A 72,089-nucleotide genomic window follows, 5' to 3' on the forward strand; every position below is an offset into this window, starting at 1 on the left:
CAGCCTGCTGTTGTGTCCATGTTCTGTGAGCGGCAGCACCTGGGATGTGAGGGCTCCTGTGCTGTGCTCCTGACTCCATCCATCCCAGCTCAACCTTCTTGGCCCGGTCTCACCACCGTCACGTGGAGCCGAGCTTTAGAAGCTGCATGGGCTTTTTATAGCTGTTTAGTAATTTGTGCTCTATGTTTACTTTGGAGCTGACTCACTTTTTGAGCTGGAGAGCATTGTCCTAATGGTGTAATAATAAGATATGGTATTTGTACACTACATTCATCAGGCTTTGCAGATCATCTTCAGAGGGTCTGTAGGGTTTCTAGTAAAATGCTGATAAGGGGTAGAGACCTGTATGGCTTTTTTGACACGTCCATTTTTATTGCATATGTGCATTTGTTTTTAAAATGCACACAGACCCTTTATGGTGTGTGGCTTTTCTCATGTCTGTTTTTGGAGATTACACTGACAAGCAAAAGGGTAACAATGTTTTGCACTTTTGAATTTTGGCCTCTATTCCTCTTCATCCTCTACAGCTTTGAGCATGAGACGACCTTCATTTTACAAAAAATCATCTTGGCTTCTCATACATAAATGTGACTGCACCTATTTAGCAGATGATTAGTTATGCAGATTCTTGTCATGTCTCTGCATTGTTACTGTTTTGCTCTTAAAAATCTAAATTTTAATTTTTTATTAGTTTGTCAGTATTTTGTAAATCTACCTTTTGACTTTCAATACTGGCAGAATCCTTCTAGCTCTCAATCAGATTCAAGCATGTCTCCCCCAAAATCTGATCCCAAGTCTCTTCATGTTCTCAGTGTTGGTGTATACTGGTCAGGTCTCTTCTTTTCATGTTCCCAGTGTTGGTGTATACTGGTCAGGTCTCTTCTCCACATTCCCAGTGTTGGTGTATACTGGTCGGGTCTCTTCTCCACGTTCCCAGTGTTGGTGTATACTGGTCAGGTCTCTTTTTTTCATGTTCCCAGTGTTGGTGTATACCGGTCAGGTCTCTTCTCCACATTCCCAGTGTTGGTGTATACTGGTCAGGTCTCTGCTCCACATTCCCAGTGTTGGTGTATACTGGTCAGGTCTCTTCTTCACATTCCCAGTGTTGGTGTATACTGGTCAGGTCTCTTCTCCATGTTCCCAGTGTTGGTGTATACTGGTCAAGTCTCTTCTCCATGTTCCCAGTGTTGGTGTATACTGGTCAGGTCTCTTCTCCACGTTCCCAGTGTTGGTGTATACTGGTCAGGTCTCTTCTCCACATTCCCAGTGTTGGTGTATACTGGTCAGGTCTCTTCTCCATGTTTCCAGTGTTGGTGTATACTGGTCAGGTCTCTTCTCCATGTTCCGAGTGTTGGTGTATACTGGTCAGGTCTCTTCTTCACGTTCCCAGTGTTGGTGTATACAGGTCAGGTCTCTTCTCCACGTTCCCAGTGTTGGTGTATACTGGTCAGGTCTCTTCTCCACGTTCCCAGTCTTGGTGTATACTGGTCAGGTCTCTTCTCCACGTTCCCAGTGTTGGTGTATACTGGTCAGGTCTCTTCTCCACGTTCCCAGTGTGGTGTATACTGGTCAGGTCTCTTCTTTCCATGTTCCCAGTGTTGGTGTTATACTGGTCAGTTCTCTTCTCCACGTTACCAGTCTTGGTGTATACTGGTCAGGTCTCTTCTCCATGTTACCAGTGTTGGTGTATACTGGTCAGGTCTCTTCTTTCCATGTTCCCAGTCTTGGTGTATACTGGTCAGGTCTCTTCTCCATGTTCCCAGTGTTGGTGTATACTGGTCAGGTCTCTTCTCCACGTTCCCAGTGTTGGTGTATACAGGTCAGGTCTCTTCTCCACGTTCCCAGTCTTGGTGTATACTGGTCAGGTCTCTTCTCCACGTTCCCAGTCTTGGTGTATACTGGTCAGGTCTCTTCTCCACGTTCCCAGTGTTGGTGTATACTGGTCAGGTCTCTTCTCCATGTTACCAGTGTTGGTGTATACTGGTCAGGTCTCTTCTTTCCATGTTCCCAGTGTTGGTGTTATACTGGTCAGGTCTCTTCTCCACGTTCCCAGTCTTGGTGTATACTGGTCGGTTCTCTTCTTCATGTTCCCAGTGTCGGTGTATACTGGTCAGGTCTCTTCTCCATGTTCCCAGTGTTGGTGTATACTGGTCAGGTCTCTTCTCCACGTTCCCAGTGTTGGTGTATGCTGGTCAGGTCTCTTCTCCATGTTCCCAGTGTTGGTGTATACTGGTCAGGTCTCTTCTCCACGTTCCCAGTGTTGGTGTATACTGGTCGGGTCTCTTCTTCATGTTCCCAGTGTTGGTGTATACTGGTCAGGTCTCTTCTCCATGTTCCCAGTGTTGGTGTATACTGGTCAGGTCTCTTCTCCACGTTCCCAGTGTAGGTGTATACTGGTCAGGTCTCTTCTCCACGTTCCCAGTCTTGGTGTATACTGGTCAGGTCTCTTCTCCATGTTACCAGTGTTGGTGTATACTGGTCAGGTCTCTTCTTTCCATGTTCTCAGTGTTGATGTATACTGGTCAGGTCTCTTCTCCACGTTCCCAGTGTTGGTGTATACTGGTCAGGTCTCTTCTCCATATTCCCAGTGTTGGTGTATACTGGTCGGCTCTCTTGGTGATGTATACAGCTTGTTCTTCACCCACAAGTGTTGGATTGGGATGAGATCTGGGGACTGTGGGGACAATCCAGCTTCTCTACTTCATTGTCGTTGATCCATTTCTTCTCCAATCTTGGCGTATTCTTCCATTCGTTGTCCTGCTGGCACACTATGTTGTCCTTTTAATACCCATAGTACTCGAGTGTATGAAGTAACTAGTCTTGTAGGACACTCACATAGAGCTCAGCATTGAGACCACCATCCATCCTGGTTAAGTATCCAACACTTTTAGTAGTGAAACAACCCGATATCTTCAGGCTTCCTCCACCAAACTTGACAGCTCCTTCAATTTCTTAATGTTAGCTTCTTTTCCCTTGTCTCTTCTTCACCCATTTGCCCCCATCAGAGCTGTCTATTGACTTTTGTCCCATCGCTCCAAATCACCCGCGTCCATTCTTCTGCAATCCAGTTTTCGTACTCCTTTATAAATTTACTTCTTATGACAATATTGAAGTTGAGGCTTCTTCACCTGTTTTGGGCCACCATTCTAGACTTGTGTAATGTACGTCGCTCGGTGCTTGCATGGACGTCTGTGATGTCACTATTATGAAGCAGACGAGCCGCCTCCACTGCTGGGTGTCACCAGAACTGATAGACCTGGTGATCAGCCGACTTGTTGACTCCTATATTTTGCCTGGACGTCACCTCTTGCCTTTTGAATAGATGGATGGACTTCATTTCGTATTCTTCCACATGTTATGGTGCTCAAATGATACAGTTTGGCAAATTTCTTGGCCGAGAGAGACCACTATCGATGAGCTGGATGATGCTGCTTCTCTTTTCATGGGAAATCTTCATGGCTGCTCCTTGATTCGAACTACCGTGTTTTTCCGAAAATTAAAAAGCAGACCTCCCTTCCCAGGAGAATCATACCAGACCCTGGATGTGTGCACGGCCCCCAGGTCCTCCTGCGATCTTCGGTGGGCACTCCCAGCAGGTATGCTCCATGCGGTTCTCCCCTGCTTCTGGCTTACACATTTACATACATCAGATCGCACACACAGACTCATACACCCACACATCAGGTTGCACACACAATCACACATCAGATCACACACACTCACCACATCCGGCAATATGCATTGCTTCCAGTCAGCAGGGGAAGATGGGACCCAGTGCAGTGGAGCACGAGAACCTGCGGTGGAATGCATCGATGCGTTCCACTACACTGCGTCCCAGGATTCTCTGCTGGCCAGAAGCAATCGGTGTCGCCTAGTGTTGTGTGTGTGTGTGTGTGCGTGTGTGTGTGTGTGTGTGTGTGTGTGTGATCTGATGTGTGACTGTGTGTGATCTGATGTGTGTGCAATATAATGTTTGTGTGGCTGTGCGATCTGATGTGTGTGATCTGATGTGTGTGGGTGTGCATTCCTCTGCCGGGCCTCATGTTCAGCGTATGGTGAGTATGATTGTGTGGTCTTCTGTGTTCTCTCTTTTGGGGGGTGTCTGCTTTCTATAATGAAGTGTCCTACAGTATTCTTTAAATTCTTTATCTGCAAGGATACCTAATTATTGAACTGTAACTAGGGTTTATTTTCGGGCTAGGGCTTATAAAGGAGTGCTCCACTACACAGCATAGTGGCCACAGTCTATGTAAAGCTCATAAAGAAGGCTTTTCTCAAATACCTTGTGTAGTGAATTGTGCCTCTGAGTGGCGCTCTTGCAGTCTGCTCATCCCCATCACCTGACCCCCGGGCTCCCTGAGCTCTGAGATCCGGTGATGTCACGTCAACTTCCAGTTGACCTGACATCACCAAGATGGGACACAGTCTCCATGAGTGACTGGGTTGTGGATGGAGTTTCACCGCTCGTCACAGCCCGGCATCTCCGAGACTGCTGTATAAACATTACATAGGAGACTCTGAGACTGTTATATGTACATAGCATTGAGGACACAGAGACTACTGTATATACATCACATATGAGACACTGAGACTGCTGGATACCTATTGCATAGTGGTTTATATACATCACATAGGACACACCGAGTGTGCTGTATATACATCCCATAGGACACACTCAGACTGCTGTATGCATAACACGTAGGAGACACTCATGTACTGTATATACATCATATGGGAGACTGAGATTGCTGTTAACACATCACATGGGATACACTGACACTGCAGTATACATCATATAGATCAGATCCACTGAGACTACTATATATACCTTATATGAAACCCCAAGACTTGCTGTATATACATCACATTAGAGACAATGGGACTGCTGTATAGATTTCATAGTAGACACTGGTAAAGCCGTGTATATCACATGGGAGGCACAGAGATTACTCTATACCAGGGGAGGGCAATTCATTTACCCATGGGGCCGCATAAGAAATTGGGATGGTTTTAGAGGGCCGGACTAATATAACTAACTCTGTTCTACATCCTTTTATTTTTTATTATATATATATATATATATATATATATATATATATATATATATATATATATATATATATATAATTATATTTATACACACGCATATATATATATATATATAATTATATTTATACACACGCATATATATATATAATATATATATATACTGTGTGTGTGTGTGTGTATATAATATATATATACACATACACACACTGTATACATACATACATACACACACAATCCCCATATACTACATCACTACACCCGCCACATACTACACCTGTAGTATACATCACTACATCCCTATACACTACACCTGTAATAAACTACACCTCTGCATACTATACCACTATATACTATATCACTACACCCCTATATACACCTGTAATATACTACATCACTATATACTACACCTGTAATAAACTGCACCACTACATCACTATATACTACACCTGTAATAACCTACATCACTACACCCCTATATACTACACTTGTATTATACTACACCTGTGATAAACTACACCCCTATATACACCTGTAATATACTACTCCACTACACCCCTATATACTACACCTGTATTATACTATACCACTACATCTCTATATACACCTGTATTATACTACACCCCTATATACTACACCACTACATCACTATATACTATACCACTATATACTACACCCCTATATACACCTGTATTATACTACACCACTATATACTACACCTGTATTATACTACACCACTACACCCCTATATACACCTGTATTATACTACACCACTACACCCCTATATACACCTTTATTATACTACACCACTACACCCCTATATACACCTGTATTATACTACACCACTACATCTCTATATACACCTGTATTATACTACACCCCTATATACTACACCACTACATCACTATATACTATACCACTATATACTACACCCCTATATACACCTGTATTATACTACACCACTATATACTACACCTGTATTATACTACACCACTACACCCCTATATACACCTGTATTATACTACACCACTACACCCCTATATACATCTGTATTATACTACACCACTACACCCCTATATACACCTGTATTATACTGCACCACTACACCCCTATATACACCTGTATTATACTGCACCACTACACCCCTATATACACCTGTATTATACTACACCCCTATATACACCTGTATTATACTACACCACTACACCCCTATATACATCTGTATTATACTGCACCACTACACCCTTATATACACCTGTATTATACTACACCACTACACACCTACCTGTATTATACTACACCCCTATATAAACCTGTATTATACTACACCCCTATATACACCTGTATTATGCTACACCCCTATATACACCTGTATTATACTACACCACTACACCCCTATAAAACTACACCACTATATACTACACCACTACACTCCCCCATATACCACACCTGTAAAACTACATTCCCATATACTACACCACTACACCCCAAATATTTGTCAACAGTTACCCACCCTCCCCCTTCCCCATTGTCCCCGCAGGTTACTAGTAACCACTCACCTCTCCCTTCTTATTGTCCCCTCGTCAGGCACCTCCGTACGAGCCCCCCGCTGAGCTGCTTCTCTTTCACATGCCCAGGCTGCGCCGATGCTGTTTTCCTAGGAGCCTCCGCCGCTGCTTCTCTTGTACGGCCCCCGCTGCTGCTTCTCTTGTACGGGCCCCCGCTGCTGCTTCTCTTGTACGGGCCCCCGCTGCTGCTTCTCTTGTATGGGCCCCTATGCTGCAGCTTCTAATCCTGCCGGGCGGGAACTTTTCAAATGACGCGCGCCGTACTGACAATATCAGGGCGCGCGTGTGTCACAGAGAAAGATGTCGGGCAGGGAACAGAGGAGAGATTCCTGCGTTCCGCTGCCTGCACTGTGCGGAGCTGCAGGATCGCTCCCTGCCTGTCATGCAGCGTGTGATGAGGGCGATCTGACCAGGGGTCTCCCGGAGCCTGGAGCTCCGGACAACAGGTCAGATTGCCCTCATGACTTGCCGGCCAGCAAGGACGCCCTGAACCAGGCAGGCCGGTCACAGAGAGTAGGTGGGCCGGATGTGGACCGCGGGCCGCCCCTTGCCCAGGTCTGCTCTATACACTGCATAGGATATACTGATACTGCTGTAATCACATACCATAGTATACACTGATACCTCTATATACATCATAGGCGACACTGAGACTGGTGTATACATCACAAGGTAGACTCTGAGACTGCTATATATACATCACATAGGAGACATTGGTGCTAGAGCAAATACATCACAGGAGACACTGAGACTGCTGTGTATACATCATGTAGGAGACACTGGTGCTGAAGCATTTACATCACATAGGAGACACTGGTGCTGGAGCATTTATATCACATAGGAGACACTGAGACTGCTGTATATACATCCCATAGGAGACACTGGTGCTGGAGCATATACATCACAGGAGACAGTGAGACTGCTGTATATACATCACATAGGAGACACTGGTGCTGGAGCATATATACATCACATAGGAGACACTGGTGCTGGAGCATATATACATCACATAGGAGACACTGGTGTTGGAGCATTTACATCACATAGGAGATACTGAGACTGCTCTATATACATCACATAGGAGACACTTGTGCTGGAGCATATACATCACAGGAGACACGGAGACTGCTGTATATACATCACATAGGAGACACTGGTGCTGGAGCATATACATCACAGGAGACACGGAGACTGCTGTATATACATCACATAAGAGACACTGGTGCTGGCGCATATACATCACATAGGAGCCTCTGACTGCTGTCTTCATCAGCGGCACAGGAGCACTCAGATTGCATTAACACTGCCCACAAAGAATGCCTTGGCACTGCCGAGCATCAGGATTGAATCCTTCATTGCGTAATTCATCATGCGTGCTTGCAGTGTATGGAGGAAAAGGGCCGGCGGCTGGAAAATGAAGCAGCTTCCCAAACGCTGCTGTCCCCAGGAATTTACTCGGAGGCTGGAGGAAAGGAACCGGCCCGTGGATCTGAGGTTCCCCACCTCTTGTATAGGGCCATGTATATCCCGGAACCTATAATCATTATCATCTGCAAGGTGACATTTCTTGATGAGCTGATTGGTCCTCATGATGGCAGTAAATGAGGCAGGGAGATTCCTGCTGCAAGAACAAAAGTTATGTTGTTGGTCAACTGCGATCTCCCCGACTCCCCAATGTGCACACAATTCACAATTCAGGCAGTTCACAATGCAGACTAACAGCAGATTAACAGTATGTAAAGTTGGTGACTTTTTTGGATGTGATATAACGTGTCTGGGTCGCGGCTCGGTACGTCCTGGGATGTGTTGTCTTCATGCAATGTAGAGGACATGGCGTGAGACTTTCCGCCCCCCATTGCTGACTGCACCCTGGCTGAAATCATGTCTATTCCGCTTGTAGGGTATAGCGAGCAGCTGGCGGGATTAGCGATGAGCTCTTACAGACGTTAACAGATAAATATGTATATCTTAAATGTTATTACATTTGTATGTTAATGTCTTCTGTAAACACTGGTGTCGCTTTGTGCAATCTGATAGACTTCAGCTAATCTGGAGTTTTTCTCTGAAATCTCTTGGGCTGAGCGGAGTGTCACAATTAGGCTGTTAATTCTCCGTCCTGAGCTGCCACATGGGGTCTTAAAGCTCCGTAAGGAGACCATACTTAAGGGCTAGGTCACTTGTGAATTTCAGGCTTTTAAGGGGTTGTCACGAATGGCCCAGTAAATGCATGTGACTTGGAGGCAGTGGTGAAGGCCATGTTCACACACCGGGTTTTTGCAACATTGTGTTAATGTAAATTAAAAGCTACTTTTTACTGTACCAGCAAAAGCGATGAAATTCTCATGAAATCTCCAATAGAAATGAACTAAGTGCCCCCAAAACCAGTGCACACATCCACTCGACTTCTTGCTGCTGTCACTTACCATTCTGTTGACCAGTGAGCTTCCCTTTCACTGGTATTGAACCAGTACACACAAGCGCATATATACAAAATATGGTGAAATAAAAATCATACACAAATCCAGAACAACACAAGGACAAAAGGAAGAAGACAGCGGGACCTTCAGCTAATGAGATTGCTGAGAGATTTTACCTAGAGGAACCTCCGACATTGGGACAGATCTACAATACTCGGTGCAGCTCCTGGATCTGCTCTTCAGTGTCTCTTTATGGGGGATTTTAAGAGGTAATAACCAAACCCCTCAATTTTCCTCCTTGTCCCGTGAGAGGAGGATGGATGATTACGAGTATATGGAAGGGAAGATGGTTGTGGGGCATAGTTCTAAATTATGTCATCATTTCCAATAAGAGCCTCCTTGTGAAATAATGTGAGTGCCATTTTTCCAGGCATATTTTTACCATCTTGGACACCTCAAACATGACTGACAAATCCATAATTTGTGCCAATATTACATTTCTGAAATTCCCCAAAGCTGAAAATCCCAACGATCAAAACCAGAGAAGCTACTAAGTTCTCTGATCACAAATATATTGATTTGCAGATGGATTATCAGTGATGACAGTGTGTTATGTGGTGCGGGCTCGCGTGGTGGCGGAGGATCCTCTAATCCCGCAGGTCTGGGTGGACATGCGGGTGCCGGTGCAGCAGTCAGATGGGACTGACGGAACATGGACACAAAAAATGCAAAAATTACAGTTTAATAAAGTTCAGGCATTGACAGACAGATAACGGACATCAAGCAGAGTTACTGAACATAACCTGAACAGCATGGGCAGATGGCAGTGTAACCAAAGACCTGAGACAGATGGCGAAGTAGCAGAAGACCAGAGAAACATAGCAGGAATACAGACGATTGTAAACAAGTAAGGCTAAGTTCACATTTCCGTTGTTTTGTATCAGTCACATGCGTCGCTTGACGCATGTGACTGATGCGCTGTTCAACGCTGTACAACGGATGACAAAGAACATGATTCTTTGTCGGATTCCGTTGTGTGGGGGGGGGGGAGCCGAGCGGGGCCGTGGCACTGAGGACGTCCGTGCCGCAGGGACTGCAGGACAGGTGTGTGTGTAGGTGTGTGTGTGTGTGTGTGTGTGTGTGTGTGTATACACACATGCTGAATGCGGGAGGGGGCGGAGCCGAGCGGGGGGCGGGGCCAGGCGCTGAGGATGTCAGTGGAAGTGCTGCGGTCTGCATGGCTGGGGACAGGTGAGTGTATGTGTGAGTGAGTGTGTGTATGTGCATGTATGTATGTATGTATGTATGTGTGTGCACATGCAAAGTGCGGGAGGGGGCGGAGCCGAGCGGGGGGCGGGGCCAGACGAGGGTGTCAGTGGCAGTGCTTGTCTGCATGGCTGGGGACAGGTGTGTGTGTGTGTGTGTGTGTACATACATGTGCGGAGTGCGGGAGGGGGCGGGGCCGAGCGGGGAAGTGTCGGCCTCCCTGCACACGTAACCAGCCTAAATATCGGGTAACAGCAAAGCACCCGATGTTTACCTTGGTTACCCGATATTTACCTTGGTTACGGGCCTACACCGCTTAGCGCTGGCTCCTTGCACCGTAACCAGGGTAAATATCGGGTAACCAACCAAAGCTGGTGACGTGTGCAGGGAGCCAGAGAGCATGCGCAGCGAAATCCGACGGATCTCGCTGCTCAAAAAACGTTACATGCTGCGTTCCCCCCGCCCGGCGGTCAGTCGTTCCACGTCTGATCAGTCGGGCGGAGGGTGCAACGCAGCATCATCAGTCACAATCCGCTGCTCATACAAGTCTATGTGAGCAGCGGAATCCGCTAAACGGATTCCGTTGTTTACAAGAGCAGCGGATTGTGACTGATAGATTTTAGCGGAAATGTGAACTTAGCCTAACAGGATTGATGAAGGCTGACAGGTAGCAGAGTTACCAACGAGTCGAGACAGGTAACAGGGACTGGAGATCACAGGCATATAGGTAGCAGAGATACTGACTACTCGATACAGATAACAGGATGACTGGAGACTGCTGGTAGACAGGTAGCAGAGTTACTGACCGCAGGCAGAAGACAGATGAGTCACAGGAGTACCACGGATATGTGACAACCTTGGAAGCTGCACCAAACCGAAGGCAGACACGAGACAAAAGGCGCAAAGACGCAGGGCAGGGCGCAGACAGGTCTCCAGAGTTCAACAGAAGCCACAATGAAGTTCACAAACTAACTCCAGTCTCTCAGAAGTCACTCAAACAAAGTCTGTATCCATCAATACCAGGGCCCAGGTGTGAGTCCAAGAAGCCCAAGTCTGTCTTCATCAATACCAGGCCCAGGTGTGAGTCCAAGACGCCGAAGTCTGTCTTCATCAATACCAGGCCCAGGTGGGAGTCCAAGAAGCCCAAGTCTGTCTTCATCAATACCAGGGCCCAGGTGTGAGTCCAAGAAGCCCAAGTCTGTCTTCATCAATACCAGGGCCCAGGTGTGAGTCCAAGAAGCCCAAGTCTGTCTTCATCAATACCAGGCCCAGGTGTGAGTCCAAGAAGCCCAAGTCTGTCTTCATCAATACCAGGCCCAGGTGTGAGTCCAAGAAGCCCAAGTCTGTCTTCATCAATACCAGGGCCCAGGTGTGAGTCCAAGAAACCCAAGTCTGTCTTCATCAATACCAGGCCCAGGTGTGAGTCCAAGAAACCCAAGTCTGTCTCCATCAATACCAGGCCCAGGTGTGAGTCCAAGAAACCCAAGTCTGTCTCCATCAATACCAGGCCCAGGTAGGAGTCCAAGAAACCCAAGTCTGTCTTCATCAATACCAGGGCCCAGGTGTGAGTCCAAGAAACCCAAGTCTGTCTTCATCAATACCAGGCCCAGGTGTGAGTCCAAGAAACCCAAGTCTGTCTCCATCAATACCAGGCCCAGGTGTGAGTCCAAGAAACCCAAGTCTGTCTTCATCAATACCAGGCCCAGGTGTGAGTCCAAGAAACCCAAGTCTGTCTCCATCAATACCAGAGCCCAGGTGTGAGTCCAAGAAACACAAGTCTGTCTTCATCAATACCAGGCCCAGGTGTGAGTCCAAGAAGCCCAAGTCTGTCTTCATCAATACCAGGCCCAGGTGTGAGTCCAAGAAACCCAAGTCTGTCTCCATCAATACCAGGCCCAGGTGTGAGTCCAAGAAGCCCAAGTCTGTCTTCATCAATACCAGGCCCAGGTGTGAGTCCAAGAAGTCCAAGTCTGTCTCCATCAATACCAGGCCCAGGTGTGAGTCCAAGAAACCCAAGTCTGTCTCCATCAATACCAGGCCCAGGTGTGAGTCCAAGAAGCCCAAGTCTGTCTCCATCGATACCATGCCCAGGTGTGAGTCCAAGAAACCCAAGTCTGTCTTCATCAATACCAGGCCCAGGTGTGAGTTCAAGAAACCCAAGTCTGTCTCCATCAATACCAGGCCCAGGTGTGAGTCCAAGAAGTCCAAGTCTGTCTCCATCAATACCAGGCCCAGGTGTGAGTCCAAGAAACCCAAGTCTGTCTCCATCAATACCAGAGCCCAGGTGTGAGTCCAAGAAACACAAGTCTGTCTTCATCAATACCAGGCCCAGGTGTGAGTCCAAGAAACCCAAGTCTGTCTTCATCAATACCAGAGCCCAGGTGTGAGTCCAAGAAACACATGTCTGTCTTCATCAATACCAGGGCCCAGGAGTGTGTCCAAGGAGACCATAAATAGGCCAAGAAAGTATCAAATTCAAGCACGCCAGGCTGCTTGCAAAGCCTGACTGTGGAGCAGAGCCCAAACCAGGGACAGACATTTTAACAGTCAAATATCATTCATTTATTGGTCTATTCTGACATACATGGTGTGAGCTTAAGAAGGATAGTCTATATATTGCCATGCACCTTTACCTGCTCATTATCATCTCTTTGTTAGGAAGCACAGATGACATTTGATCTTCCTGTAGACTAGGGTTAGGGAACATGTAGTACTTGGACAGATTTCTGGTGGGCTGCAGTGCTCAACTGCATAGTTGGCTGCTGGCCTGTTTTTTTTTTTGTTTTTTTTTTGCAGCGCACACAAACAGCGTTCGGTACTGAGTGCCACCTTGGCGCACACAAGTTCAATGATGGCAAGTACTAGTGTCAGGATGTTTTTTGTGGGTGAAGTTAGCATGCTCTGCTTTCCTTTCCCGCTCCTGACATTGTAGCTCTGCAGCTAACCCTAACCCTAATCCTGAAATGAATCTACTCTGGCAGGTACAAGATGGGTTGCAGCCTGTCATTTTTTCCACAATCTCCAAGGTCTGGATGAGTTGGTGAGATAGGGCCCATGTGATGTATATACAGTAGCCTTGGTGTCGTCTATTGCAGTTTCAGTATCTCCTATGGGATGCAGATACAGCAATCTCACTGTCTCCTATGTGATGCATATACAGCAGTTTTGGTGTCTTCTATGTGATATACATACAGCAGCCTTGGTGTCTGTAATGCGATGTGTATATAGCCATCACAGTCTATCCTATGTGATGTGTATACTATCATACTGGATCCTTTGAGAATTATATTTGAGTCATCATGTATCCTATGTGATGTATATACAGCAGTCACATTATATCACATGTGATGTATATACAGCAACCCCAGTGTCTCATGTGATGTATATATAACAGTCAGTGTCTCATGTGATGTATATACAGCACACTGTGTCTCCTATGTGATGTACATACAGCAGTCTCAGTTTCTCAAATGTGATGTATATGCAGCAGTCTCAGTCTGAACCTTTTGATGTATGTGCAAAAGTCTCAGTATTGGCTTAAAAAAGGTCGCCACCTGTCACGGGTTTGTCACTTGACTCTGTGGTGTCCGGCTGTAGAAGGTTTCAGTGTTTGGCTACACAAGCTCTTCTCTGACTTTCCCTTTTTCCTTGCTTGGGATTTATCCCTTTTCTCTTTATGACCCTGCGGATTTCCTCACCTTTCAGCTGTGTCTTTAAATATTCTTATTCCCCCTACTCTGTGCTGGTGATAGACTTAGAAACCTACACAGGCTCTGGATGCAAGCAGTCGGCTTGTATGCATCTGAAGAACCTTTGTGGTTCATTGCTGCATCTCTCCCTGAGTCTTTCTGGCGATAAGTTATTTGTGCTTTCCTTTTGTGTGTGTTCCCTGTGTCGTCTTCATAGGTTAGTGGGGTGGACTCATCATATTGGTTCCCTACATATGGCCCAGTTCTAGGGTCAGCCAGGGTCTGATATCCTGCTCGGCGCATAGTTGCTGCACCTATCTAGGGGGGGGTCACGGGAGTCAGGGGTTAGTGTCAGGTTGGGCCAGTGGTCATCATCTCCCCCTTCCCTAGACGCAGGGTTTCCCTTCCCCGTATACGTCTAGTGTGACACCAGACTTGCAGTTGACTGTGGAGACTCCAGACTAATGTACTTGTCTCCTTACTGGGAATCTTTGTTCACATAACCCATAGCAGAGGATTTATCATAGCAGGCATATTTTGTGCCAGGCTTATTTCTAAACCCCCTTGAGTAAGGTGACACATTTGTTTTAGTATCTGCACCAGAATATTAAATCTATCTCCACTGCAGTATACACCAGTTTTATAGTGTACATTATGGTGCATTTATTGCACAGCTTCAGGCCACAACCCTTTTGTTTCATCTCGCTCTCTTTTAGATCAATGATAAATCTCCCACATCGGTTATTAAAATGTTTCCCACAGATTATAGAACAGGTCACTAATTGCATGATCGTACAAGTCAGCGTAGTATCAGGTCACACAGGCTATATGGCGGGTCAGTGTGTGATTGGATGATGTCACAGGGTGGAGGCTGTGCACCCACAGTCAATGTATCCGGTCAGTGTGTGATTGGATGATGTCACAGGGCGGAGGCTGTGCACCCACAGTCCATGTATCCGGTCAGTGTGTGATTGGATGATGTCACAGGGCAGAGGCTGTGCACCCACAGTCCATGTATCCGGTCAGTGTGTGATTGGATGATGTCACAGGGCGGAGGCTGTGCACCCACAGTCCATGTATCCAGTCAGTGTGTGATTGGATGATGTCACAGGGCAGAGGCTGTGCACCCACAGTCCATGTATCCGGTCAGTGTGTGATTGGATGATGTCACAGGGTGGAGGCTGTGCACCCACAGTCCATGTATCCGGTCAGTGTGTGATTGGATGATGTCACAGGGCAGAGGCTGTGCACCCACAGTCCATGTATCCGGTCAGTGTGTGATTGGATGATGTCACAGGGCGGAGGCTGTGCACCCACAGTCCATGTATCCGGTCAGTGTGTGATTGGATGATGTCACAGAGCAGAGGCTGTGCACCCACAGTCCATGTATCCGGTCAGTGTGTGATTGGATGATGTCACAGGGCGGAGGCTGTGCACCCACAGTCCATGTATCCGGTCAGTGTGTGATTGGATGATGTCACAGGGCGGAGGCTGTGCACCCACAGTCCATGTATCCGGTCAGTGTGTGATTGGATGATGTCACAGGGCAGAGGCTGTGCACCCACAGTCCATGTATCCGGTCAGTGTGTGATTGGATGATGATGTCACAGGGCGGAGGCTGTGCACCCACAGTCCATGTATCCGGTCAGTGTGTGATTGGATGATGTCACAGAGCGGAGGCTGTGCACCCACAGTATATGTACCTGGTCAGTGTGTGATTGGATGATGTCACAGGGCGGAGGCTGTGCACCCACATTATATATACCTGGTCAGTGTGTGATTGGATGATGATGTCACAGGGCGGAGGCTGTGCACCCATATTATATGTACCCGGTCAGTGTGTGATTGGATGATGATGTCACAGGGCGGAGGCTGTGCACCCACAGTCCATGTATCCGGTCAGTGTGTGATTGGATGATGTCACAGAGCAGAGGCTGTGCACCCACAGTCCATGTATCCGGTCAGTGTGTGATTGGATGATGTCACAGGGCGGAGGCTGTGCACCCACAGTCCATGTATCCGGTCAGTGTGTGATTGGATGATGTCACAGGGCGGAGGCTGTGCACCCACAGTCCATGTATCCGGTCAGTGTGTGATTGGATGATGTCACAGGGCAGAGGCTGTGCACCCACAGTCCATGTATCCGGTCAGTGTGTGATTGGATGATGATGTCACAGGGCGGAGGCTGTGCACCCACAGTCCATGTATCCGGTCAGTGTGTGATTGGATGATGTCACAGGGCGGAGGCTGTGCACCCACAGTATATGTACCTGGTCAGTGTGTGATTGGATGATGTCACAGGGTGGAGGCTGTGCACCCACATTATATGTACCTGGTCAGTGTGTGATTGGATGATGATGTCACAGGGCGGAGGCTGTGCACCCATATTATATGTACCCGGTCAGTGTGTGATTGGATGAGGATGTCACAGGGCGGAGGCTGTGCACCCACAGTCCATGTATCCGGTCAGTGTGTGATTGGATGATGTCACAGGGCAGAGGCTGTGCACCCACAGTCCATGTATCCGGTCAGTGTGTGATTGGATGATGTCACAGGGCGGAGGCTGTGCACCCACAGTCCATGTATCCGGTCAGTGTGTGATTGGATGATGTCACAGGGCAGAGGCTGTGCACCCACAGTCCATGTATCCGGTCAGTGTGTGATTGGATGATGATGTCACAGGGCGGAGGCTGTGCACCCACAGTCCATGTATCCGGTCAGTGTGTGATTGGATGATGTCACAGGGCGGAGGCTGTGCACCCAGTCTATGTACCCGGTCAGTGTGTGTCAGTGGATGATATCACAGGGGGAAGGATGTGCACCCACAGTCCATGTATCCGGTCAGTGTGTGATTGGATGATGTCACAGGGCGGAGGCTGTGCACCCACATTATATATACCTGGTCAGTGTGTGATTGGATGATGATGTCACAGGGCGGAGGCTGTGCACCCATATTATATGTACCCGGTCAGTGTGTGATTGGATGATGATGTCACAGGGCGGAGGCTGTGCACTCACAGTCCATGTATCCGGTCAGTGTGTGATTGGATGATGTCACAGGGCAGAGGCTGTGCACCCACAGTCCATGTATCCGGTCAGTGTGTGATTGGATGATGTCACAGGGCGGAGGCTGTGCACCCACAGTCCATGTATCCGGTCAGTGTGTGATTGGATGATGTCACAGGGCAGAGGCTGTGCACCCACAGTCCATATATCCGGTCAGTGTGTGATTGGATGATGATGTCACAGGGCGGAGGCTGTGCACCCACAGTCCATGTATCCGGTCAGTGTGTGATTGGATGATGTCACAGGGCGGAGGCTGTGCACCCAGTCTATGTACCCGGTCAGTGTGTGTCAGTGGATGATATCACAGGGTGAAGGATGTGCACCCACAGTCCATGTATCCGGTCAGTGTGTGCTTGGATGATGTCACAGGGTGGAGGCTGTGCACCCACAGTATATGTACCTGGTCAGTGTGTGATTGGATGATGATGTCACAGGGCGGAGGCTGTGCACCCATATTATATGTACCCGGTCAGTGTGTGATTGGATGATGATGTCACAGGGCGGAGGCTGTGCACCCACAGTCCATGTATCTGGTCAGTGTGTGATTGGATGATGTCACAGGGTGGAGGCTGTGCACCCACAGTCCATGTATCCGGTCAGTGTGTGATTGGATGATGTCACAGGGCAGAGGCTGTGCACCCACAGTCCATGTATCCGGTCAGTGTGTGATTGGATGATGTCACAGGGCGGAGGCTGTGCACCCACAGTCCATGTATCCGGTCAGTGTGTGATTGGATGATGTCACAGAGCAGAGGCTGTGCACCCACAGTCCATGTATCCGGTCAGTGTGTGATTGGATGATGTCACAGGGCGGAGGCTGTGCACCCACAGTCCATGTATCCAGTCAGTGTGTGATTGGATGATGTCACAGGGCAGAGGCTGTGCACCCACAGTTCATGTATCCGGTCAGTGTGTGATTGGATGATGTCACAGGGTGGAGGCTGTGCACCCACAGTCCATGTATCCGGTCAGTGTGTGATTGGATGATGTCACAGGGCAGAGGCTGTGCACCCACAGTCCATGTATCCGGTCAGTGTGTGATTGGATGATGTCACAGGGCGGAGGCTGTGCACCCACAGTCCATGTATCCGGTCAGTGTGTGATTGGATGATGTCACAGAGCAGAGGCTGTGCACCCACAGTCCATGTATCCGGTCAGTGTGTGATTGGATGATGTCACAGGGCGGAGGCTGTGCACCCACAGTCCATGTATCCGGTCAGTGTGTGATTGGATGATGTCACAGGGCGGAGGCTGTGCACCCACAGTCCATGTATCCGGTCAGTGTGTGATTGGATGATGTCACAGGGCAGAGGCTGTGCACCCACAGTCCATGTATCCGGTCAGTGTGTGATTGGATGATGATGTCACAGGGCGGAGGCTGTGCACCCACAGTCCATGTATCCGGTCAGTGTGTGATTGGATGATGTCACAGGGCGGAGGCTGTGCACCCACAGTATATGTACCTGGTCAGTGTGTGATTGGATGATGTCACAGGGTGGAGGCTGTGCACCCACATTATATGTACCTGGTCAGTGTGTGATTGGATGATGATGTCACAGGGCGGAGGCTGTGCACCCATATTATATGTACCCGGTCAGTGTGTGATTGGATGATGATGTCACAGGGCGGAGGCTGTGCACCCACAGTCCATGTATCCGGTCAGTGTGTGATTGGATGATGTCACAGGGCAGAGGCTGTGCACCCACAGTCCATGTATCCGGTCAGTGTGTGATTGGATGATGTCACAGGGCGGAGGCTGTGCACCCACAGTCCATGTATCCGGTCAGTGTGTGATTGGATGATGTCACAGAGCAGAGGCTGTGCACCCACAGTCCATGTATCCGGTCAGTGTGTGATTGGATGATGTCACAGGGCAGAGGCTGTGCACCCACAGTCCATGTATCCGGTCAGTGTGTGATTGGATGATGATGTCACAGGGCGGAGGCTGTGCACCCACAGTCCATGTATCCGGTCAGTGTGTGATTGGATGATGTCACAGGGCGGAGGCTGTGCACCCAGTCTATGTACCCGGTCAGTGTGTGTCAGTGGATGATATCACAGGGTGAAGGCTGTGCACCCACAGTCCATGTATCCGGTCAGTGTGTGCTTGGATGATGTCATTGGGTGGAGGCTGTGCACCCACAGTATATGTACCTGGTCAGTGTGTGATTGGATGATGTCACAGGGCGGAGGCTGTGCACCCACATTATATGTACCTGGTCAGTGTGTGATTGGATGATGATGTCACAGGGCGGAGGCTGTGCACCCATATTATATGTACCCGGTCAGTGTGTGATTGGATGATGATGTCACAGGGCGGAGGCTGTGCACCCACAGTCCATGTATCCGGTCAGTGTGTGATTGGATGATGTCACAGGGCGGAGGCTGTGCACCCACAGTCCATGTATCCGGTCAGTGTGTGATTGGATGATGTCACAGGGCAGAGGCTGTGCACCCACAGTCCATGTATCCGGTCAGTGTGTGATTGGATGATGATGTCACAGGGCGGAGGCTGTGCACCCACAGTCCATGTATCCGGTCAGTGTGTGATTGGATGATGTCACAGGGCGGAGGCTGTGCACCCACAGTCCATGTATCCGGTCAGTGTGTGCTTGGATGATGTCACAGGGTGGAGGCTGTGCACCCACAGTATATGTACCTGGTCAGTGTGTGATTGGATGATGATGTCACAGGGCTGAGGCTCCGCACCCACAGTCTATGTATCCGGTCAGTGTGTGATTGGATGATGATGTCACAGGGCGGAGGCTGTGCACCCACAGTATATGTACCTGGTCAGTGTGTGATTGGATGATGATGTCACAGGGCGGAGGCTGTGCACCCATATTATATGTACCCGGTCAGTGTGTGATTGGATGATGATGTCACAGGGCGGAGGCTGTGCACCCACAGTCTGTGTATCCGGTCAGTGTGTGCTTGGATGATGTCACAGGGCGGAGGCTGTGCACCCACAGTCTATGTACCCGGTCACTGTGTGATTGGATGATGTCACAGGGCGGAGGCTGTGCACCCACAGTCTATGTACCCGGTCACTGTGTGATTGGATGATGTCACAGGGCGGAGGCTGTGCACCCACAGTCTATGTACCCGGTCACTGTGTGATTGGATGATGTCACAGGGTGGAGGCTGTGCACCCACATTATATGTACCTGGTCAGTGTGTGATTGGATGATGATGTCACAGGGCGGAGGCTGTGCACCCATATTATATGTACCCGGTCAGTGTGTGATTGGATGATGTCACAGGGCGGAGGCTGTGCACCCACAGTCTATGTATCCGGTCAGTGTGTGCTTGGATGATGTCACAGGGCGGAGGCTGTGCACCCACAGTCTATGTACCCGGTCACTGTGTGATTGGATGATGTCACTGGGCGGAGGCTCCGCACCCACAGTATATGTACCTGGTCAGTGTGTGATAGGATGATGATGTCACAGGGCGGAGGCTCCGCACCCACAGTCTATGTATCGGTCACTGTGTGACTGGATGATGATGTCACAGGGCGGAGGCTGTGCACCCACAGTCTATGTATCCGGTCAGTGTGTGCTTGGATGATGTCACAGGGCGGAGGCTGTGCACCCATATTATATGTACTCGGTCAGTGTGTGATTGGATGATGATGTCACAGGGCGGAGGCTGTGCACCCACAGTCTATGTATCCGGTCACTGTGTGATTGGATGATGTCACTGGGCGGAGGCTCCGCACCCACAGTATATGTACCTGGTCAGTGTGTGATAGGATGATAATGTCACAGGGCGGAGGCTGTGCACCCACAGTATATGTACCTGGTCAGTGTGTGTCAGTGGATGATATCACAGGGTAGAGGTTGTGCACCCACAGTCTATGTACCCGGTCAGTGTGTGATTGGACGATGTTATAGGGCGGAGGCTGTGCACCCACAGTCAATGTACCCGGTCAGTGTGTGATTGGACGATGTTATAGGGCGGAGGCTGTGCACCCACAGTCAATGTACCCGGTCAGTGTATTGTCACTGTTTCCGCTGCCTTTTTCTGAGCAGGTGACTCAAACATCTCCTCAGGAGAAATTGACGTGCTGCGCACCACAGGCCAGTTTACACAGTGGTAAAAAGAAGCAGCAGTCGGCAGGAGATTTATATAAATCCCATGCACTTTGCCTGTACTGTACATCGCAACGTTTAGGATGTTGCCAAAATACGCAGCATCCAGAACGCCAATAATCCTGATGGGGGGCATGGACCATTAAAGGAAAATAAGACTGCAATATCTAAAAGAAATAAATGACAGCTCCGACCTATGAGGTCCCTCATGCCTCTCGTCTGATTACTGCACATGGTCACCTCCGCTGCTTCCTGGAAGCCTAAGGCTCTGTGCGCACTAGGCCGTTTTGCCCGCGGATTTACCCGCGGATTTGCTGCAGAAATTTCTTGAGAAATGTCTGCAATCTTTGTGCAGACATTTCCCAGCAAATCCTATGAGAAAAAAAAATAGCTGTGCGCACTGTGCGGATTTTTCTCAAGAAATTTCCTTGAGAAGATTTTCTCGAGAAACTTTCTTGAGAAAATGAGCATGTCCATTGTTTTCCGCAGGTACCTGCGGAATACCCCCGGAATTTCACTCCATTCACTGTAATATAATCTCGAAATTCCGGGGGTATACCGCAGGTAGCAAATGATGTGCGGTATACCCCCGGTATAGCCGCGATTTACCTGCGGTAATGCTCATCGCTGCCTGCGGTTTTGCAGGAAGCGATGTCATTATGCCAGGAAGAGGAAGCGGAGCAGAGTAAACACAGACGTCACACTCCCTGGACGCCGCACAGAAGCACTTCCGTGCGACCTCCAGGTGCCCGTACAGTCTGTGTCCTGCTCCGGCCTCGCGGCTGCCTGCACTGCAGGGTGTCAGTGTCTGCCCGCAGTGTCAGCAGCTTGTCACGCTGCAGCACAGGCAGACACTGACACTGCACTGCAGGGTGTCAGTGTCTGCCCGCAGTGTCAGCAGCCTGTCACGCAGCAGCGCAGGCAGACACTGACACCCTGCAGTGCTGGGAGCCGCGAGGATGACGATCGCTGCTGTCAGGAGGTGAGATCATTACCTGCTGTGACGATCTCCTGCCTCCTGACGTCAGCGCTGTCATTGCTGTTTATGCCCGTCTCGCGAGCGGCCCGAGACTGTCACTAGCGGTGACGTCACGGGCTCTCGCGATACTTCTGACAATGCAGCTACTGTAGTATTGTGCCACTCCTTATAAGTGCGGCTTGACATCCCTCCCTATATCCCAAAAATGTTATCCTGTGTATGATGAAATTTTTATATGATTTCTGCACGAGCACTTTGTACAAATAAAATTTGATGTTTCAAATATAGAGTACGATTCCTGGATTCTTTATAGGTTGCCATTCATTATAATGTGTCTGCGTATGTCAGGGATTCTGGTACGTTTAAAAAAAAGCACAAACGTACCAGAATCACTGACGTGTGAAACAGGCCTATCTATCTATTCATCTATCCATTTTTCACTCTATCCATTATCTGTCTATCGATTATCTATATTATTTATTGCAAAACCGCAGGGAGCAACCTGCGGTAAATCCGCGGCAAATCCGCATGCGTTTTTCCCGCGGATTTTTCCGCAGGTGCGGAAATCTTCAACTCCCAGAAGTTTCTCAAGAAATTTTCTTGAGAAAAATCACTTTTCTAGTGCGCACAGAGCCTTAATGTGACTTGATACTGAAATCCACTAAGGGCATTTGCTTTCCCCACACCGGGTGCTGCCGTCTGCCCCCTGACCTTGTAATTTCACTGAGAAGATGCAGGGAGGTTTCATGGAATCTGCAAGTTATCCAGAGTCAGAATGAGACTTATGACCGACACCGGATGATTATCGTCATCTACAAGAGAGAATTCTCCACTACCCGGTTTCTTCTCACAGGAATAGTATGAAAGCAAGAATTTAGTGAAATGTATTTGTAATGGAAATCAAAATTAGAGAACAGCACACAATTTCCTAAATGTTGCGGACATTGTGTCGTCCTCTGTGATTATATCCTAACATGAGGAAACTCGCAGGATTTTCCGCTAATTTCATAAATGAATTTATTGTGAATCAAATAATAAAATCGTAAATAAGATAAATGTAAAATAACATGGATCACAATTAGAGAACACAGATCACAATTAGAGAACACCTTTCAGACACCTGCAGGTTATTGGGGTTAATCTGCTCCTGGTGCTAAATTTCCTTGATTACTTGACAAACCCTATGTAACTGGCTCCTACCTTTCCAGTTTTCACTGACTTTGCCATTCCAAAGTGACTGAAACCCTCCGGCAGCAGGTTGTCCAGATGAAAGTCAAAGGGGTGACCCAATCAGCCATAGCAAGAAAAGTTGGTTGTTCCAAGTCTGTGATTTTGAGAGTATTGCTTCTTTACAACATCACAAACTCTTTCAAGTCCCCCAAGAAGCTGGTCGCCCTCAAAAGACAAATGCAAGAGAAGACATGATAATGCGGAGACTATAGGTAATCATTTTACACAGCAGCTGGAATTGCTGCCAGTTTAGCACTGAACAGGGGAAGGATCTGTATCGTCATACGGTGTCACGACGTGTAAGAGCATTTGGACTGAAAGCCCATTCTGCAGTGAACAAACCTCTCATTAGCAGTAAGAATCACAAGGCTAGACTCCTCTTTGGCGAGGAGCATGTTGTGTGGACAGAGGAGAAGTGTCCACAGCTCATTTTAGTGATGAAAGCAAGTTTAATTAATTTGGGTCTGATGGGAAACATCTTCGTCAACAAACTGGGAAAGACTGAACCCAAAGAGTGTTAAGAAGTCAGTGAAAGGCGGTGGAGGAAGGGTCATGGTTTGGGGAATGTTTTCTGTAGCAGGAGTTGGACCTCTCATACAGATACATGGCAGAGTGAATGCAAGTGTGGATCAGAACTTTCTTCATAACACGTGGCTTTTTTCTTGTGTCCATCTCTCAATCAGCCAGCAATTTTCATGCAGGACAATGCCCCCTGTCACACAGCAAATCGGGGAAAGCAGATCCTGGAAACAATGAAATGGCCACAGCCCAGAGTCCTGATCTAAACCCAATAGAAAACCTCTGGAAAATTCTTGGAGACAAAGTTATGGCCGAGAAACCCACAAGAGTCAAAGAACTGTGGAAGAGTGGACCAAAATCCCCCCAGAGGAGTGTGAGAGACTAGTGGCATGGTGCACGCCTTATCCTGTCTAGTGGCCGGTGCCCCCCTTACCCTGCTCTAGTGACATGGTGCCCCCCTTACCCTGCTCTAGTGGCACGGTGCACACCTTATCCTGTTTAGTGGCCGGTGACCCCCTTACCCTGCTCTAGTGACACGGTGCCCCCTTACCCTGCTCTAGTGACATGGTGCCCCCTTATCCTGCTCTAGTGACATGGTGCCCCTTACCCTGCTCTAGTGGCACGGTGCCCCCCTTACCCTGCTCTAGTGACATGGTGCCCCCCTTACCCTGCTCTAGTGGCACGGTGCACACCTTATCCTGTCTAGTGGCCGGTGACCCCCTTACCCTGCTCTAGTGGCACGGTGCCCCCTTACCCTGCTCTAGTGACATGGTGCCCCCCTTACCCTGCTCTAGTGGCACGGTGCACACCTTATCCTGTTTAGTGGCCGGTGACCCCCTTACCCTGCTCTAGTGACATGGTGCCCCCCTTACCCTGCTCTAGTGGCACGGTGCCCCCCTTACCCTGCTCTAGTGACATGGTGCCCCCCTTACCCTGCTCTAGTGACATGGTGCCCCCCTTACCCTGCTCTAGTGGCACGGTGCCCCCCTTACCCTGCTCTAGTGGCATGGTGCACGCCTTATCCTGTTTAGTGGCCGGTGCCCCCCTTACCCTGCTCTAGTGGCATGGTGCCCCCCTTACCCTGCTCTAGTGGCACGGTGCCCGCCTTATCCTGTTCTAGTGGCACGGAGCACGCCTTATCCTGTTTAGTGGCCGGTGACCTCCTTACCCTGCTCTAGTGGCACGGTGCCCCCCTTACCCTGCTCTAGTGGCATGGTGCACGCCTTATCCTGTTTAGTGGCCGGTGCCCCCCTTACCCTGCTCTAGTGACACTGTGCCCCCTTATCCTGTTTAGTGGCCGGTGACCCCCTTACCCTGCTCTAGTGGCATGGTGCCCCCCTTACCCTGCTCTAGTGGCACGGTGCCCGCCTTATCCTGTTCTAGTGGCACGGAGCACGCCTTATCCTGTTTAGTGGCCGGTGACCTCCTTACCCTGCTCTAGTGGCACGGTGCCCCCCTTACCCTGCTCTAGTGGCATGGTGCACGCCTTATCCTGTTTAGTGGCCGGTGCCCCCCTTACCCTGCTCTAGTGGCATGGTGCCCCCCTTACCCTGCTCTAGTGACACGGTGCCCCTTTATCCTGTTTAGTGGCCGGTGCCCCCCTTACCCTGCTCTAGTGACACGGTGCCCCCTTATCCTGTTTAGTGGCCGGTGCCCCCCTTACCCTGCTCTAGTGATACGGTGCCCCCTTATCCTGTTTAGTGGCCGGTGCCCCCTTACATAGAGACCTTCACATGGTCATCAATGGAGATTAGCTTATTTGTGAGAGGCGATCAGACCTCGCACTGTCCTCTCCGGTGTACAGCAGGCTTCTTGGATGCTTCCTAATCATTTATGGAAAGAGTAAATGTAGTTGTCGCTTTTGAGCTCTTTTCTTACTTTAATTTGAGCTTCAAAGTGGAATCCATGTAACTGTTCCGTAATAGAGGCCACTCTGTGCCGCCATATGGGGCTTCTATAGAGACTGTGTCCTCCCGGAGATACTCGGCTTCCCATTATATGCCTTGTACATGAGAGAAAATCCAGACTGAACGTCTTAGTACATGTGAGACCTGTAGAAGTTGCTGCCATTGAACCACAGTGATCTGTCCCCGCTTCGGAGGAGTGTGATCCTGGATCCTGCGCGCACGGCTAATTAGATCCATGGCTTGAGAACGGCGGGGGTTTGGATTTGATATGCTGATCTCGCTCTCGGAGTATTCGGCCCCACCTGTTACAGATCTGCTGCTCTTAAGTAGATTGTGGCACATTAATATGTATTAATGTGAGATGTACATGACATAAGCATGCATTAAAGCCTGTTCTTAAACAAATTCCCCTGTTTGTTGCTTGCCAAATCCTTTGTTTTTGCTTTGGGTCTGTTGAAATCTCATTGAATGTGCATTTCTGGAGCGGAGGCTGATCAGGAACACCTGGTATGTGCTGCGCTCGCTGATCCTGTGCCCATGTCGCACGGCTTGTCGCTTCTTTTTCCAAAGTACAAATGAGTTTTTCTTCTTAAACCTATTAATTGCATTCACTTCTATCTGACATTTGGAGGGTGCAGAGAGCTTCTCGCTGGCGCTAAACCTCCCCCAAATCTGAGGAGCAGATAATGACCCTGTTTTACGGAGCCTCCTAATTTGTGTCGTTTTCTGGATGTTTTTAGAAACTGTGTTCAGTGCCTGAATGTGCGGCACACAAAGCCCAGAATACACCGTGCCCTGGTCATACAATGCCCACAATACACACAACGTACATCCCTCTGCGTAGCTCTCATTCCCATGGACCTTTCTTACATCAGTGCTGGTTAACAAGTGCAAAACATAATGTTACGTAATGCTACTGGCTCAATTGTCCTTTTCCAATTTCTAAGAATACAAAGTATTCAAGAGCTCGGAGAAGCCAACATTTTTCTATTGCGTGCAGCTGGAACCTCCCTGCTGTAAGCACGTCAGACTCCGCTCCTCTGTGCCATGCCAGCTCGCCCTGGGCACAACAAGCCTTGGATCTGTCTAGAGCTGGCAGGCTTGTGTGACGAGACCCAAGCCTCGAGAAGAAACCGTGCCATTCTAATTCCCCTGTGCACCTGACCAGCCGGCCTTCTCAGAGCGCGGCCTTTTCTCAGTGACCTGCTCACCTTGCTCTTATGTGGGGAGCTGAAGACAAATCTCTAAACTTGGGTCCTCTTCTAAGGACAAACGTGCCCTAATTACAAGGCTGAGGTTAAATGACGTTAAAAGAAAGAGGACCCATCATTACAATTTTTAAGTGACGTTTCTTCTGGTATTCGTTGCTGCTTTTTGCGCCAAATTCTTCAGCATAATGAAAAAACTCCGGCACTCAAAAAGGATTTTTGTGAAAATCTTTTGACTTTTATTTATTCTATAGTATAAATAAAAGTCAAAACATTTTCACAAAAATTATTTTTGAGTGCCGGAGTTTTTTTTATTATATATGGACTATTAAGTTTTCTCCTGAGCACCAGTTATACGGTGAGCCGAACCTCTTTCCATAAATTCTTCAACATGGCACATCCTTATTGATGAATTTGTGCAAAATCAAAGATGGTTTTTTTTCTTTTACCTTTTTGTGAAGTCACATGATCCATTCGGATGATAGCTGCAGACAATGAATTACCGTAGGATATAATATGTGGATAAGGAAATCCACCGTCCTCATTGTCCCAAAAAAAAGCCAATGGACAAATCCAGCTAAGGGGAAACAAAGGAAAATAGGAATAAGACACAAACTTAAAACTTAAGAACCATTTTTACTATAGAAAGAAAGTGCAAAGACCACCAAGACATGTGACAATAGTGCTCTGTGCAAAATCCCCCTCGTCAGGTGGACTCTTATGTAGTTTTTGGCACAGGAGGCCGTTACTGCAGCTGTTACATATATTGCATTTATACACTAAGGGGTACTTTGCACACTACGACATCGCAAGCCGATGCTTGCGATGCCCAGCACAATAGTCCCCTCCCCCGTCGCAGCTGCGATATCATGGTGATAGCTGGCGTAGCGAACATTATCGCTACGGCAGCTTCACATGCACTCACCTGCCCTGCGACGTCGCTCTGGCCGGCGACCCGCCTCCTTATTAGGGGGCGGGTCGTGCGGCGTCATAGCGACGGCAGGCAGCCAATAGAAGCGGAGGGGCGGAGATGAGCGGGACGTAAACATCCCGCCCACCTCTGTCCTTCCGCATGCGTGAGCCGCAGGACGCGGGTAGATGTTCCTCGCTCCTGCGGCTTCACACACAGTGATGTGCGCTGCCACAGGAACGAGGAACAACATTGTAACATCGGTCCTTCCGAAATTATGGAAATGACCGACGCTTCACCGATCATACGATTTGGACGCTTTTGCACTCGTTAATCGTATCAAAAAGGATTTACACACTACGATATCGACTGCGACGCCGGATGTGCGTCACTTTCGATTTGACCCCACAGACATCGCAGCTGCGATGTCGTAGTATGCAAAGCCCGCATAAGTCTTAAGGCCCCGTCACACGCAGCGATATCGCTCGCGTGCGTACCCGCCCCTGGCGTTTGTGTGTCACGGGCAAATCGCTGCCCGTAGCACACAATATCGTTCGGACTTACCTGCCTAGCGACGTCGCTGTTGCTGGCGAACCGCCTCCTTTCTAAGGGGGCAGTTCATGCGGCGTCACTAAGAGGCCGCCCAATAGAAGCGGAGGGGCGGCTGTAACATCCCGCCCACCTCCTTCCTTGTTGCCGGCAGCTGCAGGTAAGCTGTAGTTCATCGTTCTCTAGGTGTCACATGTAGCTATGTGTGCTGTCGCAGGAGCGACAAACAACCTGTGTCCTGTAACAATCAACGATTTTTTGAAAACGAACAAAGTGTTAATAATGGACGATTTGGTGAGTATTTTCCATCGTTAACGGTCGCTCGTTGGTGTCACATGCAACGATGTCGCTAACGATGCTGGATGTGTGTCACGGAATCCGTGAGCCCAGCGATACATCGTTAGATACGTCGTTGCGTGTGACTTGGCCTTTAATGGAAGATGGTCTACTGGGCATGTCTATACCAGCTAAACTGCCCTCAGATATGGGGTGCTTGCACTGAAGCAGCCGGAGTGGCTCTACTGTTAGTCTGGCATGGGGCATTGCACTGGATTACGCGCTGGGCCCCATGCGGTCGGCTGCTTGGTGACTGCACAGTGTCCTCTTCAGTGGATATTGTTCTGTAGATGCTTCATGGTTGTCATTCTATAAGAGCTGAACGGCACAATTGGGGCAATGTACTTCTATCATTTACTGCAGGTGGTACAATATTATTACATAGAGCTGTAGATAAATGGAAATTCTAACTTGGTGTCTGGAGCCATAGTGAATGGTAAGGCAAGACTGGGAAGATCAATGAATTAGTTTGGGCTGGTGGGATTGTGGCTGTATGTATGGAGGGTTGGAGTAAATTGGGGACAGTATACCTGGCTTATTACTAACCTATGCCATGTGGGACGTCTAGTCTGCCACCCAGCTTAGCTGGCCATGGCTGGTGGCCTTGGTCCTACATCTACTGGAGCTGTTACCACCACCCATTGCCTCCCATCCAGAGAGCACACAGCTGCTGGAGACTGGCGTCACGTGAGGAGAGGCAGACACATTTAATACATTGGGACTTTCTTTATAGTATTGTCTTCTAATTGGGGCTGGAGCATTTTCTAGAGAAGGTGTTTTGAGGTCACAATTTTGGACACCAAAGGGAGATAAAATGTTAGAGCAGCCTCTTGTCCAGGACACCGAACATGACCGCAGCCTGTTACTATAATCTCACGAGAAGTCTTGAGAACAGACATGAAGGGGCCGCGATTAACTTATGTACATAAATGGCTGTACAGAAAGTATGGTCAAAAGCTGATCAGAAGACAAGGGGTCTCCCTCTGTAGAAGGAAAGGGTCCCGAGGAGACCAGGTTTCTTTACCACGAAATCGACCAATTTGTAGAAAAGTCTACCTCTGGAGCCGGTCACAGCAAGATCTCTTGATGGCTTCTAAGAGCTTTAGATGCTGGGGGTTGGGGGGGGGTTAAGAAGAAAATAACATGAATAATAATGTAACTATATAACGTAGCGGATCGACCATTAGATTCAGGAGGTAAATCTGATCTCCTCCGTGGTGGCGTGGCCCATGCGTTGTGGGTGTAGATGGACCTCTTTCCTTCACCCCTTCCCATCCCTCGGTTGAAGTTGATGCACAGTTTTTCATCCGTGTCACCTGTTTATCATTGCAGTCCAGGACATTGCACAATGTAGTTGGAGCTGTTTGGAGTTTTGCTTCGCATCATTTCTTTTTTTTTTATTACATTTCTGTTTTGACTATTGAAATCTGTAAATCGTCTGTGTTGTGTCCGCGTCTTGTGATCTGTCAAAAACAAAATAAAAAAAATGGATTTTTGTTTTGTTTCAGCATTTTTGGTTGTTGTTATTTTAGGCCGCGGTCTCTGGAGAGCTGATCATACTCTGGATCTCAGCATGTTTTCTTATTGTTGACCTTTCTATCCATCTTCACATAGTGTGTGGGAGTCTCATGCTTTAAAAAGTCCAGCAGAAGAGCAGCCAATTGATGTGTTCCCAGAAAAGCGGCAGTAGTAAACGGAGACGCTGTGTTATGATGGCCGCATTGTGCTTGTTGTAGGCCTTTTCTGTCGAGTCTTTCATTCACTCCCTGTTTTCAATTACACTGAACAAAAATCTAAACGCAACACTTTGATTTTTTTTTCTCCCATTTTTCATGAGCTGAACTCTAAGATCTAACACTTTTTCTATGGACACAAGACCTGTTTCTCGCTTATATTGTTCACACATATGTGTAAATTTGTGCTAGTTGCACTTCTGTGCGGAGATCATCCAACCACCTCACCTCACAGGTGCGCCTTAGGCTGGCCACAATAAAAGGCCACTCTAAAATGTGCAGTTTATCACACAGCACAAGGCCACAGATGTTGCTGGTTTTGAGGGAGCGTTCATTTGGCTGCTGACCATAGGAGTGTCCAAAGCTCTTGCTCATGAATTGAATATTCATTTCTCCATCATAAGCCATCACCAAAAGACGTTTCAAGGCGTTTCAGAGAATTTGGCAGAACATCCAACCGGCCTCACAACCACACACCACGTGTAACCGCATCAGTCCAGGACCTCCACATGCAGCATTGTCTAAGACCGGTTCTCTGGACAGCTGCTGCAACAGTCGGTGCAAAACCAAAGAATTTCTGCACATACTGTCAGAAACCATCTCAGGGAAGCTCATCTGTTGCTCGACCTACTCATCGGGGTCTCCACCTGACTGCTGCTCGTCATCCTCATTGAGGTCTCCACCTGACTGCTGTTCCTCGTTGGTTGTCCTCATTGGGGTCTCCACCTGATTGCAGCCCATCGTCCTCATTGGGGTCTCCACCTGACTGCTGTTCCTCGTTGGTTGTCCTCATCGAGGTCTCCACCTGACTGCAGCTCATCATCGTAACTGACTTGAATGGGCAAATGCTCACATTCGATGGCGACTGATACGTTGGATCTCTTCCCGGATGAATCCTGGTTTTCACTGCATGGTTCAGATGGCAGACAGTGTATGGCGCCATGTGGGTGAACAGTTTGCTGATGTCAGCGATGTGAATGGAGTGGCCTATGGTGGCGATGGGGTTATGGTATGGGCAGGTGTATGTTATGTACAGTGAACACAGGTGCGTTTTATTGATGTCATTCTGAATGCACAGAGATCCCGTCACGAGATCCCGAGGCCATTGTTGTGCCAATCATCCACCACCATCACCACATGATAATGCACAGCCCAATGGTGCAAGGATCTGTGCACAATTCCAGTTCTTGCATGGCCGGCATACTCATCGGACATGTCACCATGCAGCATGTTTAGGAGGCTCTGGATTGGCGTATACGACAGTGGGTTCACATTCCTGCCAATATCTAACAACTCCGCACAGAGGAGTCGACCAACGATTCACAATCTGATCAACTCTATGTGAAGGAGACGTGAGGCAAATGGTGGTCCTTACCCCCCTCATACTGTAAAACTGTACATTTTAGAGTGGCCTTTTATTGTGGCCAGCCTAAGGCGCACCTGTGCAATAATCCAGCTGTCTAATCAGCATCTGGATATACTGCACCTGTGATGGATTCTTTCTGCAGAGGTGAAGCGTTCACTAACACAGATGTAGGCAAATTTGTGAGCAATATTTGAGAGAAAAAGGCATTTTGTGTCCATAGGAATAGTCTTGGGCTATGTGTCCATGGGAGATTGCACCTGCTGATATATCCGCGGGTACGGCCGCAGGTTTCTCAAAGCAGCTCCCCGAAATCCGCAGCTATCCATTGCTGCGGGATTCCAGTGAAATATCTGCGGCTTTCCTGCGGACATTCATGCGACTTACCTGCGGAGGTCCCGGCCTCTATCTCCATAGTGGAGGGTCGGGATTTCCGCAGATATTTCCGCAGGAGTAATAGACATGCAGTTACTTGCAGCTGCGGGACATCCACAGCATATTCCGCAGTCGCACATAACACAGCATGGACACAGCACTCCCCATGTCCCATAGGATAACATGGGGAGTGTCTGTACTTGCTATATCCTGCGGATTTATCTAGAAAATCCAGATAAATCCACAGGTTTTCCGCGGCAAAATCCGCAGGTACAGAGTCCCGTGGGCACATAGCCTAAGGTCTTTAAATTCAGCTCATGAAAAATGGGAACAAATACAACAGAGTTGAGTTTGCTTTTGCTCAGTGTACTTACTACTATTTGTAATGTGAGTCGTGCGGTGGAGGAGTCTGTACCGACAGGTCAGGGCGCCACCTCAAGAAACGGCAATATCCCGTACATCAGGGCAGACGGCGCCTTACATGTAAGTGTCCAGCAGAAAAAATGGCCATTAATAGCGATGAGCGAGCGTGCTCGTCACTCAATCGAGCATTGGGGCGCTCGGGTACGCTGGACTTTCAGAATGCTCGAGTTTCCCATTGACTTCCATTATTCTCACTACTCGAGTCGCTCTTAGCACCCCGGTGCTTTATTGAGTAACGAGCAGTGGTGAGCACGCTCGCTCATAACTATCAATTCATCAAACAGTTTTCACCAGAAATGTGATGTAAAACTGCATGAAATGTAGCAAAATATTTGTTCTGGAAAAATTTTTTGGAGGTCTGGTGTTTTTATGCCCGTCCCAACCTGCTCTTCCAAAAAAAATGTGCATAATGTGGGCGCAGCTTACACTGAGGGGGCATGGATAAGCTCAGATGACGAATTTATGATAGAAATGTTCGCCAGACTCTGACTACAGTACATTTATTACGGTGAGGCACGGCAGCTGATTATTAAGAGGCGAGGCCTCACATTCAACCGGGTGAACCTTACTCTAGTCCTTACCTTATCAATACTGTGATACAGAACACCAACCTACCAGGGCCACAAATCCTATTCTATAATCTGATGTATCTGAACAGATGAACAGTTTAAACCCTTAGTTTCGCTCCACTCTCCATACAGACACTTCTGCAGGTTTTTCCCTCCCTCTCCATACAGACACTTCTGCAGGTTTTTCCCTCCCTCTCCATACAGACACTTCTGCAGGTTTTTCCCTCCGCTCTCCATACAGACACTTCTGCAGGTTTTTCCCTCAACGCCCTATAAAGACACATCTGCAGATTTTCCCTCCGCTCTCTATACAGACACTTCTGCAGATTTTCCCTCCGCTCTCTATACAGACACATCTGCAGGTTTTTCCCTCCGCTCTCTATACAGACACATCTGCAGGTTTTTCCCTCCGCTCTCTATACAGACACTTCTGCAGGTTTTTCCCTCCGCTCTCTATACAGACACTTCTGCACGTTTTTACTCACTATCTGACATGAAATCAGAATAAACCTTTTCTGTTTTAGATCAATTAGGAACCAAAATTATTTCTATTTGCAAAATGCCGTAATAATGAGAGAGAGAGAATGTTTTCAGGTATTTTAATTACTTTCTGCACAGTGAAAAGTTTCCATACACTAAGGGGTACTTTGCACACTACGACATCGCTAGCCAATTGTGCGATGCCGAGCGCCCCCGTCGCAGCAGTGATATCTTGTGATATCTTATCTTCACACGCACTTACCTGCCCTGCAACGTTGCTCTGGCCGGCAAACCGCCTCTTTACTAAGGGGGCGGATCGTGCGGCGTCACAGCGACGTCACACGGCAGGCGGCCAACAGAAGCAGAGGGGCAGAGATGAGCGGGACATAAACATCCCGCCCACCTCTTTCCTTCCTCATTGCAGCCGGGATGCAGGTAAGGAGATGTTCCTCGCTCCTACGGCTTCATACACAGCGATGTGCGCTGCCGCAGGAACAAGGAAACATCGTACCTGTTGCTGAAGCGACATTATGGAAATGCCTGACCCTACACCGATCATACAATTTCAACACTTTTACGCTCGTTAATCGTAGTAAAAAGGATTCACATACTCCGATGTCGACAACGACGCCGGATGTGTGTCACTTTCGATTTGACCCCACTGACATCGCAGCTGCAATGTCGTAGTGTGCAAAGTACCCCTGTGTGTAAAGCCTTTTTGATACGATTAACGAGCGCAAAATCATCGTAATCGTATCATCGGTGTAGCGTCAGTAATTTCCATAATTTGGAAATGACCGATCTTACGATGTTGTTCCTCGTTCCAGCGGCATCACACATCGCTGTGTGTGAAGCCGCAGGAGCGAGGAACATCTCCGTCCTGCGGCTCACGCCAGCTTATGCGGAAGGAAGGAGGTGGGCGGGATGTTTGTCCCGCTCATCTCCGCCCCTCTGCTTCTATTGGCCGCCTGCCGTGTGACATCGCTATGACGCCGCACGACCCGCCCCCTTAATAAGGAGGCGGGTCGCCGGCCAGATAGACGTCGCAGGGCAGGTGAGTGCATGTGAAGCTGGCGTAGCGATAATGTTTGCTACGCCAGCTATCACCATGATATCGCAGCTGCGACGGGGGCAGGGACTATCGCGCTCGGCATCGCTAGCATCGGCTTGTGATGTCGTAGTGTGCAAAGTGCCCCTAAGAGTAATGTGACTTTAAACAATATGGGACAGCTCATATGATGATGCTTGGAAGCTTCTGATAGGTTTATTGGCAACATCTGAGTTAATTAGAGACACACCTATGGACGTATTTAACTAGATAAGGGACCAAAGCAAGCTCCATAATGGGCCTTCCACACAACTGGTCCAGTCCATTTAACCTTTGATGTTGCTGACCACAACGAAAGTGTTTATCTGGATGAGAAGTCCTTCTGTGTATCCGGTCTTCCTTCTGTGTATCCGGTCTTCCTTCTGTGTATCCGGTCTTCCTTCTGTGTATCCGGTCTCCCTTCCGTGTATCCGGTCTCCCTTCCGTGTATCCGGTCTCCCTTCCGTGTATCCGGTCTCCCTTACGTGTATCCGGTCTCCCTTCCGTGTATCCGGTCTTCCTTCCGTGTATCCGGTCTTCCTTCCGTGTATCCGGTCTTCCTTCCGTGTATCCGGTCTTCCTTCCGTGTATCCGGTCTTTCTTCCGTGTATCCGGTCTTCCTTCCGTGTATCCGGTCTTCCTTCCGTGTATCCGGTCTTCCTTCCGTGTATCCGGTCTTCCTTCCGTGTATCCGGTCTTCCTTCCGTGTATCCGGTCTTCCTTCCGTGTATCCGGTCTTCCTTCCGTGTATCCAGTCTTCCTTCTTTTTTTCCTCTCTAGTGGCCCCAGAACCGACCTCTTCAGAACTGATATCCTGAATAAAATAGTAAAATGCTGAGACTACAAAGCAGGGCTGTGGATTCGGAGTCGCGGAGTCGGAGATCATTTTGGTGGAGACGGTATAAAATGGACCAACTCAGACTCCTAAAATATATGATAAATTGGGTCCAGCGTGCAATGCAGAATGTGCTGAATATTTTTTCATAGGAATTTGGGAAAGTTATGAAATGTCTTATAAATGTCTGTTCTATTCATGATCTAAGGCCACATTCACACACAGCATTTTTGCTGCGTTTTTTTGAGGATACGTTTTTCAGCTGCAAAAACAGATCAGCTTTTTAAAAAACCGCATCACCTGAAAGGTTTTTGAGCTCATAGATAATGTTTTCAATAGCAAAAGCAGATTAGAAAAACACCACAAAAACTGACTGCTCATTCTTTGTGAGGATCTGTTTTTGAGCCCAAAAACGGATCCTCACAAAACGCTGTGTCTGAATGTCCTATCTTTTCACCCATTGCCTTTGCTGGATGCCGGAGTCACTGCAGGTCACTGAATTATTTTGCCATCAATGTTTGATATGTTTGTGTCAAGAAAGAAATTTTTACCAAGTCACTGGCAGTAAGGCTATGTCCGCACGTTGCTTTTTACCTGCTTTTTTGCTGCTTTTTCAACTACAGCGTTTCATGCCAAAATGGTTGTGTTCTGCTTTTCAAGCAAAGTCTATGGGAATTTGGGTTTCTTGTCCGCACTATGCAGTTCAAACTGCAGCCTGTTTGTTGCAGAACTTTGGTCAAAAACTCAGCTTTGCAGTGCAGAACCCAAATGGCAAAAACAATTGACAATTGAAAAGCAGAACACAACCATTTTGGCATTAAACGCTGCAGTTGACAAAGCAGCAAAAAAGCAGGTAAAAAGCAGGTAAAAGGCAACGTGCGGACATAGCCTTACAGATAGTAAAGCTCATCACAGCAGCCAGTTTCTCCAGGCCTTAGTGGAAAAAGTTCTGCAAGATTAAAAACGCAAAAAAGAACAGGTTCTTGCCATTGTAACGGATAATGCTTCAAACATGATAAGTTCAATTACACTGATGAATGAGAGTAATGCACAACGGCTAGAAGATAATTTAGGATTCAGTATGTGTGAGATGGAGCCACAGCGCTGCTCATGTAACTGAGGAACAAACAGATATTACAACAGAAGAACAGCAAAATGATACTTTAGGATTAGATGATCTTGTTGAAGCTGCTTCAAAACCCTTTCATATTCATCACATGCGCTGTGTTGTGCACACGCTGCAGCTGGCAACAAGATAGTCTGCAAGAGGGACATGCTGGAAATCTGATTGGAAAAGTGAGGAAGTTGGTTATTGCCGCCAGAACCCCTAAAATTGATTCCATCTTGAAGAGACGTGCTGGGAAAGGGGGAATTGTTGATCAAGCCACTTGGTAAGGCAGCACTTATTTAATGATTGAGCGATTGCTTGAACTAATACTGTTTCTTATAGATATTGTGAACCCTCAGGTAACCCTAAATGAAGGTCAATGGACACAGGTGGCTGAATTGAAGGAATTGCTTAATCAACCATTTACCGTGACTAAAAGATTACAAGTTGAGGATTTAACTCCTGGCATTTTCATAAGGGAGTGGAAGAACTTGCTATTTTGCCTGTCCCAAAGAGAAGGTTTAATCGCAGATGGCATTTCTGCTTCAATGAAACGGAGAGAGACACAGCTATTGGAAAATATAATTCTTCTGGAAGCTGTTTATGTGGACCCAAGTCATCATATACTGCTTGATGTTCAACAGCTTACTAAAGGAAAAAAGCTCTGAGTGAGGTAGCAGTTAGGATGAGCGGCTACAGGACTGCCAGGCGCAAGAGGACTTGGGGCCTGACAGTGCTACTGCTGCCATATCTTCATCCTCATCAGATGAGGAGTTTAACATTGACAAGTATTTGGATGACATGGAGCAGCAAAGCGTTGCCGCAAGGAACAAGATTTCACTCCGTCTCCTATAGCAGCAGATTGACCAGATGTCACTCCGTCTCCTATAACGGCAGATTGGCCAGATGTCACTGCGTCTCCTATAGCGGCAGATTGGCCAGATGTCACTGTGTCTCCTATAGCAGCAGATTGACCAGATGTCACTCCGTCTCCTATAACGGCAGATTGGCCAGATGTCACTGCGTCTCCTATAGCGGCAGATTGGCCAGATGTCACTGCGTCTCCTATAGCAGCAGATTGGCCAGATGTCACTGCGTCTCCTATAGCAGCAGATTGGCCAGATGTCACTGCGTCTCCTATAGCAGCAGATTGACCAGATGTCACTGCGTCTCAGATTGACCAGATGTCACTCCGTCTCCTATAGCGGCAGATTGACCAGATGTCACTGCGTCTCCTATAGCACTAGATTGGCCAGATGTCACTGCGTCTAATATAGCAGCAGATTGACCAGATGTCACTGCGTCTCCTATAGCGGCAGATTGGCCAGATGTCACTGCGTCTCCTATAGCGGCAGATTGGCCAGATGTCACTGCGTCTCCTATAGCGGCAGATTGGCCAGATGTCACTCAGTCTCCTATAGCAGCAGATTGGCCAGATGTCACTGCGTCTCCTATAGCAGCAGATTGGCCAGATGTCACTGCGTCTCCTATAGCGGCAGATTGGCCAGATGTCACTGCGCCTCCTATAGCGGCAGATTGGCCAGATGTCACTGTGTCTCCTATAGCGGCAGATTGGCCAGATGTCACTGCGTCTCCTATAGCGGCAGATTGGCCAGATGTCACTGCGTCTCCTATAGTGGCAGATTGGCCAGATGTCACTGCGTCTCCTATAGCGGCAGATTGACCAGATGTCACTGCGTCTCCTATAGCGGCAGATTGACCAGATGTCACTGCGTCTCCTATAGCGGCAGATTGTCCAGATGTCACTGCGTCTCCTATAGCGGCAGATTGTCCAGATGTCACTGCGTCTCCTATAGCAGCAGATTGGCCAGATGTCACTCCGTCTCCTATAGCAGCAGATTGGCCAGATGTCACTGCGTCTCCTATAGCAGCAGATTGGCCAGATGTCACTCCGTCTCCTATAGCGGCAGATTGGCCAGATGTCACTGCGTCTCCTATAGCAGCAGATTGGCCAGATGTCACTGCGTCTCCTATAGCAGCAGATTGGCCAGATGTCACTCCGTCTCCTATAGCGGCAGATTGTCCAGATGTCACTGCGTCTCCTATAGCAGCAGATTGGCCAGATGTCACTCCGTCTCCTATAGCAGCAGATTGGCCAGATGTCACTGCGTCTCCTATAGCGGCAGATTGGCCAGATGTCACTCCGTCTCCTATAGCGGCAGATTGGCCAGATGTCACTGCGTCTCCTATAGCAGCAGATTGGCCAGATGTCACTGCGTCTCCTATAGCGGCAGATTGGCCAGATGTCACTGCGTCTCCTATAGCGGCAGATTGGCCAGATGTCACTGCGTCTCCTATAGCGGCAGATTGGCCAGATGTCACTGCGTCTCCTATAGCAGCAGATTGACCAGATGTCTCACTAAGCGACATCGCTGCTGAGTCACGGTTTTCATGACGCAATAGCGATCTCGTTAGCGATCTTGTTATGTGTTACATCCAGCAACGACCTGGCCCCTTCTGTGAGATCTTTAGTCGTTGCTGAATGTCCTGGACCATTTTCTTCAAAGGCGATGTCCTGCTGGGCAGGACGCATCGCTATGTTTCACACGGTGTGACAGGGTCCCAATGACAGCAGAGATCGTTATACAGGTCGCTCCTGCCTCCTGTATAGTTAGGCTATGTGCGCACAGTGCGTTTTTGCGCGTTTTTCGGGTGCGTTTTTGGCCTCAAAACTGCATGACTTTGCTTCCCCAGCAAAGTCTGAGTTTTCATTTTTGCTGTCCGCACACAACTATTTTTTTAAGCTGCGTTTTTGAGCTTGAAAAAAAAAATGGACATGTCAATTCTTTCCTGCGTTTTTCTCTGTTTTCCGCCCATGCAATGCATTGGAAAAACGCGGCAAAACGCAGCCAAAAACGCACCAAATCGCGGTAAAAACGCATGCGTTTTTTTGTTTTTTCTACGCAGGTGCGTTTTTGTGCGTTTTTAGCGGCCAAAAACGCAGCGTCAAAAAAATGCAGCGTGCGCACATAGCCTAAGTGCGTTGTTGGTGAGGTCTGACTGTGTGACATCTCACCAGCGACCTCCCAGCGACTTACCAGCGATCCTTATCAGGTCGCATTGTTTTCGGGATCGCTGGTAAGTCGCTAAATGTGACGGGGGCTTTACTGTAGAGAGGTCGTTCTCCAGCCTGAACATTATTAGGTCAGATTCGAGGTCATCTGCGATAGAGGATCTGATGGAGGCAATTCTATTCTTACAACAAATTCACAGACTGCACAAATGTTATTTACTATGTTTTTGTTGAAAACTGTTTTTGCCACTTACACAGTTTATTACATGGTGTGTGTGTGTATATATATAATATATATATATATATATATATATATATATATATACATACACACTGTATATTACGTATTGTATTACATATTTACAATTTATTACAGTTTTGTGTGTTCTAAAGTTGTATCCAATTAATATATTTTATGTTCTATCTAAATATCTTGATTATTGTATCATAAACATGATTACATGTCTGATGTTCACATTGTCCTACAATAAATGTTTCACTTAAATATAGGCAATATATGTGGGAGTCGGAGTCCAAGGTTTGGCTTACTGACTCCACAGCCTTGCTACAAAGTGAATAAACGTGTGGGTTTGTGCCGCAATTATAAAATCTGCTCCAAACTCTGGACAAATGTAAGATGCGTCCAGTTGTTTACTGTTACCATGTGTGACCACACAGCCCCTGCCACCCACTGCCTCTGCAGGAGACATCTTCAGATAAAGGGCTAATACAGGGCTCAGCCTTTGATGGGGAGGCTGCACGGCCATGATGGAGGCAGCCTCCACCCCAGATGAATAACGTAGCTACTCCACTCATCCAAGTGTTCACCGCTGCGTCAGTCTGCACGCTCCGAGACGTGTGTACACATTATCATACATGTACACAGGACTTTTCATTACTGCTAGCTATACTTTGCACATATGAGCCCATCTGCCAGTCTCCGCACTGACTCAGGCTGTAAATGGTAGAAATTGACATTGTGACTCAAGTTTTTATGGAGACGATATCTATAAATAAACTATACAACAGTGATCAGAGGTGACATGGTTGTCACAAGCTCGGCCATATCTGCAGCACCGATGACCGGCAGAACGCTTTCATGCCACACTGCGAGATACAGCTGGTGACTGATACAGTATCTGCAGTTCTCCTCTCTACCTGTGATGTTTTCTTGTTAGTTGCACCTGACATGTGACTATACAATCACCTTATCCCCACAACAAACTAATCTGTAATTGTAAATTGATTGCAGACTGGCCACCATTACCCTCCAGAGCTCAAGGGTCACTTGTGTTTTCCAGCTGGTATCCCTGCTGACAAGGACTCCATAGTAAACAAGTGGCCCAGGTCCTGGGAGTTCGCCAGCAAGTGTTTATGCTGAGGCTTGTGTGTTTTGCATACAAAAGCCTATTTGCTATTATCAGGGCTTGTTGTAGAAGGATTGATTGACTTGACATCGAGGCTGACACTTAGCAAATATTCTCCAGAACCAGCATGGGACAGACTGGGCAAGGCCTCCAAGGCTTGAAATGATCGCAGGCATGTCAACTCTAGGGCTTTCTTGGAGCCAGAAGACAAGCTGTCGCTGCAGGAGTTCTTGCAGACAGAAGAGATGAAAGTCGGCTGCCCGTTAATGTTGGACGACCTCTTTCTGACTTGCTCGGCACGTCTGCCATTCTTTCCTGGCCAGGGAAAAATATCTGGACAGGGGTGGCATTTACACTAATATTATCTGATGATTTGCATTCAGTTTTTTTGTAGAGTTGAGTATAGTATTGAGTCATTCTATGTCCTGCATCTTATGTTGGTGGTTTTTTTCCCTTGAAGTGATTTTTTTTCTGACTCTATCTGACAAAGTAAAGTTAAAGAAGAAAGACCCCTGCGGCTAAATCCTCCTTTGGCTGCTAATTAATGCTAATCAATGACAGCCACATTTATTCTTCAGGTGACCCATAACACAGTTGAGCAAGATGTTATCATCTATGACCATGAAATGTAACATTAAAATCTATTGCTCATTACTGTGGGGTTTAGTTTGTGTGAATCCACACTAGAATGGGAAAATGAGGCAATCTGGGCTACTTTGTGCTAGGCCTGGTCTGTGGTGCTGGACTAGCCTGGCGAGGATATTCACAGGTGTGATGGGTATATACTGAGTATTGTATGATCAAAGAATGTGAGGAACTGTTCTCATAAACGTACTAGAGGAAGTTATGAAGCATCAGTCTGATGAAAGAATCGGAGGATGTGAAGAATCATTCTGATGAAAGAATATGAGGAGAATGTGAATAATCATTCTGAAAAAAGAATCTGAGGAGGATGTGGAGAATCATTCTGATGAAAGGATTAGAGGAGAATGTGAAGAATCATTCTGATGAAAGGATTAGAGGAGAATGTGAATAATCATTCTGATGAAAGGATTAGAGGAGAATGTGAATAATCATTCTGATGAAAGGATTAGAGGAGAATGTGAATAATCATTCTGATGAAAGAATATGAGGAGAATGTGAAGAATCATTCTGATGAAAGGATTAGAGGATGTGAAGAATCATTCTGATGAAAGGATTAGAGGAGGATGTGGAGAATCATTCTGATGAAAGAATATGAGGAGGATGTGAAGAATCATTCTGATGAAAGAATATGAGGAGAATGTGAATAATCATTCTGAAAAAAGAATCTGAGGAGGATGTGAAGAATTATTCTGATGAAAGGATTAGAGGAGGATGTGGAGAATCATTCTGATGAAAGGATTAGAGGAGGATGTGGAGAATCATTCTGATGAAAGGATTAGAGGATGTGAAGAATCATTCTGATGAAAGGATTAGAGGAGGATGTGAAGAATCATTCTTATGAAAGGATTAGAGGAGGATGTGGAGAATCATTCTGATGAAAGGATTAGAGGAGGATGTGAAGAATCATTCTAATGAAAGGATTAGAGGAGGATGTGAAGAATCATTCTGATGAAAGGATTAGAGGATGTGAAGAATCATTCTGATGAAAGGATTAGAGGAGGATGTGAAGAATCATTCTTATGAAAGGATTAGAGGAGGATGTGAAGAATCATTTTTATGAAAGGATTAGAGGAGGATGTGGAGAATCATTCTGATGAAAGGATTAGAGGAGGATGTGGAGAATCATTCTGATGAAAGGATTAGAGGAGGATGTGAAGAATCATTCTAATGAAAGGATTAGAGGAGGATGTGGAGAATCATTCTGATGAAAGGATTAGAGGAGGATGTGAAGAATCATTCTAATGAAAGGATTAGAGGAGGATGTGAAGAATCATTCTGATGAAAGGATTAGAGGAGGATGTGAAGAATCATTCTGATGAAAGGATTAGAGGAGGATGTGGAGAATCATTCTGATAAAAGGATTAGAGGAGGATGTGAAGAATCATTCTGATGAAAGGATTAGAGGAGGATGTGAAGAATCATTCTTATGAAAGGATTAGAGGAGGATGTGAAGGATCATTCTGATGAAAGGATTAGAGGAGGATGTGGAGAATCATTCTGATGAAAGGATTAGAGGAGGATGTGAAGAATCATTCTGATGAAAGGATTAGAGGAGGATGTGAAGAATCATTCTGATGAAAGGATTAGAGGAGGATGTGAAGAATCATTCTGATGAAAGGATTAGAGGAGGATGTGAAGAATCATTCTTATGAAAGGATTAGAGGAGGATGTGAAGAATCATTCTGATGAAAGGATTAGAGGAGGATGTGAAGAATCATTCTAATGAAAGGATTAGAGGAGGATGCGAAGAATCATTCTTATGAAAGGATTAGAGGAGGATGTGGAGAATCATTCTGATAAAACGGGTCAAATGAAGATTTTGAAAATCCCTCTTGTGATCAGGTGCTGTGGAGAGAACCTTACAAGTGAATGTAGTGCTGATGTTTAATGTGTGCAGAGGTCAACGCCGACATTCCTCATAAAGTAGGCGACCAGTTCTTGTGTCGTTACTATCTAAGAAAAATAGAAAGTTTACAGCAACAGTGGAGGAACATTGCCTGGTCAGATGAATCCAACTTCTGTCGCTCCATGCTGATAGGATACCAAATGTGGACCAAGGAGCATGAACCGCTAGGGAAGATGGAAGAATGGAGTGTGCGGGGGGTTCCACAAAACATTCTGCTCGTCCGTCCCTTCATGGCAGATCACTATGGTGAGAGAACAGTACTCCATGCACAAGAGCGGCGTCTCATGGATGGCTTCCAGCAACATGACGGTACAACGAGCCGTTCAGAGTCACTACCTCCAAAGACTGTTCCTGTATGGATCTGAAGGTACCGTTACACATAACGAGATCGCAGCTGAGGCACGGTTTCTGTGAAGCAGTAGTGATCCCGTTAGCGATCTCGTTATGTGTGACATCTACCAGCGATCAGGCCCCTGCTGTGACATCGCTAGTCGTTGCAGAATGGTCCAGGCCATTTTCTTCTGCTGGGCAGGACACATCGCTGTGTTTGATGCTGTGTGACAGGGTCACAGTGACTGCAGAGATCGTTATACAGGTCGCTGCTGCCACCTGTATTGTTCCTGCATCGCTGGTAAGATCTGACTGTGTGACATCTCACCAGCGACTTACCTGCGATCCCTATCAGGTCACATCGTTTTCAGGATCGCTGGTAAGTCGTTGTGTGTGACTGGGCCTTTAGTGTAGACTTCATCTTCTCAGGTCTCTGGCCACTATGGGGACATTTCTGTCTTTATTTCTTCAGAGGTATGAAAGTGATTGGAGGGGTTACAGATCCCAAAAAACTATGTGTGACCCTCGTCTTCAGAAAACCAGCAGCATGTCACATTCCTCCGCCTATGGTCATCAGTGCCAAGTCTCTGGATAGCATGGCCTCGAAGGAGATGCTGGACTCTCTGCTGTTAGTGAGGGCTGCCTGTGCTCTCGATTTCCCTTCATTTGTCATTGCTCCACACATTCTACTGTCTCATGTGTATGGGGGGCTGAGCGACTGGTGACTGGTGGCCGGGGGGACATATCGATCACACATGTCCAATATCAGGCTGACAAATTGCATTGTTCTCCCTTTTTTCTATGTATAGAGTCGGCCAAACAACAGGTGCAGTTGGGCCCTCAGGCAGCTAACCTCTCCAACTTTGGGAGCGGAGCTTTAATTAAAGGCGTTTTAGGCCTTGTGCGCACTAGGCGTTTTTGCCGCGTTTTTAGCGGCATTTTTTACCGTGTTTTTGTGCTGAAAACGCAGTGACATTGCTTCCCCAGCAATGTCAATGGGTTTTCATAAGTGCTGTCCGCACACAGCGTTTTTTTGTAGCTGCGTTTTTGTGGTGACCACGAAAATGCAGCATGTCAATTATTTCTGCGTTTTTCACTGCGTTTTTCACCCATTGAGTTCAATGAGATGTTCAACAACGCAATGAAAAACGCATATAGCCGCGTTTCTATGACTAAAAACGCAGCTATAAACGCAAGGGGTGGGCAGTAAAGTGACGTGTACAGGAAGAGGATTCCTTCTGTTGGTAAACACAGAAGCATGAATCCTCCCGGTACCGTCACTGCTGCCTCCACCTCCCGTCCGGTGCCATGTCAGCTCCGTGTGGTGCCATGTCTGGGCGGGAGGTGGAGGCAGAGGCGAAAACCAAAGTGAACAGTAGAAAAAAAAAAAATGTCATATATACTCACCTGTCTGCAGGGTCCCGGTGCCATGCCCGCTCCCATCTCCTCCCGGTACCGCCGCTCTGCCTGTGTGCAGTCTCCCCGGGGCAGGACCTTGCTTGCAGGACCTGGCGGTGGATCACCTGATGCAGTCACCTGACGCATCAGCTGATCGTAATTCTCGCGGTGTCGCCAGCTTTTTCGCGCCCGGCCGGCTATCAGCTGATCCTGCCGTCAGGGGACTTCATCAGCTGATTACCGGCAGTTCCTGCAGCGATCGGACAGGATCAGACTCCCGTCCAATCGCTCCAGGAGCTGCCGGTAATCAGCACATAAGTGAGTATGTATTTATTTATTTATTTATTTATTTTTTCTACTGATGCATCAGCTGATTGTATAATCGGCTTTTATACAATCAGCTGATGTGTGATGTGATTCACGTAGTTTAACCTGACACATCATCTGATCGGTATGCCTTCCAGCAAACCGATCAGCTGATATTGGATCCGGATTGGACGGCGCGGGACCCTGACCCAGGATTACTGCGGAGGGGGGGTTCTTTATTTCAATAAAGATGGAGTCACTAATTGTGTTTTTTTATTTCTAATAAAAATATTTTTCTGTGTTGTGTTTTTTTTTTATCATTACTAGAAATTCATGGTGGCCATGTCTAATATTGGCGTGACACCATGAATTTCGGGCTTAGGGCTAGCTGATAATATACAGCTAGCCCTAACTCCATTATTACCCAGCTAGCCACCCGGCTTCAGGGCAGCTGGAAGAGTTAGATACAGCACCAGAAGATGGCGCTTCTATGAAAGTGCCATTTTCTGGGGTGGCTGCGGACTGCAATTCGCAGTGGGGGTGCCCAGAAAGCATGGGCACCCTGCACTGTGGATTCCAATCCCCAGCTGCCTAGTTGTACCTGGCTGGACTCAAAAATTAGGCGAAGCTCACGTCATTTTTTTTTTTTTTTAATTATTTCATGAAATTCATGAAATAATTAAAAAAAAAGGGCTTCCCTATATTTTTGGTTCCCAGCCGGGTACAAATAGGCAGCTGGGGGTTGGGGGCAGCCCGTACCTGCCTGCTGTACCCGGCTAGCATACAAAAATATGGCGAAGCCCACGTCATTTTTTTTTTTTTTCTTTTTGGGCAAAAAACTGCATACAGTCCTGGATGGAGGATGCTGAGCCTTGTAGTTCTGCAGCTGCTGTCTGCTCTCCTGCATACAATGAACATTTTGAAGAAGGAAATGACATCAGACCTTTTTTTTTCTTTTTTTTTTTCATCAACAATCTTTAATGGCATTGTGCACTGATTAAAAACGCAGTGAGCAAAAACGCAGCAAAAAACGCACCAAAGCGTTTTTTAGCCGCGGGTGCGTTTTTTGAGACAAAAACGCACATAAAAACGCAGCGTGAAAAAAACGCCTAGTGCGCACATACCCTTACAGTTTCCGAAAACCCCTGTGCCCAGGTGCAGTTTTTTTAATTTAACCTCATAACGACGGCCGTACAACTTAAAGCGGCGGCAAAACAGGGTACTTATTCTGTTCCGCCGCTTTAAAGCGGCGGACCGAAAAAGCCCTGTAGCGCCCCCCAGCGACCGAAAATCTCGGGGGTTTCAGCTACCGAGGGTAGCTGAGACCCCCCAGATTATGAATCGGGGTGTTTTTTTTGGACCCCGACCATGTGATCGCCGGTATACACCGTATACCGACGAACACATGAAAAAAAAAGAAATGGCCGGTAAAACTGATTTCTTTTTCATCTGACATGATCAAACATGTCAGATGAGAAAGAAATCTAACCCCCTAGTGCCCCCAAAGCCCCCGGTACCGGAGAGTCCCCCCACCCCCACCCCTACCCCCACCGGACATCCAAAATGGCGCCGAAGCGCACAGAAAACTGCAGCCGCCGCCGGCTCTGCAGTCATTTCCCTCCGATCTGAAATGATCAAACATTTCAGATCGGAGGGAAATGTCCTCCCCCTGACCCCTCCTCCGGTACACCGGAGATCTCTGGTCCCCGGAGCCCCCTCCGGTCTCCAGAGCCGCCTCCCCCCTCCCCCCTCCGGAGCGTGGAAAATGGCGGCGCCGCGCGGCCGCATTCAGTCTGCTCTTTCTGCCGCATGTGACACGTCACATGCGACAGAAAGGTGCCCCCAAGTCCCAAGGTGCCCCCAAGTCCCCAGGTCCCGCTAGGTCACCCCCCCCAGCCCCAGCCCCCGGTCATACGTTACCTGTCTGGTGATCCGTCCCGCGATCACGCCGCCTCCTTCTTGAATGCTGGCGGCGCATGCGCAGACAGCGGCTGTCAGCTGGATCCCTGGGACGCTGACGTCGCTGCTGCACAGGCTCTCCACTGTGGACCGGGGGAGAGTGAGTGCAGTAATCAGCAGTCTCTCCATGTGAGGAGTGTGGTCCTCACATGGAGAGACTGCTGTTCCAGAAAATGGGGGGTACGTTCTGTGAGCGTGCCCCTCATATTCTGGAATGAGGTTACTGCAGGTCACTCTGCCCTAAGTTGGACCGGGGCAGTGTGAGTGCAGTAATTCTCAGATTACTGCACCCACACTGCTCATGGAGAGCTTGCTCTTCCAGAAAATGGGGGATACGTTCCCTGAACGTGCCCTCCATATTCTAGAAGATCCAGAGTCGCCGAGGGACCTCCAAAATGGATTACAGCGACCGGAATTTCTTTATTTTCAATAAATTGGGGAAAGAGGAATGTTTCGGGGAGTGTTTTTTCAAATAAATTTTTTTTTTGTCTTTATTTTTTTCTATTACTTACTGGGTTAGTGATGTCGGGTATCTGTTCAGATGCCGTGACATCACTAACCCCAGGGCTTGATGCCAGGTGACATTACAGCTGGTATCAACCCCATATATTACCCCGTCTGCCACCGCACCAGGGCGCGGGATGAGCTGGGGCGAAGCGCCAGGATTGGCGCATCTAATGGATGCGCCACTTCTGGGGCGGCTGCGGCCTGCTATTTTTAGGCTGGGAAGAGTCCAATAACCATGGCTCTTCCCACCCTGAGAATACCAGACCCCAGCTGTCCGCTTCACCTTGGCTGGTGATCTAATTTGGGGGGACCCCACGTTTTTTTTTTTTTTTTTTAAAAAAACACCTGGGGAGCCCTCCAAATTGATCACCAGACAAGGTGAAGCTGTCAGCTGTGGTTTGCAGGCTACAGCTGTCTGCTTTACCCTAGCTGGGTATCAAAAATAGGGGGGGACCCCACGTCGTTTATTTTCATTATTAATTTTTTGGGGGGCTAAATACAAGGCTAGGCACCCTTTAGTGCCACATGAAAGGCACTAAAGGGCGCCAGCTTAGAATATGCAGGGGGTGGGACATTATATATGTTTGACATGTATCCATTCATCCATTGTAGCATTTTAGGCTGTGCGCCCATAATCGGGATTTGCAGCGTTTTGGGCGCAGAGTGTGTCCATAGTGTGTCCCTGTGTCCATAGCGCTGCATTGTGCAGTAGAAGCACAGTGGAAGGATTTTTAGAAATCCCATGCCCAATGTGCTTGCCCAATGTGCTTCTTTTCTCCGCAGCATAAACTGACCTGTGGCGCAGCTTCCCGAGCCTCAGCATGTCAATTTATGCTGCGGAGATGAGTGTTCTCTGCAGGTAGCATAGAGCTCCACAGCGGCCTGAACCCAAATCGTGGGCATGGGCAGCTGCGTTCTCCCGTGGACAACACTCACATCTCTGCAGGAGGCTAACACTGTGTACTAGACGCCGTGTCGCTGGATCATGGCCACATAGCCTAAAAGTGAGACATTTGTTGCTACAGCAACATTTTTGTGAAGTACCTGTGGATTCAAAATGCTTACTATACTCCTGAATAAAATCCAGTTTCCAAAATGGGGTCACTTGTGGGGGGTTTCTAATGTATAGGTACCCAAGGGGCCCTGCAAATGTGACATGGTGCCCGCAATTTATTTCAACTTTTCCAGAATTCAAATGGTGCTCCTTCCATTCCAAGCCCTCCCATTTATCCAAACAGAGGTTTTTGGCCACATGTGGGGTATCCCTGTGCTCATAAGACAATGGATAACAACCTGTGGGGTCCACGTTTTGTTGTTGCCTCTTGAAAAAGTGAGAAATTTGATGCTGAAGCAACATTTTTGTGAAAAAAATGAAAATTTTCAATATGGCAACCTAAGCTTATCAAATTCTGTGAAGTATTCGTGGATTCAAACTGCTCAATATACACCTAGATAAAAGCCTTGAGGTGTCTTGTTTCCAGAATGGAGTCACTTGTGGGGGACCGCCACTGTTTAGGCACCTCAGGGGCTCTCCAAATGCAACCTGGCGTCCGCTATTGATTCCAGCCAATTTTGCAGTCAAATGGCACTCCTTCCCTTCCGAGCCCTGCCATGCGCCCAAACAGTTGATTTCCACCACATATAAGGTATCGCCAAACTCAGGAGAAATTGCACAATAAATGTTATGCTGAATTTTTTCCTTTTACTCTTGTAAAAAAAAAAGCTACCTGGTTGAAATAACAATTTTGTGTTAAAATTTTTTTTTTTTTTTTTTCATGGCTCAACGTTATAAAATTCTGTGAAGCACCTGGGGGTTCAGGGTACTCACCAAACATCTAGATAAATTCCTTGAGGGGCCTAGTTTCCAAAATGGGGTCACTTGTGCGGGGTTTCTGCTGTTTAGGTACCTTAGGGGTCCTCCAAATGTGACATGGTGCCCGCAATCTTTTTCAGCCAAATTTCCTTTCCAAAATTCAAATATTGCTCCTTTCGTTCCAAGCCCTCCCATTTGTCCAAACAAAGGTTTCAGACCACATGTGAGGTATCACCGCGCTCATAAAAAAGTGGTTAACAAACCTTGAGGTCAAATTTTTGGAATTACCTCTTGAAAAAGTGAGAAAATTGATGCTAAAGCAACATTTTTGAGAAAATTATTAAAATTTTCAATATGACAACATAACGTTAACAAAATCTGTGAAGTACCTGTGGATCCAAAATGCTCACTATACCCCTAGATAGAAGCCTTGAGGGGGGTCTAGTTTCCAAAATGGCGTCACTTGTGAGGGGTTTCTTCTGTTTAGGTACCTTAGCGGACCTGTAAATGCAACATGGTGCCCGCAATCTATTTCAGCCAAATTTGCTTTCCAAAATTCAAATATTGCTCCTTCTGTTCCGAGCCCTCCCATTTGTCCAAACAGAGGTTTCTGACCACATGTGGGGTATCAGCGCACTCATAAGAAAGTGGGGAACAAGTTTTGGGGTCCATTTTGTTGTGCTATTTCTTCTAAAAGTGAATAAATTTGGGTTAGAGCAACATTTTTAGGTAAAATTTAATTTTTGCTTTTTTTCATTCCACATTGCTTTTGTTCATGTGAAGCACCTGAAGGGTTAATAAACTTCTTGAATGTGGTTTTGAGTACTTTGGGGGGTGCAGTTTTTAGAATGGTGTCACTTTTGGGTATTTTCTGTCATCTAGGCCTATTGAAGTCACTTCAAATGTGATGTGGTCCCTAAAAAAATGGTTTTGTAAATTTTGATGTAAAAATGAGAAATCGCTGATAAACTTTGAACCCCTCTAACTTCCTAACAAAAAAAAATTTTGTTTCCAAAATTGTGCTGATGTAAAGTAGACATGTGGGAAATGTTATTTATTAACTATTTTGTGTCACAGAAATCTCTGGTTTAACGATATAAAAATTCAAAAGTTGAAAATTGCTAAATTTTCAAAATTTTTGCCAATATTCATTTTTTTTCATAAATAAACGCAAAAAATATTGTCCTAAATTTGGTACTAACATGAAGTCCAATATGTGACGAAAAAACGATATCAGAATCACCGGGATCCGTTGAAGCGTTCCAGAGTTATAACCTCATGAAGTGACACTGGTCAGAAGTGCAAAATTTGGTCTGGTCATTAAGGTGAAAATTAGCTCCGTCACTAAAGGGTTAAAAAAAAAAAAAATGTATTCTGTCTGTCCACCTAGGCCGAGCCTGTAGTCAGTTCTGATGCTCTTCCGAGTCCAGGAGATCGGCCATACTTCAGGCCTCGCTCTGGGAACGTCTCGTGGCACAAGCCGGAGAGCTGCTGGGGGCACCCACTTGTGTATACTGTGCTTGGCATGGTTATACCAGCTTGTAAACATTGCTCAATACCCAGTCATTACTGAGGAATGCAATGCTATTGTGGAGGCTTCTCTGTCCTATTTTCAGGGAGATTAAGTAGTGAAAAAGAACAGCCGAGGCTGCCACCCCCGTGAGATTGTGTAATGTGCAGCTACCTGAGTCATGGCAGCCAGGATCCAAAAGCAACCAACCTCTCTCCTCCTGTACCAGTCTGTTTTGTACTGTTAATGATTGTTGTACGTATACCCTCTTTCACTTGTAAAGCGCCATGGAATAAATGGCGCTATAATAATAAATAATAATAATAACCTACAACCTGAAATCAATCCGGCCGTACAGAGGTGTGCATTATGGATCTGTACTCCAAGCTTATGTAAAGCTCAGGCTCCGTACACATTGTACAAGCTTGTAAGCCGCTGATTTGTGTGAGAAAACGACCATCTAATGTGTATGAGAGGCTCCTGATAGATGGGTACAGGGTGTGAGGACTTACATTGCACCTCCTCCTAGGAGACTAAACTACCCCAAGAGGAGCCGTGGAGGTGACCGAGGTGTCTGGTCACAGGGCTCTGGGGGCCAAGAGGAGCCGTGGAGGGGACCAAGGTGTCTGGTCACAGGGCTCTGGGGACCAAGAGGAGCCGTGGAGGGGACCGAGGTGTCTGGTCACAGGGCTCTGGGGACCAAGAGGAGCCGTGGAGGGGACCGAGGTGTCTGGTCACAGGGCTCTGGGGACCAAGAGGAGCCGTGGAGGGGACCGAGGTGTCTGGTCACAGGGCTCTGGGGGCCAAGAGGAGCGGTGGAGGGGACCAAGGTGTCTGGTCACAGGGCTCTGGGGGCCAAGAAGAGCCATGAAGGGGACTGAGGTGTCTGGTCACAGGGCTCTGGGGACCAAGAGGAGCCGTGGAGGTGACCGAGGTGTCTGGTCACAGGGCTCTGGGGGCCAAGAGGAGCCGTGGAGGGGACCGAGGTGTCTGGTCACAGGGCTCTGGGGACCAAGAGGAGCCGTGGAGGGGACCGAGGTGTCTGGTCACAGGGCTCTGGGGACCAAGAGGAGCCGTGGAGGGGACCGAGGTGTCTGGTCCCAGGCTCTGGGGACCAAGAGGAGCCGTAGAGGGGACCAAGGTGTCTGGTCACAGGGCTCTGGGGGCCAAGAGGAGCCGTGGAGGGGACCGAGGTGTCTGGTCACAGGGCTCTGGGGGCCAAGAGGAGCCGTGGAGGGGACCGAGGTGTCTGGTCACAGGGCTCTGGGGGCCAAGAGGAGCCGTGGAGGGGACCGAGGTGTCTGGTCACAGGGCTCTGGGGGTGTAACAGCAGAGGAGACATTGGAGGGAGGTGGAGACGAGTTGAATGACAGTGGCTTCCTCCAAACTTCGGCTGAACAGAGTGTGCACCTGTATAGGGTGAATGGCCCTCATGCACCATCCAAGGTTTTTGGCACTTTTAGGGTGCTTTCAGACATCCGGATTTTTGCTCTGCGGCACAATACGGCGTTCTGCAGAAAACCCGCCACCGGCTTTTGTAACGCCGGTGGCGGGTTTTTTTGCATAGACTTACATTAGTGCCGTATTGTGCCGCAGGGGCTTGCGTTCGGTCCGGTTTTGGCCGCATGCGGCAGATTTAGCCGATGCGGCGGCCGGATCGAACGTCCTCTGCAACGTTTTTTGCTCCGGCAAAAAACACCGCATCGCGCCGCATCCGGCCGCTGCGGTGCATTTTTCAATGCATACCTATGGAGGCCGGATGCGGCGCGATGCGGAAAAAAACGCATCCGGTCGCCGCATGCGGTTTTTTCCACTGCGCATGCTCAATAGCATGCCGCAACCGGAAAAAAACGGACGGGCCACATGTAAAAACTTATGCAAAGGATGCGGTGTTTTCGCCGCATCCGTTGCATAGTTTTCACAGCCGGATTGAGCCGCAGGGCTCAAACCGGATGTGTGAAAGTAGCCTTAGTCTCATTGATGACTGTCAGGTGTAATGCACTGCAGCAAAATACATTGTTCAACTGTTAGCTCGTATTTGTAGTTAAAGGGTAATTATCATTTTTTTATTATCATTATTACTGTAGCGCCAGTTATTCCTTGGCGCTATACATGTGGAAACGGGTATACATAATAAAGACAAGTGTAATAATCATGAACAATACAAGTCACAGACAGGTACAGCAGACCCTGCCTGCGAGGGCTCTACAAGGTATGGGTGAGGATATAGTAAGTGAGGGTAGAGCTGGTCATGCAGCGGTATAATGGAGTGAGGGGGATGGGTGAGGATATATGAGGGTAGAGCTGGTCATGCAGCGGTATAGTGGAGTGAGGGGGATGGGTGAGGATATATGAGGGTAGAGCTGGTCATGCAGCGGTATAGTGGAGTGAGGGGGATGGGTGAAGATATAGTAGGTGAGGGTAGAGCTGGTCGGGCAGTGGTATAGTGCAGTGAGGGGGATGGGTGAGGATATAGTAGGTGAGGGTAGAGCTGGTCATGCAGCGGTATAGTGGAGTGAGGGGGATGGGTGAGGATATATGATGGTAGAGCTGGTCATGCAGCGGTATAGTGCAGTGAGGGGGATGGGTGAGGATATATGATGGTAGAGCTGGTCATGCAGCGGTATAGTGAAGTGAGGGGGATGGGTGAGGATATATGATGGTAGAGCTGGTCATGCAGCGGTATAGTGCAGTGAGGGGGATGGGTGAGGATATATGATGGTAGAGCTGGTCATGCAGCGGTATAGTGAAGTGAGGGGGATGGGTGAGGATATATGATGGTAGAGCTGGTCATGCAGCGGTATAGTGCAGTGAGGGGGCTGGGTGAGGATATAGTAGGTGAGGGTAGAGCTGGTCATGCAGCGGTATAGTGCAGTGAGGGGGCTGGGTGAGGATATAGTAGGTGAGGGTAGAGCTGGTCATGCAGCGGTATAGTGCAGTGAGGGGGATGGGTGAGGATATAGTAGGTGAGGGTAGAGCTGGTCATGCAGCGGTATAGTGCAGTGAGGGGGATGGGTGAGGATATAGTAGGTGAGGGTAGAGCTGGTCATGCAGCGATATAGTGCAGTGAGGGGGATAGGTGAGGATATATGAGGGTAGAGCTGGTCATGCAGTGGTATAGTGAAGTGAGGGGGATGGGTGAGGATATAGTAGGTGAGGGTAGAGCTGGTCGGGCAGTGGTATAGTGAAGTGAGGGGGATGGGTGAGGATATAGTAGGTGAGGGTAGAGCTGGTCATGCAGCGGTATAGTGCAGTGAGGGGGATAGGTGAGGATATATGAGGGTAGAGCTGGTCATGCAGTGGTATAGTGAAGTGAGGGGGATGGGTGAGGATATAGTAGGTGAGGGTAGAGCTGGTCGGGCAGTGGTATAGTGAAGTGAGGGGGATGGGTGAGGATATAGTAGGTGAGGGTAGAGCTGGTCATGCAGCGATATAGTGGAGTGAGGGGGATGGGTAAGGGTACAGTAGGTGAGGGTAGAGCTGGTCATGAGAGTCTGAGATTTCTGAAATCTCATGCACACACACACACACAAACACGTCAGGATTTTTTCCTGAAGGTGTTGTGAACCACCTTCGGTTTTGCTGAGTTCTGGGAAGAATGAACACATCAATTCTTTTCAGCGCTTTTGCTATAGTTTTTAACCCTAGTGACGGGTGTGGACTGGCAGATACATTGCCATATTTACCGAATCCCCGCCTCCCGCGGCTCCTCCAGTTCCCGCTCATTCCATATTCACTGCTTTCATTTGTGATTGGTTGCAGTCAGACGCACCCCCAGCATCTGAATGCAACCAATCAGAGACCTGGTCTGCAGGTCTAGTGTAGAGAGAATGAGTGAGCCACACATTCAGCGGGGACCGCACTCAGGCTAGTCCCGGTCACAGGTATCGCCAGCTGTGACCGGGAATCACCTGAGTAAAGTGACTGCTGATCGTGTGGCTCATTCACTCTCTGGAGATCACAGCGGGCAATCCTGTTCTATGGCGCTCGCTGCGATTTTCAGATGTAGCAGAGCTGAATCTCCGTGGGACCTCGTGTGGATTACGTTGGAACTGAAGGGGTGATTATGGGGTTAATAAAGTGGTGAAAGAGGGGGCTTTTTGTATTTTATTTCAAATAAAGGATTTGTTTTAGTGTTTGTGTTTATTTTTTGTCACTTATTACAGATTGGTGATGGTGGGTTCTCATAGAGCCTGCCATTACCAATCTAGGGCTTAGTTGCAGCTATAAGCTGTGATTAACCCCTTATTACCCCAATTGCCACCACACCAGCACAATTCGGGAAGAGCCGGGTAAAGTGCTGCGATTGTCGCCTCTAATGGATGCGACAATCCTGGGCAGCTGCAGGCTGCTATTTTTAGGCTGGGAGGCTCCAGCCTGAGAATACCAGTTGTGGGCTTTATCTTGGCTGGGCATCAAAATTTGGGGGGAGTACACGCTGGGGTTTTTTTTTTTTTTTTTTAAATTATTTATTAAAATAATTTTAAAAAAAACCCAGCAAGGGGTCCCTCTTATTTTGTTACACAGCCAAGATAAGCACAGCTGGGGCTCCAGCCGGTGGCTGTAGGCTTTATCTGTGCTGGGTATCAAAATATGTGGGGATCCTATGTAATTTTTTTTTTTTTTTTTTTACTGTCCAAAAGACCCACAGACCTCAGTGGGGGGAGGGGGAAGCAGTGACTATGCATGAGGCTAATGAGCAGCAACGGAAGTAGGCGGGGCTGCGGGAGCAGGTACGTTGATCCTAGAATGTATGGGCTCCTTCCAGGTTAGTGGGCGTGGCTATCTGGGTTAGTGAGCTTGGAGATGTTTTCTCCCTGCCACTACAATCATGCTTCACCCCCCTGCCCGCCGTGGGATAAGGGCCTGTTGAATACATCATACCTGGAAGGAGCCCATACACTCTAACATCTGGAGACTGGTGTGTGTGTGTATATACATATATGTATAATCTGCAAATACTGTCCGAGACCCCTCACCAATACTGGCCTGAAGTGTGCAGCTCCTGAACACGCACAGAATGTAAATGTCCACAGCAGAAACCACTACCACGTCTTTGTGTGTCTTATGGTCTGATCTTAAGGTGTAATACATGCTTTCATGAGCGATCAGCGACTTGCCACCGACCGCAACAGAGATCTTTTGAGTGAAGATTTGCTTATGCAATAATGAGCTTGTATAATGACATGATAAATATTCGCTCGTAAATCGCTATCATTATAAAACATTTCCTGTGTAATAGGGTCTTAAGGTGGCTTTACACACTGCAACATCGCAAACGACATCGCTGTAACGTCACCGGTTTTGTGACGTAATAGGGACCTTCCCAGCGACATTGCAGTGTGTGAAACACATCAGCGACCCGGCCCCTGCTGTGAAGTTGTCATCGCTACAAATCGTTCAGGACCATTCTTTGGTCCTTTGTTTCCCGCTGTGCAGCAAAGTTTTAGTGTGTAAAGGGGACTTTACAGCAACTTCGTTAGCGACTTCCCTTTCAAAAAGCTGCTTTACAACGTCCCCAATGACCAGCGAGGTCGTTCTGCAGGTCCGGATCGCTGTTGCGTCGTTGGCCAGGTCTGCTGTTTGACAGCTCACCAGAGACTTTGTAGCGATCCCGGCCAGGTTGGGATCGCTGGTGGGATCGCTAGAAAGTTTCAGTGTGTAAAGGAGCCTTTATATCCATCAATGTTTCATATCTACAAATAAGACAACCACCCGAAACACATCAGGAGGTTCCGGTATTTGCTTCGGATATTAGCATGGACAATGAAAAGATATTGTACTTTAGGTGAGGTTTTGAGTTTGACAGATATTGGATGTCTTCCCCTATAACATTCCCCTATATACAGTATGAGCCCCCACACAGCCTCCTATATACAATATGAGCTATATACAGTATGAGCTCCCACATATGTTCTCTATATATTGTATGAGCCTCGCATAAACTACTATATACATTGAGCCCCACATAGCCTTATGTATATTGTATGAGCCCCCACATAGCTTCCTATATAAAGTGTGAGCTCCACATGGCCTGTTATATATATTATGAGCTCCCACATAGTGTCCGATATACATTTTTGAGCCTCCTCACAGGCTCCTACATACTTGCTAAAAGGCCATACACATGAAAAATGAAAAAAAAAATCACCACATACTGGCCTTGCTCCCGTTCCACCCAATGGTCTGCTCTGGCTTCTGGTGCGCGGACGCTTGCAGAGCAGACGCAAGGGTTGAAAGATTGTTTGCCAAAGGACTGAAGAGCAGACCGATAATGAGGGTCTGCAGGAGCAGTGACCCAGATAGAAGGTCCACAGGAGCAGTGACCCAGATAGAAGGTCCACAGGAGCAGTGACCCAGATAGAAGGTCCACAGGAGCAGTGACCCAGATAGAAGGTCCACAGGAGCAGTGACCCAGATAGAAGGTCCACAGGAGCAGTGACCCAGATAGAAGGTCCACAGGAGCAGTGACTGAATTCAGCAGATGAAGTTGTGGATTTGGTCTGGTCTATTTTAGCTTCATCTGTCCACAGGACTTGTTTCCTAAATGCATCAGGCTTGTTTAGATGTTATTTTCCAGACTTTGGACGTTGAATTTTCTGGTGAGGATGCAGGAGAGGATTTCTTCTGATGACTCTTGCATTAAGGCCATGTTTGTGCCGTTGTCTATGAACAGTAGAACAATGCACCACAACTCCAGAGTCTGCTAATTCTTCCTGAAGGTCGTTTGCAGTCAGGCTGGGGTTCTGATTTGCCTCCTACCAGCAGCCCTCACAGAAAGTGGATAATGATTAGTGATGAGCGAGTGTGCTCGACACTGCTCATTACTCGATCGAGCATCGGGGTTCTAGGGTACTTGCAGAGCTCAGCCGAGTATTGCGGGTGCTCTGATATTTTGCCCGTGAAACAACAACAACATTTGCACAGGCTTGATTCACTGCATGATGTGTGCAGGCACCCTAGGGAGAGCTGTTCACAGTCTCTGAATGGCTCTACTGGGTAATAAAGCGACATTATCGGACGTAGTTTGACCCAAAAAACAAACTCTGCCGTCCCACCTGCTAGAAATAATCTTGTTTATGGAAGGCTGTATGAGGAGCCCTGATCAGGCCAATTATGGACTTTCCATTATGGTTGCTACACTGCGCTCTGTCGTGCATCTGACTAGCTTGAATGGAGTAATGAGATTTCAAGCATTTTAGTGTTCATCTATCACTAATAATGATCATAAACACAGGTCAAAATGCACAATAGACGATTTATAAAGGTGCAAGCTGAAGGTTTTACAATAGCCTCACAGTCCCCTGATCTGAATATCACTGATAATCTGTGACTAGACCTCAAAAGAGCAGAGCATGCAAGACGAGCCAGGAATCTCACAAAACTTGAAGACGTCTCCAAGGAAGAGCAGTGCATGCAAGACGAGCCAGGAATCTCACAGAACTGGAAGACGTCTCCAAGGAAGGGTAGTGCATGCAAGACGAGCCAGGAATCTCACAAAACTTGAAGACGTCTCCAAGGAAGAGCAGTGCATGCAAGACGAGCCAGGAATCTCACAGAACTGGAAGACGTCTCCAAGGAAGGGTAGTGCATGCAAGACGAGCCAGGAATCTCACAGAACTGGAAGACGTCTCCAAGGAAGAGCAGAGCATGCAAGACGAGCCAGGAAGCTCACAGAACTGGAAGACATCTCCAAGGAAGAGCAGTGCATGTAAGACGAGCCAGAAATCTCACAGAACTGGAAGACGTCTCCAAGGAAGAGCAGAGCATGCAAGACGAACCAGGAAGCTAACAGAACTGGAAGACTTCCCCAAGGAAGAGCAGAGCATGCAAAACTAGCCAGAAATCTCACAGAACTGTAAGACGTCTCCAAGGAAGAGCAGAGCATGCAAGATGAGCAAGGAAGCTCACAGAACTGGAAGACTTCCCCAAGGAAGAGCAATGCATGCAAAACTAGCCAGGAATCTCACAGAACTGTAAGACGTCTCCAAGGAAGAGCAGAGCATGCAAGACGAGCCAGGAAGCTCACAGAACTGGAAGTCGTCTCCAAGGAAGAGCAGTGCATGCAAGATGAGCCAGAAATCTCACAGAACTGGAAGACTTCCCCAAGGAAGAGTAGAGCATGCAAGACGAGCCAGGAATCTCAGAGAACTGGAAGACCTCTCCAAGGAAGAGTAGAGCATGCAAGACGAGCCAGGAAGCTAACAGAACTGGAAGACTTCCCCAAGGAATAGCAATGCATGCAAAACGAGCCAGGAAGCTCACAGAACTGTAAGACTTCTCCAAGGAAGAGCAGAGCATGCAAGACGAGCCAGGAATCTCACAGAACTGGAAGACGTCTCCAAGGAAGAGCAGTGCATGCAAGACGAGCCAGGAATCTCACAGAACTGGAAGACGTCTCCAAGGAAGAGCAGTGCATGCAAGACGATCCAGGAATCTCACAGAACTGGAAGACGTCTCCAAGGAAGAGCAGTGCATGCAAGATGAGCCAGAAATCTCACAGAACTGGAAGACTTCCCCAAGGAAGAGTAGAGCATGCAAGACGAGCAGGAATCTCACAGAACTGGAAGAAGTCTCCAAGGAAGAGCAGTGCATGCAAAACTAGCCAGAAATCTCACAGAACTGGAAGACGTCTCCAAGGAAGAGCAGTGCATGTAAGACGAGCCAGAAATCTCACAGAACTGGAAGACGTCTCCAAGGAAGAATGGATGAAAATCTCTCAAACCAGATGTGAGGCAAATCCCGGGATATGAAGATGAATTATGACTTCCAGTCATAATCGCTCATCACTCCCTGGCAGTGCCCCCCTCCCTTCTTGTCCTCAATGTCCAGCATCTGTGAAGGTGTCACATCCCATGGCCATCTCCTATGATATGGAAATTAGGTGATGTGGGAACAATGGACACAGGATGACTCCCTGCCGTGACCCTGTGGTAGGAGCTGCTATCTCATTAGCAAGCTTGGAAGTATCCAGACAGAACGACTCCAGTAAAAAATGGTTCATATCTCGCAAGCCATATTTCCGATAAATATGGCAACCATAAAAATGGTGTCTCCGCATGCGGACGATGCTGGCACACCCTTTTTATGGGAGCGGGAGCTTGGGAAATACCCCAGGCGTGATATCAGCCAATGGGGAACTAGTAGACAAGTCATGAAACCTCTCATTCTGTAGCTAAATTCATAGCTGTCACAATGAGAGCGTTGGCGTCCGCCTACGACGCTCCCAGGCCAAGTTATGGCCATATTCCATGTTGTGGATTTTGTCCATAACTCCAGCCAGGGGTGGAGCAGTGCTCCCTCTGAGGTCACGAAGGTAGGAGGGGACCTGGATTTGCCCAGGTTGATAACCCTACTTCGGCCATTTTCCAGGGTTCTTTCGCTGGGGGTCACGTGCAGGAAACATCTGTGGGAGTTCCTAGAAACCTGGTCTACAGCGCCCCCCTGTGGCCAGACGCACAAGGTAACTGATTGAATTGCATACCTGTTTGTAAACCATGCTTTATCTGTAACTGTACTCTGACATATGTATATTCTGTAGATTCCCTATTGTATATATTGTAGTTTCTAGTGTGCTTTAGGCTGATTAAATTATATAATTAATCTTGGGCTGTTCTGTTATCTCGATCTTGAATCCCACGTCTGTGTGTTCGGCTAATAGTTACCGTAAAGCGGTTGGTGGCAGCGAGTTGTGCCAAGGATTATTGTGGGGAGGCCAGTGAGATTCGGGGAGGTTTTATATATTCCGCCCGCGGAGGTCGGGGGAATATATACCCTACTCTCACCGGGGACCCTTCAATAATCGGCATAAGTAGTATAGCGGCCTCCTTGCTTATTGTCGGGCAATTCCATAATTGGCCTGACTATAAGAGGGGCGCTAGAGAGCGCGTCACGTGCTCTGTCTGTCGGTCGGGAGGTATAAAGGAGGGGTGACCCCCACTTGTTACCCCCCGATTGTGACGTACTGGTAGCCAGCGCGGGGGATTTCTGAGTGACCCCCCCGGTGGTTTGTGACACCAGAATTTAAAGACTCCCTTGGCTGCTTCAAAAAGCGTTTACAAGCTGTGATTCTGCCAAAGGGGGTATTAACCATGCCTGCAACCTTGCAGGCTGCCCAAACTTTTGCATTTGCCCATTTTCCTTTTCTGTTAATTTAAAAATGTAAAAGATGAAAATATATACACTTTTTTGGGGCTATAATATAAAGGCAATGTGTCATGTTTAACGATATGATTATTGGAGATCATTTCATCTTCAACTTGCTTAACTGATCACAATAACAGTAATGTGACCAGGGGTGCCCAAACCTTTGCTTACCACTCTGTGTGTGTGTATATATACTGTCTATATATACTGTATCATCTCTGTTGTCTGCAGCATTATTGCGTCCTCTGCTCTTTGTATGAGATCCCTGTTGGTCTGAAGGATCATTTCTGCTTCCCTCTATGGGATTCATACAGTGGCCGATCATTGTGTGAATGACCAGCAGGAATGACTGAGGAGAATAGTTATACGTGAAGACAATCCTGCGCTCTACTGTATATTGGACTCCTCTGTTGCTCTGAATTTCTGTATCTGAAGAAGGAATTAATGTAAATTATGAGTAGTGTTTTTGGCGGAGGCCTGGATGGAGTTTGGTGTTTTCGGCATAATGCTGCTTGAAGGGAACCTGAGAGGGCGATTCATGCTGCCTGATCCCCGGGATGTATCAGATGCTGGCTGTGTGATATCAGTCATTTAATACTGCAGCGTTTCAGAGAAAACAGCCTAAGGCTATGTGCGCACGTTGCGTTCTATTACGCAGCGTTTAAGTCACTGCATGTGCGTCTCAGACGCATTGTAACTGCAGAATTCCTGCTGAATTCATGCGTTCTGGATGCTTCCAGAACGCACATTTTTGACAGAACGGTCCCACTCTGCTCTGCTGCATCCCAATAGACTTGCAGCAGAGCCAAGTGGGCCTGCACTGTCAAAAAGAGCATGGCTGGCTGCGGGAGACAGCCGCGCGATCAGAATGAACTCGGATGAACTTCACCCAACTTCATTGTGATCGCGTGGCTCTGTCTGTGTGCCGCGGCTTGATTTGCGATCACAGGTGAAGGACTTCTCGGTGACAGCAAATCTCCTGAGTGACTGCAGTGAGCCGCGCGATCACCGGTGCCGTCACTCAGGTTCCCCGCGGTTGGCTGTTCCATCCCGAGAGCTGTGGCCGCGGGTAACCTGCGTGACGTCTCCGCTAACAGCGCGATTCACTTCAGTTCCTGCATGGATCTCACATTGAGCGGTGGTGTTCTACTGTCGCTCCTGTCCACTTCATGTAGCAGAGCTGGATGCGTCACAGGAACTCGTGAGGATTACGTCGGACCTGGAGAGGTATTTGGGGATTTTAATAAACTGGTGTGTGTTTTTTGTCTTTTATTTCAAATAAAGGATTTTTCGGGTGTTTGTGTTTATTTACTTTCACTTACAGGTTAATCATTGCGGGTAGACACCTGCAATGATTAACGTAGGACTTAGTGGCAGCTATGGGCTGCCATTAACTCCTTATTACCCAGATTGCCACCGCACCAGGGCAATTCTAGATGAGCCGGGTAGAGTCCCAGGACTGTCGCATCTAATGGATGCGGCAATTCCGGGCGGCTGCTGGCTGATATTTTTAGGCTGGGGGCTCCCCATAATGTGGGGCTCCCCATCCTGAGAACCTTCAGCCGTGTGGCTTCATCTTGGCTGGTATCAAAATTGGAGGGGACCGCACGCTGTTTTTTTTAAATGATTTATTTATTTTACTGCACTACACAGACCTGCCCACCGGCGGCAGTGATTGGTTGCAGTGAGACATCTGTCACTCAGCGTGGGGGCGTGTCTGACTGCAACCAATCATAGGCGCCGGTGGGCGGGGGAAGCAGGGAATACGAGATTGAATAATAAGCGGCCGGCATTTTCAAAAGCAGGAGAAGCCGCCGCAGTGTGATAGCCGTGCAGCGCCGCGCCGGTGTTCGGTCAGTGATCGGTGAGTATGAGAGAGTGGGGAGAGGGATAGACTGACAGAGAGAGACCGACCGACCGACAGAGAGAGAGACAGACAGAGAGAGAGACCGACATTGCAACCAAAACGCAAAAAAGTGATATGTTGCTTTTTAGAACGCAGCGTCTTGGCAGCACCCGAAACGCTGCGTTCTAAAATGCAACGTGGGGATGCAATTTGCACAATCTTCATAGATTGTGCTGGGGATGCAGGACGCACGCAGTTCCTCTGCGGTGCAGATGGCAGCGTAACTGCATGAAAATACGCAACGTGCGCACATAGGCTAAAGGTCGCTTTACACACTGCGATATCTGTACCGATATCGCCAGCGTGCGTACCCGACCCGTCGGTTGTGCGACACTGGCCAATCGCTGCCTGTGTTGCACATCGCCCGGACCCGTCACACGTACTTACCTTCCCTGCGACGTCGCTGTGAACTTCGAACCGCCTCCTTTCTAAGGGGGCGGTTCGTTTAGCATCACAGCGACGTCACTGAACCGCCGCCCAATAGAAGCGGAGGGGCGGAGATGAGCAGGACGTAACATCCTGCCCACTTCCTTCCTTCCGCATTGTGGCCGCGACGCAGGTAAGGTGAGGATCCTCGTTCCTGCGGTGTCACACGGAGCGATGTGTGCTGCCGCAGGAATGAGGAACAACTTTGTTACTGCTGCAGTAATGATATTGGAGAATGGACCCCATGTCACCGATTAGCGATTTTGCACGTTTTTGCGACGATGCAAAATCGCTCATAGGTGTCACACGCAACGGCATTGCTAAAGCGACCGGATGTGCGTCACAAAATCTGTGACCCCAACGAGATCACTTGAGCGATGTCGTAGCGTGTAAAGCCCCCTTAAGGGGCACTTTGCACACTACGACATCGCAGGTGCGATGTCGGTGGGGGTCAAATCGAAAGTGACGCACATCTGGCGTCACAGTCGATATCGTAGTGTGTAAATCCTTTTTGATATGATTAAGGAGCGCAAAAACGTCCAAATCGTATGATCGGTGTAGCGTCGGTCATTTCCATAATTTCAGAAGGACCGATGTTACGATGTTGTTCCTCGTTCCAGCGGCATCACATATCGCTGTGTGTGACACCGCAGGAGCGAGGAACATCTCCTACCTGCGGCTCACGTCAGCTATGCGGAAGGACGGAGGTGGGCGGGATGTTTCCGCCCCTCCGCTTCTATTGGCCGCCTGCCGTGTGACGTCGCTATGATGCCGCATGACCCGCCCTCTTAAGGAGGCGGTTTGCCGGCCAGAGTGACGTCGCAGGGCAGGTGAGTGCATGTGAAGCTGGCGTAGCGATAATGTTCGCTACAGCAGCTATCACCTTGATATCGCATGTGCAACGGGGGAGGGGACTATCGCGCTCGGCATCGCAAGCATTGGCTTGCGATGTCGTAGTGTTCAAAGTGCCCCTAATAGTGGCTTCTCCCGCCCGCTGCCCTGTGACCGGTCTCTCCGGTGTATGTGCTGGGCAGCGGGTGGGGAGAAGCCGCCGGGGACCAGCCTGTCTGCTGTGCGGCTATTAACCTATACTCATGTGTGGATGAAACCATGCAGCCGGTGCCTGATACTTGCCATCCGGGGATATAGCTCATTGTATCCTGATGTAAGAGGCACTGCCATTATCTAATCCCTCTGCCATGAAAGTGTAGGTCCATGTCGAATCTGTGCAATGTTGGGCCGCAAGGTTTCCTGGCTTTGTACCCGTGATCCAGTTTTTAGGCTCTCTTGTCCATTGCTGGCACATTTGGTTGGTAATAGAGGCCATTCTGGGCACTTTTACAGGACAAGCTGTGATGTGATCTGTCAGATTTCGGTCATAGCTGCTGCGGTGTGATCTGTCAGCTTTCGGTCATAGCTGGTGTGATGTGATCTGTCGGCTTTCGGTCATAGCTGCTGTGATCTGTCAGCTTTCGGTCATAGCTGCTGTGATCTGTCAGCTTTCGGTCATAGCTGCTGTGATCTGTCAGCTTTCGGTCATAGCTGCTGTGATGTGATCTGTCAGCTTTTGGTCATAGCTGCTGTGATCTGTCAGCTTTCGGTCATAGCTGCTGTGATGTGATCTGTCAGCTTTTGGTCATAGCTGCTGTGATCTGTCAGCTTTCGGTCATAGCTGCTGTGATGTGATCTGTCAGCTTTGGGTCATAGCTGCAGTGATGTCAGCTTTCGGTCATAGCTGCTGTGATCTGTCAGCTTTCGGTGATAGCTGCTGTGATCTGTCAGCTTTCGGTGATGGCTGCTGTGATCTGTCAGCTTTCGGTGATGGCTGCTGTGATCTGTCAGCTTTCGGTGATGGCTGCTGTGATCTGTCAGCTTTCGGTCATAGCTGCTGTGATCTGTCAGCTTTCGGTGATGGCTGCTGTGATCTGTCAGCTTTCGGTGATGGCTGCTGTGATCGGTCAGCTTTCGGACATAGCTGCTGTGATGTGACGCATGGTGGCTCCTTTCTGCGGTGATCTTCGTGTTGCGATGCCTTTCATAGTGATCAGTGACTTTCTCAGTAATGAGTGGCTTTCTGTGGGATCAGAGCAGATTCTCCAGCCGTCACTCCCCGTGTTCATCAGTGACTTTCTCAGTAATGAGTGGCTTTCTGTGGGATCAGAGCAGATTCTCCAGCCGTCACTCCCCGTGTTCATCAGTGACTTTCTCAGTAATGAGTGGCTTTCTGTGGGATCAGAGCAGATTCTCCAGCCCTCCCCGTGTTCATCAGTGACTTTCTCAGTAATGAGTGGCTTTCTGTGGGATCAGAGCAGATTCTCCAGCCTTCACTCCCCGTGTTCATCAGTGACTTTCTCAGTAATGAGTGGCTTTCTGTGGGATCAGAGCAGATTTTCCAGCCTTCACTCCCCGTGTTCATCAGTGACTTTCTCGGTAATGAGTGGCTTTCTGTGGGATCAGAGCAGATTCTCCAGCCGTCACTCCCCGTGTTCATCAGTGACTTTCTCAGTAATGAGTGGCTTTCTGTGGGATCAGAGCAGATTCTCCAGCCGTCACTCCCCGTGTTCATCAGTGACTTTCTCAGTAATGAGTGGCTTTCTGTGGGATCAGAGCAGATTCTCCAGCCGTCACTCCCCGTGTTCATCAGTGACTTTCTCAGTAATGAGTGGCTTTCTGTGGGATCAGAGCAGATTCTCCAGCCTTTGCTCCCCGTGTTCATCAGTGACTTTCTCAGTAATGAGTGGCTTTCTGTGGGATCAGAGCAGATTCTCCAGCCGTCACTCCCCGTGTTCATCAGTGACTTTCTCAGTAATGAGTGGCTTTCTGTGGGATCAGAGCAGATTCTCCAGCCGTCACTCCCCGTGTTCATCAGTGACTTTCTCAGTAATGAGTGGCTTTCTGTGGGATCAGAGCAGATTCTCCAGCCTTCGCTCCCCGTGTTCATCAGTGACTTTCTCAGTAATGAGTGGCTTTCTGTGGGATCAGAGCAGATTCTCCAGCCTTCACTCCCCGTGTTCATCAGTGACTTTCTCAGTAATGAGTGGCTTTCTGTGGGATCAGAGCAGATTCTCCAGCCTTCACTCCCCGTGTTCATCAGTGACTTTCTCAGTAATGAGTGGCTTTCTGTGGGATCAGAGCAGATTTTCCAGCCTTCACTCCCCGTGTTCATCAGTGACTTTCTCAGTAATGAGTGGCTTTCTGTGGGATCAGAGCAGATTCTCCAGCCTTCACTCCCCGTGTTCATCAGTGACTTTCTCAGTAATGAGTGGCTTTCTGTGGGATCAGAGCAGATTCTCCAGCCGTCACTCCCCGTGTTCATCAGTGACTTTCTCAGTAATGAGTGGCTTTCTGTGGGATCAGAGCAGATTCTCCAGCCTTCACTCCCCGTGTTCATCAGTGACTTTCTCAGTAATGAGTGGCTTTCTGTGGGATCAGAGCAGATTCTCCAGCCTTCGCTCCCCGTGTTCATCAGTGACTTTCTCAGTAATGAGTGGCTTTCTGTGGGATCAGAGCAGATTCTCCAGCCTTCACTCCCCGTGTTCATCAGTGACTTTCTCAGTAATGAGTGGCTTTCTGTGGGATCAGAGCAGATTCTCCAGCCTTCACTCCCCGTGTTCATCAGTGACTTTCTCAGTAATGAGTGGCTTTCTGTGGGATCAGAGCAGATTTTCCAGCCGTCACTCCCCGTGTTCATCAGTGACTTTCTCAGTAATGAGTGGCTTTCTGTGGGATCAGAGCAGATTCTCCAGCCTTCACTCCCCGTGTTCATCAGTGACTTTCTCAGTAATGAGTGGCTTTCTGTGGGATCAGAGCAGATTTTCCAGCCTTCACTCCCCGTGTTCATCAGTGACTTTCTCAGTAATGAGTGGCTTTCTGTGGGATCAGAGCAGATTCTCCAGCCGTCACTCCCCGTGTTCATCAGTGACTTTCTCGGTAATGAGTGGCTTTCTGTGGGATCAGAGCAGATTCTCCAGCCTTCACTCCCCGTGTTCATCAGTGACTTTCTCAGTAATGAGTGGCTTTCTGTGGGATCAGAGCAGATTCTCCAGCCTTCGCTCCCCGTGTTCATCAGTGACTTTCTCAGTAATGAGTGGCTTTCTGTGGGATCAGAGCAGATTCTCCAGCCTTCACTCCCCGTGTTCATCAGTGACTTTCTCGGTAATGAGTGGCTTTCTGTGGGATCAGAGCAGATTCTCCAGCCTTCACTCCCCGTGTTCATCAGTGACTTTCTCAGTAATGAGTGGCTTTCTGTGGGATCAGAGCAGATTCTCCAGCCTTCACTCCCCGTGTTCATCAGTGACTTTCTCAGTAATGAGTGGCTTTCTGTGGGATCAGAGCAGATTCTCCAGCCTTCGCTCCCCGTGTTCATCAGTGACTTTCTCAGTAATGAGTGGCTTTCTGTGGGATCAGAGCAGATTCTCCAGCCGTCACTCCCCGTGTTCATCAGTGACTTTCTCAGTAATGAGTGGCTTTCTGTGGGATCAGAGCAGATTCTCCAGCCTTCGCTCCCCGTGTTCATCAGTGACTTTCTCAGTAATGAGTGGCTTTCTGTGGGATCAGAGCAGATTCTCCAGCCTTCACTCCCCGTGTTCATCAGTGACTTTCTCGGTAATGAGTGGCTTTCTGTGGGATCAGAGCAGATTCTCCAGCCGTCACTCCCCGTGTTCATCAGTGACTTTCTCAGTAATGAGTGGCTTTCTGTGGGATCAGAGCAGATTCTCCAGCCTTCGCTCCCCGTGTTCATCAGTGACTTTCTCAGTAATGAGTGGCTTTCTGTGGGATCAGAGCAGATTTTCCAGCCTTTGCTCCCCGTGTTCATCAGTGACTTTCTCAGTAATGAGTGGCTTTCTGTGGGATCAGATCAGATTCTCCAGCCTTCGCTCCCCGTGTTCATCAGTGACTTTCTCAGTAATGAGTGGCTTTCTGTGGGATCAGAGCAGATTCTCCAGCCGTCACTCCCCGTGTTCATCAGTGACTTTCTCAGTAATGAGTGGCTTTCTGTGGGATCAGAGCAGATTTTCCAGCCTTTGCTCCCCGTGTTCATCAGTGACTTTCTCAGTAATGAGTGGCTTTCTGTGGGATCAGAGCAGATTTTCCAGCCTTTGCTCCCCGTGTTCATCAGTGACTTTCTCAGTAATGAGTGGCTTTCTGTGGGATCAGAGCAGATTCTCCAGCCGTCACTCCCCGTGTTCATCAGTGAGTGTGGGGCACATGATTTTCTCTGATTCCTCTCACTGTTGGGTGTTGTCCGCTGAATTTCAGAAACACCCTAAAGAGAGCAGATGTTGTGGATGCTGTGACCGTCGCTCCACTTCACAATGTGGGGTTTGTCAGAGTCATTCATTTCTCTTCTAATCCCATTGTAATGAGATAATCGATGGCCTTCCCTTCGTCAGTGGTTTCAGGGTTGTGGACTGATTGGTCTCGGTTATTAGATGTCAGTGTCGTTCTTCTCAACTTCCAGCATTATTCTCCTCTCCCTCCCTACAAATGTGTTCAATTCTCCTGAGGCCCCCCGAAAATCCATCTAAATCACCAAATACACCCAGGGAAGAGGGGGATGCAGCTGCAGGTCCTTTCTGTTATAAACTGTAAAATACATGGATGAGCAGCAGAACACCAATAATCGGCTTAAAGCAAACTATTCAGCTCCATTAACTCCTGTAGGAGCTGCCTATTGGTGAGGTTGTGCTCCAAAAGGAAGAAAGCTGTAAACAAATAGACACAATATCTGTCTGCACCACGGGCAATCTACACGCTCCGGACGGATTGTGACTTTCCTCCTATGTGCACCCCAGACATGAGGCAGGTCCTGAGTGGAGATGTGACCCCCAGGGTCCACAAACACAAGCTGCTCTCCATGTTTGCACACCGCGGCTGCAGCATTGTGCTGAATGCAGATGAGGAGATCTTTATTTAGCTGATGAAGCAGTTTTCCTGCTGAGCGGAGTAAACACTCTTCACCTTAAGAGCCGTCACTATAAGAAGAACTGAATGTAATCTCAGCGCCAGCCAAACAAATGTATGTTCAGGAGTGTGATGGCTATGTATGATGAGCTCATCCCGAGACTCCCGCCAGTGCAAAGTTCCTGCTCCCATCTGCTTTTCATCTCTGTCCTGGGCACGATGTTCAAGAATCCATCTTGTCTCCTGTAAAAAGAATTGTTCTAATAGAATTTCTTCCAACACAATTGTAACCCTTACATAAACCTGGAAAACCAAATTAGTGAGAATTTCACGGGAAAGAGGAGCAAATGCGTGGGCAGTGTCCTACCTGGAAATAGGATGATCGTTATGGGGCACTGGCATGTTGTGTGTTAACTACGGATACATGTAGAAAATAATTACCATCTGCACAGAATTCAGTTGAAATGTGTAAAATCCAAGATTCACCCGGCTCACTGAGGATATGATCATCTGCACCTCTTCTTCCACCAGTGTACATCAGTGGAGTTTAGTTATTTGTATTCTCAGTGTAAAGCCAGCCTTCTGTTTCCTCTTGTTGTCCTCATGACTCCTCCAATCTCTCTCCTCAGAATCCCTCTGTCCCTCTTCATTCCCCTCCTCTGGCCCGCTTCGCATCCTGCGACCCCCTAGCTGCAGTTTGCTCTAGCTTTTACTTTGGCTCTGTGCTCCAGTCCACCTTCTCTAGATCGCCTTCTGCCCCACCTTCCAGGTTCCTATGGTTCCTGCCTCCTCCTGATCTCCTTTTTCCAGTCCTCGCTGACCTTCCCTCATTCCTCCAGACCTTTCTTGTCTCCCCTCTAGACACTGTTGTCAGCAGAATTTATAGATGGAGGATGAAAGGATCAGATGTTTGAGTTGAAACTGTCTAATGTCAACATTTCTTGATTACTTCTGTGTGCAAAACTAAGGAGGTCCCGCACGCATCCAGAGGTCGGCCGGGCCCGCACGCATCCAGAGGTCGGCCGGGCCCGCACGCATCCAGAGGTCGGCCGGGCCCGCACGCATCCAGAGGTCGGCCGGGCCCGCACGCATCCAGAGGTCGGCCGGGCCCGCACGCATCCAGAGGTCGGCCGGGCCCGCACGCATCCAGAGGTCGGCCGGGCCCGCACGCATCCAGAGGTCGGCCGGGCCCGCACGCATCCAGAGGTCGGCCGGGCCCGCACGCATCCAGAGGTCGGCCGGGCCCGCACGCATCCACACACACACACACACACACACACACACACACACACACACATTCAGTTGTCGGCCTGGCCCACACACACACACACACACACACACACACACACACACACACACACACACATTCATTCAGTGGTCAGCCTGGCCCACACACACACACACACACACACACACACACACACACACATTCAGTGGTCGGCCTGGCCCACACACACACACACACACACACATTCAGTGGTCGGCCTGGCCCACACACACACACACACACACACACACATTCAGTGGTCGGCCTGGCCCCCACACACACACACACACACACACACACACACACACACACATATATTCAGTGGTCGGCCTGGCCCACACACACACACACACACACACATTCAGTGGTCGGCCTGGCCCACACACACACACACACACACACACACACATTCAGTGGTCGGCCTGGCGCACACACACACACACACACACATACACACACACATTCAGTGGTCGGCCTGGCACACACACACACACACACACACACACACACACACATTCAGTGGTCGGCCTGGCACGCACACACACACACACACACACATTCAGTGGTCAGCCTGGCACGCACACGCGCACACACACACACACACACATTCAGTGGTCGGCCTGGTCCACACACACACACACACATATATTCAGTGGTCGGCCTGGCCCACACACACACACACACACACACACACACACACATTCAGTGGTCGGCCTGGCCCACACACACACACACACACACATTCAGTGGTCGGCCTGGCCCACACACACACACACACATTCAGTGGTCGGCCTGGCCCACACACACACACACACACACACACATACACACATATTCAGTGGTCGGCCTGGCCCACACACACACACATTCAGTGGTCGGCCTGGCACACACACACACACACATTCAGT

This window comes from Anomaloglossus baeobatrachus, chromosome 12 (assembly GCF_048569485.1).
Source record: "Anomaloglossus baeobatrachus isolate aAnoBae1 chromosome 12, aAnoBae1.hap1, whole genome shotgun sequence".
Classification (NCBI taxonomy): domain Eukaryota; kingdom Metazoa; phylum Chordata; class Amphibia; order Anura; family Aromobatidae; genus Anomaloglossus; species Anomaloglossus baeobatrachus.